This window comes from Peromyscus eremicus, chromosome 3 (genome assembly GCF_949786415.1).
Source record: "Peromyscus eremicus chromosome 3, PerEre_H2_v1, whole genome shotgun sequence".
NCBI lineage: Eukaryota > Metazoa > Chordata > Mammalia > Rodentia > Cricetidae > Peromyscus > Peromyscus eremicus.
This window is the reverse complement of record NC_081418.1, coordinates 138048722-138110129: the sequence shown is the minus strand read 5'-3', so window position 1 is coordinate 138110129 and position 61408 is coordinate 138048722. Positions and strand designations below refer to the sequence as shown.

Genomic DNA, 61408 nt, shown 5'->3' with positions numbered 1-61408 from the left:
TCAGTGGGATAGAGGACAATAAATATGTTGTGGTGGTTTGAAAGAAAATAGCCCCCAAAGGGAGTGGCACTATTAGGAAGTATGACTTTGTTGGAGTGGGTGTGGCCTTGTTGGAGGAAGTGTGTCACTGTGGAGGTGGGCTTTGAGGTCTCATATATGCTCAAGCCACACCCAGTATCTCAGACCACTTCCTCTTGCCTGTAAGTCAAGATATGGTAGACTCAGCTCCATCTCCAGCACCATGACTGCTTGCATGCCACCATGTTGAACCATGATGATAATGGACTAAACCTTTGAAAAGCCACCCCAATGAAATGTTTTTCCTTTATGAGAGTTGCCATGGTCATGGTGTCTCTTCACAGCAATAGAAACCTGAACTAAGACATATGTCTTAGGCCAGGGCCACTCCCTCTAACTCTCAAATGCCAGAAGGCTCTGCTGTGATTGTTTGCTGTGATTGGCCAGGCCCTGGAGCTCCTCTGCCAGGTGGATCCACATGTAGGGATTTCCTCAGGTGGGCCAATAAGATCTGGACACATGGCAAGTGGCCAGACACCTTCCAGAGCTCACAGTAAGCCTGGAAGCCTCTTCCTAGGAGCCTCTCAGGTCCCGCCCTTCACCCCCTGGAGTCCCTAAGTCTTAGAGTTGCCAGGGCTCAGCTTACCCTCACCAGACCTCAGTAACTTCTAGAAAGAACAGTGAATTTGGGAAACTGTGTGGTTTTTTTGTTATTGCTGTTTGTTTTTGTTTGTTTTGGTCGTATTATCTTTTACCTCTTCACTGGGCAAACTGGTGCTTGAGCAAACATTCAAGTCTGGTTTTCTTTTGTGTTTTGTTTTTTAAATTATTACATTTGTGGGAGGGGACACACATGCTGTGGCTTACATGTGGAGAGCAGAGAACAACTTTTAAGAGTCAGTTCTCAAACTCATGGAAACTCTACTGAATGTAAGTCAGTCCTCTACTGAATGAAAACTGGGTCAAGACATAAATAAAGAAATGAAAGACCTTCTGGAATTCAATGAAAATGAATGCACAACATACCCAAACTTACGGGATACTATGAAAGCGGTGCTAAGAGGAAAGGTCACAGCACTAAGTGCCTACATAAAAGAGTTGGAGCGATCTCATACTAGTGTGACTTAACAGCACACCTGGAAGCCCTAGAGCAAGAAGAAGTAAGCACACCTAGGAGGAATAATCAAGCTGAGGGCTGAAGCCAATAAGATAGAAACAAAGAGCAATACAAAGAGTCAATGAAAGAAAGAGTTGATTCTTTGAGAAAATCAACAAGATAGACAAACATTTATCCCAAATAACTAAAAGACACCGAATATCCAAATCAACAAAATCAGAAATGAAAAGGGGAACATAACAAGAGACACTGAGGAAATCCAGACAATCCTTAGATCTTACTTAAAAAGCGGGCACTCCACAAAATTGGAAAATCTAAAAGAAATGGATAGTTTTCTCAATAGATACCACTTACCAAAGTTAAATCAAGATCAGGCAACAACCTAAATAGATCCTATAACCCCTAAGGAAATAGAAGCAGTCTTTAAAATCTCCCAACCAAAAAAGCCCAGGGCCAGATGGTTTTAGTGCAGAATTCTACCAGACTTTCAAAGAAGAGCTAACACCAACAGTCCTCAAATTATTCCACAAAATAGAAACAGAAAGAACATTGCCAAATTCATTTTATGAGGCCACAGTCACCCTGATACCCAAACCACACAAAGATTCAACAAAGAAAAAGAATTGCAGACCAATCTCCCTTATGAACACAGATGCAAAAATACTTGCAAACTGAATCCAAGAACACATCAAAAAGATCATCCACCATGATCATGTAGGCTTCATCCCACACATGCAGAGATGGTACAACATATGAAAATCTGTCAATGTAATCAATAAACAAATTGAAATAAAAAATATGATCATCTCATTAGATGCTGAAAAAGCCTTTGACAAAATCCAACAACTCTTCATGAAAAAAAGTCCTGTAGTGATCAGGGATACAAGGGACATACCTAAACATAATAAAAGCAATATACAGCAAGCCGACAGCCACCATCAAATTAAATGGAGAGAAACTCAAAGCAATTCCACTAAAATCAGGAACAAGACAAGGCTGCCCACTCTCTCCATATCTATTCAGTATAGTACTTGAAGTTCTAGGTAGAGCAATACGACAACTTAAGGAGATCAAGGGGATACACATTGAAAAGGAAGAAGTCAAACTTTTGCTATTTGCAGATGATATGATAGTATACATAAGTGACCCCAAAAATTCTACCAGGAAACTCCTACAGCTGATAAACACCTTCAGCCAAGAGGCTAGATACAAGATTAACTAAAAAAAATCAGTAGCCCTCCTATATACAAATGACAAACAGACTGAAAATGGAATCAGGGAAACAACACCCTTTACAATAGCCATAAACAATATAAAATATCTGGGTAACCAAGCAAGTGAGATACTTGTATGATAAATACTTCAAGGATTTGAAGAAATAAATTGAAGAAGAAATATCATAAAATGGAAAGATCTCCAATGCTCATAGATAAGTAGGATTAGCATAGTAAAAATGGCCATCCTACCAAAAGCAATCTACAGCTTCAATACAATTCCCATCAAAATTATGACACAATTCTTTACAGACCTTGAAAAGACAATACTCAACTTCATATGGAAAAACAAAAAACCCAGAATAGATAACCAATCCTGAACAATAATAGAACTTCTGGAGGTATCACCATCCCTAATTTCAAGCTATATTATGGAGCTATAGTAATAAAACCTACATAGAATTAGAATAAAAAAGACAGGTTGATCAGTGGAATTGAACACCCAGACAGAAATCTGTACACCTATGGTCACCTGATTTTTGATAAAGAAACCAGAAATATACAATGGAAAAAAGAAAATATCTTCAACAAATGGTGCTGGTCTAACTGGATGTTGGTATACAGAAGAATGACAGATTCATATCTATCATCCTGAACAAAACTGAAGTCCAAGTGGATCAAAGACCTCAACATAAAACCAAACACACTGAACCTGATAGAAGAGAAAGTGGGGAATAGCCTTGAATGCACTGGTGCAGGAGACAACTTCCTGAACAGAACACCAATAGTGTAAGCACTAATATCAACAATTAATAAATGGGACCTCATGAAACTGGAAAGCTTCCATAAGACAAAGGACACTGTCAATAGGACAAAATGACAGTCTACAGAATGGGAAAAGATTTTCACCAACTCCACATCTGACAGAGGGCTAATAATCCAAAATATATAAAGAACTCAAGAAACTAGTTATCAACAAACCAAATAACCCAACTAAAAAATAGGGTACAGATCCAAACAGAATTCTAAACTGAGGAATCTCAAATGGCTGAGAAACACTTAAAGAAATGTTCACCATCCTTAGCCATCAAGGAAATTAAAATAAAAATGACTTTGAGATTCCTTCCATCTTACACTTGACAGAATGTCTAAGGTCAAAGGCACAAGTGACATCTCATGCTGGCAAGGATGTGGAGTAAGGGGAACACTCCTCTATTGCTTGGTGGGGGTGCAAACTTGTATAGCCACTATGGAAATCAATATGGCAGTTTCTCAGAAAATTGAAAATTGATGTACCTTATGACCCAGCTATACCACTCTTGGGCTTATCTGCAAAGGATTCTCTACCATACCACAAGGACACTTTCCCAACTATGTTCATAGAAGCTTTATTCATAATAGCCGGAAACTGGAAACAACCTACATGTCAACTGAAGAACAGATAACGAAAATGTGGTAGATTTACACAATGGAATACTACTCAGCTGCTAAAAAATTTACATCATGAAATTTTCAGGTAAATAGGTGTAACTAGAAAAAATCATCCTGAGTGAGGTAACCCAGACCCAGAAAGACAAACATGGTATGTACTTACTTAAAAGTGGATATTAGCTGTAAAGTAAAGGATAATCATGCTACAATCTACAGACCCAGAGAGGCTAAGTCACAAGGAAGGATCAAAGGGGAACACATGGATCTCCCTGGGAAGGGGAAATTGATTTTGTGGGTAGATTGTAGGTGGGTGGGGATGGAAACAGAAGAGATCAGGTGGTGGGAGATGGATGGAGGGAGAGTACTGGAAGAGATAACTGGAATTGGGGGTATTTTGTGGAGCAAGGTAGAAACCTAGTGCAATGGAAACTCCCTGGAATCTATGAGAGTGACCCTAATGAGGACTCCTAGGTAATGGAGGACATAGAGTCTGAGCCAGCCATCTTCTGTAACCAGACAAGGCTTCCAGTGGTGGGACTGGGACACCAACCCAGCCATGTAACCTTCAACCTACAATATGTCCTGCCTGCAAGTTGTGCCAGGGCAATGACACAGAAATTGTGGGAGTTGCCAACCAATGATGGGTCGAATTTGAGGCCCACACCATGAGAGGGATACCGTGCTGGACACTGCCTGGATGACCAGGAACCAGAGGCTGGATAGCCCAGAGACCAAGGGTAGAACCAAACATGACTGACAAAAAAAAAATCAATGAAATGACTCCTAATGGTGTTCTGCCATACTCATAGATCGGTCCTTGTCCAGTCATCATCAGAGAGGCCGCCTTTGGCAGCTGATGGGAGAAGTGGAGAGAGAGCCCAGGTTGGAGGTCTCCATCAGGTCCCTCCCCTCCTCAGAGCTCAGAGAACCACACTGAAGGTAGAAAGGAAGGAAGTGTGGGAACACACTGGGAGAGCGTAAGGGCTTGCAGAGACGGAGGCAGCAATCATGGAGCCTACCTAGGTCTGCACTAGGTCATCTGCATATATGTTATGGTTGTTGGCTTGGTGTTTTGTGGGGATTCTTGACAGTGGGAGAGTGGGTGTGTCTCTGGCTCTCTTGTCTGCTCTTGGGACCCTTTTCCTCTTACTGGATTGCCTCATCCAGCCTTGATGCGAGGATTTGTGTTATTGTATCTTATGCCATGTTTGGTTGATGTCCCTGAGAGGGCTGCTCTTTTCTGGGGTGGGGGAATGGATCTGGGGGAGAGGAGAGGTGGGGCGAACTAGGAGGAGTAGAGGGAGAGGAAGCTGCAGTCGGGATGTACTATGAGAGAGCAGAATTAAAAAAAAAAAAGACAGTTCTCACCGTCTACCGTATGAATTCCTGGCACTGAACTAAGGTCATCAGGCTTGGCAGTATGTGCCTCTACCCACTGAGATCTCTCACCAGCTCCTGTTTTGTTTTTAGTAACTTTTTAAATTTTGTTTCTTTTATTTTTGGAGGCAGGGTCTTACTATATATATATATATATATATACACATATATATATATACATATATATATATATATATATATATATATATCCCTGGCTTGCCTGGAGTTCACTGTGTAGACCAGTCTGGACACAAACACTTGCCTCTACCTCCTGGGTGCTGGGATTAAAGGTGTGCTCCATCACACCTGGCCCGTTTCACTGCCCCCCCCCCGCCGTGTGTGTGTGTGTGTGTGTGTGTGTGTGTGTGTGTGTGTGTGAGAGAGAGAGAGAGAGAGAGAGAGAGAGAGAGAGAGAGAGAGAGAGAGAGGGAACCTGTGGTCCATGGTGCATATGTGGAAATCTGGAGGCAGACTTGGGGACTAGGTTCTCTCCTTTCACAGTGGGTTCTAGGGATCCAACTCAGGTTGTCAGGTGTATGCACTAAGAACTTTTACGTGCAGAGTCATCTCACATATCCTGAATTATTATTATTATTATTATTATTATTATTATTATTATTATTATTATTATTATTTTAAACAGACTGCTACACTAGCTCGGGGTGGCTTGGAACTCACTAAGTATCCAAGCCTGGCCTCAAACTTTCAGTAATCCTCCTGTCTCAGCCTCTGAAGTACTGCCACAGGAGGAGGCGGATTCAGTGCCAGCTCATGAAGGCGGCAGGTGGCAGGAAAATACGAGCATACTCACGGACTGAAAACAGGAAGCTGTGAGCACAACTTTCACACTGGTTTCAGCTCAGCCCTTGTTAGCGGCCCAAAGTGTCAAATTAATGACACTCACGAGCAGAGGAGATCCTTCCAGACAAATAAATTGTGAGATGGTGAATGAGGGGGCAGCAGGCTTCTGGTGGCTGTGGTCAGCACTGTAGGGAAGCCATGACCAACACAGAAGCGTCAGTGTTCGCATTTGGTGAACAGAGGACCCGAGGCCTCCCCGCAACACCAGATAAGCAGAAGGCACTCTTGGGTATAAGTCCTTTATTATTGAGTCCGCTAGCACAAGGCAGTGAGCTACGTTGAGGTCAGCGGAGAGGTGCACCTCACATCTGAAGTTTCACTGTAAGCAGGTTTAAGGCAACTTCTGTCTTTGCAGAATATCAGACGTCTCACATCCATGGGCCTGCTAGATCCAGGAGCCCGTCTGGACTCCTAACAATGGGCTCCCTGGAATTTCTGTCAGTACTGGCGTAGAGTAGAAGCAGGCTTCACAGGTATGTAAGCAGGAGGGGAAGGGTGAGGGAGGCTTGATGTCAAGCTAGACATGCTGGAGTGACCAGGATGCAGCAGGGTCACCTAAAGACACACAGAAGAAGGTGGTATCTGGGAGTATAAGGGGCCCCCTTCCACGAAGAAGACCCAGGCATCTGGCCCATTGGCCAAAGTCAGTCTCAGTAGGGGCAGGAGTGCCAGGTATGCTCTGCCAATAGGCATGTGTATGCCTGGTTGTAAACCACTGAGTGTCTGGCTTCACTTCACCCTCTCTGTGGACACAGTGGGAACAGTCTCAAGCAGCTCCACGTGTGACTCATGCCAAATGACCTGAAGTGACTTTTGACCTTTGAGGGTTCGGACATCTGAAGAAAGGTAGCAGTGGCCTCGTGGGGTCCACACTGTGGTTTAGTGTGGTTGCCAGTCAGTGGCATTGCCACCACCTGGGAACTTAGTAGGAATGCCCAACTATTGGATCTGGCCTTCCTTAGAGCAACTATGGGGAGGTAGCATCCTGTTCTGAAGGCTCCCTTGGAGGTGCTGAGGGGAGAGCAAGTGTAAGACACGTCTCTCCAGCCATGGAGGGCATACGTGCCACTTGGCAGTCACAAAGATGGCTGCTTTTCTTCTGAACAACTTCAGCCGCCCTCCCTTCTCTTGCCTCTTTGCCCCAGCCCAGCAGAGCCAATAGGCAGAGGGCACTTTCAAAGCTGGAAGGGTTCTAACTGATCCATTCATCCCCTTGACTTTAAAACCTTGGAAGCTGTCCGGAGTGGCAGATTCTGAGCTCAAAGTGGCTCATCACACTGACCTGCTGCACATCCTCCCTACAGCCTGTACCTTTTGAATATGAACCTCTGTGGCCATGCGAAGGGTGAGAGAACTCAAGACAGAAGTCACCCTGTGTCCACTCCAGAGCCTAGAAATAACGAATGTTTAATATAGCAGAGCGGGAGGGGGCAAGAAGACAGAGAGGTCCTTGCCTGAAGGGGAGGCTCAGCATCACCAGCCAGGGCACCCCCATACCTGGGGTGGCTCTAAGAGTGGATATAATCTGGGGTTCTCTCCTGACCTCCTTATGGGGCAGGGAGAGACATTTCACAACCCAGCCAATGATCTTCACACAGTGTGGTTCCCATCCATACGGAGGCGGAGCACTAAAGATAGTCCCTGCTCTCACTATAATGACTGAGATGCCCCCTCCCCCGAGTGTAGCCTGGACCATTTCTAGGAGCTGTGGCCTCCTTAGCTTCCAAAATAAGATAGGTGTCTGCTTCAACTGGGAATGCAAGAAGCTGCTGGCGTTGGACATGCTGGATGGTTTTATCCAACCTGGGAGAGTTAAGGCTGCCACTATTCGGCCATACCACCTTGGACACTCTGTTCTTCTTTTTTTTTTTTTTTTTGGTTTTTCGAGACAGGGTTTCTCTGTGTAGCTTTGCGCCTTTCCTGGAACTCGCTTTGGAGACCAGGCTGGCCTCGAACTCACAGAGATCCGCCTGGCTCTGCCTCCCGAGTGCTGGGATTAAAGGCGTGCGCCACCACCGCCCGGCGGACACTCTGTTCTTGAATGCCAACCTGACGGCTGGTGCTGGGGGGAGAGGGGCTTGTAGTCCTGCTTTCTTTGAGTCCACCTGGCTGGTGCCATGGCAACAGCCATCACCACTGATGTTCAACTTGACCAAGCCTTAGTTTCTTCATCTGCAGAATGGGGACTAGAGCACATCCCATTGGTGTCGCTGTGGATAACATTGAAGGAGGCATACGGGTCCTTAGTGAACATCCCCGAAGCAATGTCAGAGGTGCTGTGGGGGTACACCACTAGGAGGGAAAGGGACAAATGTACGTAGACACCCCATCTTCTTATCATAGGCTAAGGTTCACCCTTGTTCCCCAAACACTGGCCACCTGGGGCATTTGGGGGCATGCTGTGTTTTTGAGGTAGCCACTTTGAGCTTAGGGAAAGGTGACTCATGCTCAGGGTGAGGATATGCTGGCTTCAGCCATGCTAACTTCAGAGCCTGGTGTGGGACCCCAGTATGTCTGTGCTGACCCAGAACTGAGGATGACACTCTATAGGTATGTCCTTCCCTCTCTCTAAGGAACTCAGAGTGACACCCTCTGAATAGGGACCTGTCCCTAGGGCTAAATAGGAAGAAATATCCTGAGCACTGGACACACCTCACTACAGATTCCATCCTTGGCTCCAGCCTTTGCAGCTGTTGGACCAAACCTGGCCTACTGTGTGTTTCATGTCCTCTAACCCCATCTTGTCGCCAAGGCTGTTGTGATCAAGGGAATCACATCTGGGGCTGTCCACTCACTCTGCAGCTCGGACTGAGGCCAATGAGCCATGCTCTCCTGGACTACCTCTGCATCAAGGCTGTAGAAATGGTACCTACTTATCACCTCTGTCCTCATTTCCCCAAGGATTAAGGGAGTCTACCAAAGCGGATGCCTGAGGCCACAGTGTCCCTTTGTACACTATCACTTCCTTCAGCGCCTCTTCAGGAGGAACACGGTTTGGGTCCCACACCTTTTTTGTCCCCAATCCTCTCTCTATATGAGTCTATGGAGTCTATAAGCTTGGAGATCAAAGCTAGTCTTTGAATATCTGCAAGAATCTGGGAGGACAGAGGGCAGCTAAGATTGTCTCTTGGCCATGATGTCGTCTGGAATTGTTGGGAGTGTCTTGTTTTTACTGAGCTTGCACAGACAACCCAGGGCCCTTCAGGCAGATGACATAAGCGAGCCTGGGCTTCACCTAGTCCCTGGAGAAACCCAGAGTGGAGGAGGCTGGCCCGATGAGAGTCTGATGTTCCCTCTGTGGATGCAACTACCTGCTGCCCCGCGAATGGAATTTCAAAGCAATGCTGGTGACAGTAACCAGTGGCCCTTAGTCTACCCATGTACGACTGGGAGCTCATCTCTCCTCAACAACCGACCCAGCTCAGCAGGATCTGGATGCTCTGCAGTAAGAACTGGGTCAGGTATAAGGCGAGCTGTGAGCGCTTTTGGTCAACAAGATGCCACTGGTTCATGGGGGAGCTGAGGTTTGTTATTGTGGAGAGATGAGCAGGACCCACGTGGAGCAGCAGCTGGATTGGAGTCCTGGTGTTGCAAAGCTGCCCGAAGCAATAATCACTGTAGAAGGGATCCCCTATGGTTGTCTCCGAGTTGATACCTGCTCCCAACCTTTACTTTTTTTCTAGGATTTTCTTCTGTCTCCTTTAACGCCCGGGGAGTTCTTCCTGAATAGTCTCTATTTCACTCAGTGACTAAAGAGAGAGGCAAAGGAAGGAACGGTGTCTAGTCCGGGACAGTGGAGAGGGACGCAGAGAGCACAGTGGGCAGGAAGGAACCAGGAAATGGGGTGCAGGCAGAGTAACTCCCTCCTCACAGCTTCCTCTCCTCGGCAGCTCTGACTTACCAGCCCGAGGTGTGGTCCACAGGGCAAGAGTTTTACATTCACTAACATTTTAAACCTGGCATCCTGGGAGTCAAGACTGGGAACAGGACATATCCCTGGGGGCTGGGGCTCGTGATCATCAAGTGACTCTCTCTAAGGTGCCACACACCCTGCTGTTACCAACCTGTCTCCTTAGTGCCCTGTCCTGGTGGCTCCAGCAGCCTGGCCTTAAGCTGCCCCATCTTAGACCACTTCTGTCCTAGGCCCTACAGGAAGGGCATGGCCAGCTACTGTATGGAAAGATCCGGAAACCAGCTAGGTTTTGGGAGAGGGTGAGCTAACCCAGTCTGCCCAAAGTGGAGAGCTGGGTGGGATCCTGTGCCAGTGGGAATCACACACCAAGTCCTACAGGAGTCTTGGAAGGACCCATCTGCCAGCCTTCTATCCCAGACTCAGGCAATGAGATGGTACAGAGGAAGCTGAGCTCTGGCTCTCCTGTAGTCCAGTGTTTCATGCCTGGCAAAGGACTCTGGGTGCCTCTTGCCAGGACCATCCCTTGCCAAGGATCCTGGCAGTGAATGAGTGCTAAATAAATGGAGGAGTGAGCCGAGGACCCTGCCCAGGAGGGACGTGCAGGAGCCACAATCACAGGCACTTGGTGGGTTCTGCAGAGGGTGGGGGCAGTTCATGACCCAGCTGCTGACTCTGCAGGCCTGGTTCAGGACGTGGGGACGAGGGCCCTTGTGCGGGGTAGTCAGCAGGCTCCAGGGGCCTCCTTTAGTAAAAGTGTTGCTGGAGCCTTCGGTGGAAGCAGCAGGTGAGAACCATCCCGCAGATCTGCCAGATGGAAAGAACAGAGAGCAAGGAGACATGAGAAGCCTGTAGGCTGCTGGCTGAATGCGGGAGGCAGTTGCTCACACTGGAGAGGGCTGGATGTCTACACCCCTTCGGACCCTGCCTACCTGGAAGGGCCTGTGTTTCTCGAAGGATCCCGGGAGATGCTGATGTGGTAGGGGGAAGCTCTGAGAAGTGCTCCTCAAAGAGTATGACTGTGCTACAGCCTAGTTACACAACACACTTCAGTTCTGTGGGTCTGGTTGGGGTCCAGTGGCTGCCATCCTTCCCAGTACTCACCCAGTCTGGGCTGTTGGCCTATGGGCCTAGAGGTTCTCTGTATACAGCTCTGCTTATCTGACTCTTCTGTGACGACATTGCCGCTCACACCAGAGCTGTCTGAAGCATCTCTGCTTCCTGCTTCCTGCTGCCCCAGGGTTCCAGAACCAAACCAAAGCCTGCCACAATTCTGGGTGGATCGCTCAGTGTTCCTATCAGCTCATTGTGGAGACTCTGGCATCCTGTCTTCTGGTACCCCTACTGGAACCACGGCCTGAACAAAGACACAGAGGATCCTACCCACCCAGTATATAGTTTCCATGCCCAAACTACAGAGGAACTGTATTCTCCACCCCACGCTCTTTGCTCTCCCACCCCTGAAGCTATCCCTTCCCCTCTCCTCCTTCCCATCTAGGGATGCCTTGGGGACAAGGAGATGGGGTTGTGTCAGAACAGGTGCCCCATTGCTGTCATCCTGGTCCTGATGGTGATGGTGTAGTGGCTTCGTCTCCACTCTGTGTGCAGGACAGGAGCCCTGTGTAGCGGTCCCACAACTGTCACATGGCACAGGGGATGAAGTTGAGTGCTTCTAGGTGAATGCTGTCTTTCCCTGGCTTATTCTACAGATCTGGCCGTGGCTGGGCAGGCCTGGGTGCTGATGGAGCTCCAGCCAGAGTAGGACAAGACCCGTGAAGATGAGCACAGCCTGAGGCAGCTGCCTGTCTTCTCAGGGTATCTTCTGGTCACCATGGACAGGTTTATCTCTTTACCTTCCTGGCCACTCCCCTGCTCTAGGCCCAACAGGGTGAACAGCAGCCAAGGCTACATGTGCTGCTTTCGGCTTTAGCCTCTTGCTAAGAGCCCTGCTAATCCACCTCAGGGGCTCAGACTCAGAAGCCCAGAGGCGGCTTAAGAGGTTATCTCAACTCCACTGGCTTTAGGCAGGCATGGTCACAGCAATCCACAGACATGCACCCAGGGATTGTGGCATGCTCCTGTCTCATCTCATGGTTGGATGCTTTTCCCATGGGTTATCGCAGCAGTCCACAGACATGCACCCAGGGTTTGTGGCATGCTCCTGTCTCTCTATCTCATGGTTGGATGCTTTTCCCATGGGTTATCGGGTTCTTTTTGATGCACACAAAGGGGCAGGCAGGAGGAACCTCTTGGACTGGTCTAACTGTGTTGTAGGCTGTATTCACCTCTCCTCCATATGCAGCTACTCTAGATGGTCTTGCAGGAGTCAAACTCCCTGACATGCATTATTTATTTGAGATGGGTGCCTTTAACAATCGTAGCAAGTGCATGGGGTAAGCACTGTCATTAAAACATGTCCATGCACACATACATGCATATGCTTACATACTTTAGCCTGAACTCTACGGGATGATACACTCATTAGTGTGTGCACACATGCATGCATACATGCACATGTTCCTCACCCTGAATTGTACCATGTGCACACACACACACACACACACACACACGGGTGTATACACATCCACCCTGAAGTATCCAGAGGGTAAAGGATAGCAGCCCATGATATACCAAGTGAGTTCCAGTTTCTCCCTTTTGGCAGAGGTCACAGAGAAGCCAGCATGGGAGGTCCGAGCAGCCAGCACGGGACAAGAAACAAGAGAGAGAATGCAGCATAGCCAAGGGTAGCCTGTCTCCTGGGTTTGGCTCCTGCCACCAACTCCACTTGCACAGGGCACTGGGCTCCCTTGGGGAGCTGCTCGGGACAGCACTTGGCTACATATGGGCATTTTTAACAGGGAGGCTGTGATGCTCTTGGTTTCTTAAGAGGCTTCTCAGCCAGCACTGGTGGTCTTCAGACAGCACAAAAGAAGGGGTGTGGCCCACGTGACCTTTCCGTCCCAGACTCACCTGTTTTCTAGGCTCTAAAACACATCAACGTTCTACTTGGGGGCTGTCAAGGTAGGTTCTGTTTCATCTAAGCACCTATAGGCTGTGTGACCTTGGGGTGGTAACGTCCCTCTCTAAACCTGTCCTAGTAGATAAGATTCTTCCCAAGTTAGAACTTCTCACATCTGAGAGAGGATAGCAGGGCCTCCAGGACTGAAATGACTGACCATGTGAGGCACTCAGGCCTTTCACATGCTGGCTGCTCCCGACTCCCCACTCACTCTGTAGACACTTCCTGCTATTTCTTGTCAACCCCCCTCAGAACTTAGTACCCATCGCCTCCAGGAATGCTCCCTGGCCTCAGGGATGGCCAAGGCAGCTTTCATTTTTCTCCTGTGAATCCAGCACACGAGTGAATGCTGCTTGACTGCAGGGCAACGTCCTGTGTACTTGTCCGCCCCTCCCCCACAGAGCTGAAAGCCTCCACACCTGCCCTCCATGGACAGAGCATGCCTGCTACAAAGCCGATGCAGAGTGTCCTCTGGGCGGGAGGTGCCTCCTCTGTGTGTGAGGACAGCCAGAAAAGATCCCTGAGCTACTATAACCTTTTTTAAGTTTCCCAGATAGAATATTCTATAAATTACTTTCTAAGATTACGCCGGAGTGGAAAGCCACCCACAAGGGAGGAAGCTGGTGGAGAAGAAAGAGCACCCGGAGTAGGAGGCCTGGTTGGCGCTGCCACAGTGGCTGTGTGATCCTCAGCGAGACTTTCCATCTCTCGCACTAGTTAGTCATAGTCAGCGTATATGAATAAGATGGGGGTGCCCACAGCCCTCCGCCCTGAGTGGGCACAGGTTTGATGGCCTGACAGGACCCTTGGTGTATGGAGCCACACACTGAGGCCATGGCAAGCCTGGGAATGCTAGTGAGAGGAGCAAGTGTGAGCCCAGAGGACAACCTCTCTGAGTGGAGGGGCTCCTCCCTTTAGCATTCCTGCGCTCAACTTCTGCTCCAGCTTGCAATCACAGAGACAGTGCTCTGTGAAGGTCACAGCTGGGCCATTTTATCTGCATTCAGAGGCTTCTGATGGGCCTCTTTGTAAATTCTACCCACAGTTCCCACCTTGCTGCTAGACTCCCAGGGACAAGTCCCCATGTGACTTTCTTCTCGCAGGTCCTAAGCCCCCCATAACTTATCTTTAGCTCCAATTGTCTCCGCTGGAGTCCCTAAAATCTGAGGAAATTTGAAGACATACCGAGGTCTGGCGGATGCCTTGGCCATTGTATGTACACATACTGGAGCATAGCCCTGAGCCTTGGATGGGTTCAAAATTTGTCAAGGGATCCTACATGTGGCCAAGGCGATAATTTCTCCTAAGCATGCATGTCATGGTGCAAGTGTCGTGATTTCCCCCGAGCATGTACATCTTGGTTGACATGTCCGTAAGGCAGTGATGGACAGGCCACCAGACACCTGGCTGAGATTAGAGTGAATAGCCCGGCACTTCTTGCCTAGTTTCCAGAGTTCACAGACCATCTGTCTAAGGTGGCTGGTCAGTGAGATAGGAACCTTACCAGAATGTCTGGGCCATAGAAGCGTAAGTTGCTATGGATGGGATAGAGCAGCAGATTCCAAGCTGTTTGGAAACTATATGTGTACCTCAGGGACATGAGAGAAGTGGGTGGTGGCCCTTATACTTGGCCTCCCTCCTGTTTCAATGCCAACAGCTCTGCCTTCTGAGCCTAACAGACCAGTCTCCTCTGTGCCAATGCCCATTGGCTGCTGCTTTATTTGTCCAGCCTCTCTGTCCTACTGATAAGGACACCAAGGGACACTGTCTTAGGATGATATCCTGACCTTGGTGCTTGTGTGAGTGTGTGTGTGTGTGTGTGTGTGTGTGTGTGTGTGTGTGTGTGTGTGTGTGTGGCTGGTGTCTGCTCTGGAGGAACACTACTCTTCTGGGGAAGGGCTGATTTGGGCCCTTTCTCAAGGCTGCCTGGAGGACTGGGTAGTTAATGTCCATATTTGGCCAGTAGAGGGCACTCTAACCGAGGCTTGGCCATCATCAGCCTCAGCTCAGTGACCCACAAGGGAGAAACCTAGGCAAGGGGTGAGATGCAGAGTCATAGTATGGAGTGGTGTCATGGTCTGCAGGTACATTGCCTGCCCAGTGACCTGGCCCCTGGACATTCGACTTACATAGCAGCACTGATCTGCTCTGACTTTGGGCTCTAAGCATTTGCAATCCTGTGCCTGGTGCTCCGGTTCATTGTCTTTGGCTACAATTTCTGCAGACAGAGGCCAGGAAGAAGTGGACAGAGGTGGACCAGGCCTGGTCAGTGTCCTTCTAGTGCAGTCCTCTAAAAATCTGTGTGATGGGTCTCAGGAAACCTCAATGAGCCAGAAGCTGGAGTGATGGGTAACCCCTGCCTGGTCCCAGCAGCAACTCCTCTGGGTTCACTACAAGGGAAATGCAAAGAAGGGCTCTGTAGTGCCCCTGGGTTCCCTAGTCTAGCATCAAGGAGACCAAGGAGTCACTGGGGAATTTTGGAGAGATGATGGACCTGTGTAGAAATAAAAGCTATACGCATCTTTTATGGGGTACCTGAATCTGCTTGGCAACGAGGCCCACGATTTGTACATGTGACCAACCACCACAGGAGGCAGAGGTGGTTTCATTTTATGAACCACTGAGGCTCAGAGATGAAATAATTGGCCCTAGGTCATGTGGTCCAGCTCATCAGTGGCAGAATCAAGAAGGCTCTCCCCTGAGAGGCTGGTGACTGTCCTCCCAGCATGAGAGGCTGTAGCTGGCGACCTCCAGTCCCCCTGGGAGGGGAGTGGAACATGGTCTGGAGACAGCCCTACACTGGGAGTCTCCTCCAGCCAGGTGACATCAGCCTTCTATGCATTTCCTGCCCACAGGCCTCTGTGTGGGGTAATGCACTTGGGAACGCCAAGGGCCAAAGCCAGGAGCTATGGCTGCTGGTTTAGGTGGGAGACCTGTGTATAGTCTCTTTGGGTGTCAGTTCTCTGATCTGGGAAGTGTGGAGAGTACTTTGTCCACCTGGCTTGGGTCTGGGGTGAGTATCCATTAGAAAGAAGCATCTGGAAATGCTCTGAGACCACAGAGAATCAGATAAAGGCAGCTCACACCTACCTAAGAGGCATGTGTGTGCACCGGGCGCCCTGTGTGGGCCATGTGCTCTTCTGTTCACCCCTGGCTCTTATGTAGGCAATGTGAGAAGAGGAAATGGGCCTCATTTTGCAGATGAAGTTGAAGGACAAGGAAGGTAAGCAGTGGGTCAAGGTCATGTAGAGCCAGAGCCAGACTGGGACCCCAGTGTCTGACTGTTCAGCATCCCTTCTTGGGGGTGAGAAGGGCACAACAGGGCAGCAGAATGCCTAGGTCCTTTTAGAAGGGCGGGGCCACACAGCTCCCACTATCGGAAGGAAGCAGGAGTATACACGAGGGATGAACCAGCTCAGCCTCTGAGGATTCCCTCCCTCCCTTGATTGGAGCAAATGATGGCACTGATGCTCCCTTCTTGGATGGAGGCTAGAGGAGGGGTGTGTAGGGAGAGGCATTGAGAGTAGAGTGCAGCTTTGCCCATCCTCAGGAAGATGGGCGCATCTTCCTGGAAGCATACATGTATATACACATGGAATGACATCAGGTACATGCATGCATATGTGCATAGGCAACTTAATCACACACATGTGCACACACTCCATATCACGTACACACAGACACATGCAGCCAGTCAGATGTTTACAAACCCAGCAGGCTGTGCTGTGCACACAGGGCACAGGCTACATACCTGATCCAACACTCAGGTCAAGTTGTTCAAAGCTCTCTGGGGAATGAGACCAACAATGTGGTTCATCTTTGGTTGGAAAGGGAAAGGGAGGGACAAGGGTGGGGCAGGGCCGGGCATGCATGGGCGAAGCATCAGCTACTTTCCCCAAGACCAGTGTCTGAGACGTCGGCTGAAGGGAGACATCCCCTACTCCACTTACCTGAAGACAGGCCACCCCGATGCCCACTGCGCCCATGAGCAGCAGGTGGTCAGCCAGGAACTGCTCCAGCTTGGCCATGCAGCCTCCCTGCAAAGTGGAAGTGGGTTACCCAGGCCTTAGTCCAGCAACAGGCAGGGGGAGAGGGGAGATGAGCAGCTGTCATCTCGTGTGCCGCTGAGACTGCGGGATGCCAGCCTTGAAATTCCTCCTGGCCATTTGGAGAGCCTCAGGGGCCCGGCCACGGTGTCTGAGACCTCCAGGAGGACCTGTTAGTTCTTAGTACTCTGTCAGACCTTGGAGTGCCCCCGGCTCTGTGATCTCAGGCCAAAGCTTGTGTTTTACTTTTCCACCGCTGCCGGCTGAGCTGGACTTGCCAGGGGTCCTCCTCCAGCCCCTGGGTGACCTCAGCACTTACCTCTACCTTGTAGATGTTGGAGGGGTGGGCCCGCTGGCCACAGCGCAGCACCACTGTCTTGCAGCAGCTGTCGGGCACCAGGCGACCCTGGGCTTCCCGAGACAAGATGTATGTGCTGTGCTGCCAGTCGGCCGAGCTGTTACTGCCACAGCATTTGAACTGAGAGGAGGAGATGAAGCTGGGGTGAGAGGGGTCTGTGTGGCACTCCCGCCCCTGTGCTCCAGGGCCACTATTCAGGTTTTATAGTCCCTCTTTCCTCTGATTTCCCTGTCCCTTTGAAGAAGGATGGGGTTTCTCTGGGACCTTTCTCTGCAGGACACTCATTGGCTACCTTGTGCCAAGCATTCTAGGGGCAGGGATTATCTGTGAGATTGGGGAGTAGACAGATGTAGGGCTCTCACAGTTGTGAAGTTGGGTGCCATTAGGGTGTACAGCCAGGATCCAGGGCAGGGGGAAATCACAAGGGAGATGTTCCCTGCTCATCCAGGAAGTAGTAGGACTTGGGGACAAGGACTTAACTTGACAGAGGTTTCAGGATGCCCATTTGGGTTTTGAAGTCCAGAACCCCAAGACTAGAGGGGCATAGAGTGTGTTCCAGAGGCCAGGCAGGACACAGGGCAGTCAGCACTGACCACAGAGGCTGGTGTGAATGCCAAGTACAACCCAGCTGGTCTGCACTTTACCACATTCAGAGTGACTCAAAGAACTAATGGTGGTCACTTGTCCCCTCTGTAAGTCAGGACACTGAGGTCCTAAGACCTTGCACAGGTACGTGACACAGATGCATTGAGTCTGTCTCCTGGGTATGGGTGCAGGGACATTTGATTCTAATGGTAGCCACCTACATGCCAGGAGTGGTGCCGAGGACCTGGCTCTTCGCTTACCATTTCTTGTCCTCCAGAGGGGCGCAGAAGAGGAAGGGGAAGTGGTTTGTCTGGGATCAGCAAAAACCTCTAAGTGTGAACAGAGAGCCTGCACATAACTGTGCACACTAAACATGCTCACAGCATGAGAGAGCACCTGCAGGGCATGCACAATGTAACAGCAAGCTGGGAGCGCACACACACACGAGAAAGCAGCTAGCGCACAGAGAACATGAACACTACATAATATCACACCCCGAGCACACCCAGAGTTAAGTGTGAGAAGAGCATGACCACCGCTCATGACAGCACACACAAAGCAACCACTGGGGTGGACTGTGCTGAGAGTCACATGCAATTGTGCACTGTGTGTCACTCTGTGTGTGTGTGTGTGTGTGTGTGTGTGTGTGTGTGTGTGTGTGTGTGTGTGTACTGGTGCCCCTGAGCTGCTACATCACTTATAAAATGGGGTAATAGCCTCTGTGATGGGAATGTGTAAGGATGGAGGGAGTGGGTGCTTGGAGAGCACTTAGCATCTGCGCAGAGCCAGCAGATACCAAAGCGCAACGGTCACCACCCTCACTGTGTGAGGGGTGATCCATGTGCACGTGTGTCATTTATATACATGTGGCCCAGATGTGGCCCTGGCTCTGATTCACCACTGTCTCAGGCTCAATCCTTCCTGCCTGGATGCTGGCTGGGACACTCACTGCCCTAGCTTGGGGGAGGCCTGTGTTACACATATTGTTGCCATGGAGGCAGGTCAGTGGCAGGCTTTACTTGAACCTGTCCCTGTGTTTGCCCACCTCGCACTTAGGCAAGCCTTGCCCTCCTGCAGGCTGCCTCCAGCCCCACCCCTCTACTTTCTAGTCCAGGAAAAACTGCTTGGTGTCACCTTTTGTTCACAGTTCCATGAGTGAGACACCCCAGGCAAGGCTCCTGCCCTACCTGTTGTCTCACACAGCTCCTTACACGTGGGATCCAGCAGGTGCATGCTGCTTGCAACAGGTCACCAACAGTGTGGGTTGCCCCATCCCAGCTCGTGGGCTAAGCATGTGGGGCATGACTGCATATGTCCTGTGTACCTATGTGTATACACATGCCCCTGGTCATTTTCTCTGGGATCTGCTGAGTATTCTTGCAAACAAGACTTTTTCTTGTCCCTCATGTACTGTTCAATGGCTCACAACCAGAAAATTCTTTCTTGCTCCGAGCCACGGTGGCCTGACACAGAACAATGGGGCTTTGGTGTCCATCTTTCAGAGGAAAGATGAAATTAGTTCGTAGACAGGAGGAGCTGAGAGCAGCTTTCTGTCTCGGTAGACCCAAACTGGAAGGCAGCAGGGATGGGGTTTGGACAGAGTGGAGGGAGTATAGGGGAGGCCAGGGTTCACTGAGTACTCTCCATGGTGTCAGGGGACATGTCTAGAGGTGATCACCACTGCTGCATCCCTCCACTACGTGGCTTAGGTTAGGGATGTGCAGCAGGAGCTCAGAGAGGGTAAGTAAATTGTCCTGGGGTCACACAGACGGGGAGAGACAGAGGCAAGATGTAAACCTGCGTCTCTCCGTGTGGCTTACGTCCTGCTGCAGCCGGTCCATGGAGGCTGTGATCTCTGCGGCCCTCGGCTGCCCATAGCGTTCAGTCAGGGTGCTGTTCAGGTGCTGCTTCAGCTCATCACTCAGCTGAGGAGGGGCGCATGAAGGAGTGTCAGCAGACCCCCTGTCGCCCCGCCCCACAACCTTCCTCTATTCCTCTAGGACCCAGGCATCTCTGAATCCTCCCCAGCTGGCGTCAGGACACCTAAGGCAGTGTTGTGAGCTGACAGGAAGGCAGGTGTGAAGGGCAGAGCTGACAGGGGGGCTGAGGCTGACACAGCTCATGCTGCGTCACGTGGGAGCTGCCTTCCACTTGCTGTGGATTTGAACTTTGATTACAAGATGAGGTTCAGTATGTGGGCACTTGTGACCCCGGGCAACTGTGTGCACACTGGCTTCAAATGACCTGCTTGATGGGGCATACAGTCTATTCCAGCCCAGTGTCACCCTGTTCTTGCCTTCAGATCCTGAACCTGCAGCTGTATGCGTGGGAAGAGAGAGATTCTGATTCTGACTCTCACCCAGCCAGGAAGGCAGGGCCTGCTCTGGTCTTTTCTGGTCAGTCTGCCATTTGACACTTTCTGATCCCTTCTCAGTGGCTGTCTTAGCAAGTGGGTTCCTTGTTTCGGGATCCCTGGAGGGGAGAAGGACGAACTACCTCCCTGAGAAACTCTCACCCAAGTCCCCTCATGGAACCCAGCAGTACCAAGAAAGGCAGGGAGATCTACCGGATCTGGGACAGGAAACTGGAGTGCAGAAGAGCGTCATCCTAGGAAACAGAACTACCTATCTAGACATCTGCCTTGGCCACTAGGGCAGCATGAACCCCAGCATCTTGCTGTGACTCCCTCGGGGCAGCAACAGAAAGCTGCAGCCGGACCTGGTACTTACCCTCTGGTAGTATACATGCGCCAGGACCCCTGCCACCAGCTCCACGAGGAAGATGACCAGCAACAGGCAGAAATACTAGGAGCAAAGAGAGGAATGGTCACCCTGGGAACCAGCGCTCCCCTGTAACAAAAGTCTCTACAAAGAAGCGGGAGGTGGCAGAGATACCTTCCAGGACTCCTATCACCCCCACCCTCCTCTTTTTACCTACATCTGGACATCACAACCCCTGCTGGCTGCCACCACCAAGTTTCTCACTCATCCCTCTGCTCACTGGTCCACAGATGGCCCAAGAATCCAACTGCCCATCCAGACTTGAGTGGACACTGACTGGATGCCAAATGCCAGGCACTGTGGATAAGATACTACCGGCTCATGAGGGAGCAGGGGGCGGGGTGGTGGGGGGAGTAGGGGCAATATGAAGTTACTAGAGTGCTGTATTGTCAGTGTTTCTGTGGGGTAACCCTAGAGGCACCTGATGTGGTGGGGAGTCAGAGCAGGCTCTGTGGAGGTGGTGGCACCTGAGGCACCTCTCTGAGAGGGGTACAGAGGCACTTGCCAGGCAGAGAATGGGAGAACCACATTCCAGGCAGGAGAAACACACCAATCCAGGAAGTGCAGGGCATTTGAATTTGGACAATGGCAAGCTGGAAAGGAGAGGCAGGCTGGGCCCAGGAGCTAAGGCTCTGGAGAAGGCAAAGACAGAAGTCCCTGGATGGTGATTTGAGTGATATCTTCCAGCCCTGATACCTGCTTCCCATTCTTCATAGCTTTCTCCCGGACTTCTGGCGCCCTCGCTATGCCTGCCTCGCCCAGGCTCCCTGGTGCCAGTCCTGAGCTTCAGATACCTGTTTGTGCACTTCTTTCCTGGCTCTCACCCTGCTGTGTACTGCTAGCAGCACTCCTGAGCCTTGTCAGAGTCAACAGGTCAGGCCCATGTGGTCTGGGAGAGGGATGGAGACATGGAGGGAAAGCAGACCACAGGCACCCAAGGGACAAGGGACAGAGGAGAGGGTGGAGAGAACAGAGTGAAAGTGAGAGAGAGGAGGACCATTAAGAAGAACATCTCTCCTCTCCCTGGAGTCCCTTCTAGCCACAACAGGGCAGCAGCCAATGTGTATTGGGGTGTCAGGGCTTGGGGAGGTCACCTATGGGTGCCATTTGAGATGCCAGGCTCATGAACTAGGGAAAGGCGTGTGAGCAGGAGGAGGCAGTTGTCATGGGCCATCAGGAGAGCAACACAGAGCCTGTAGACCTTTCCTAACCTTGAGTCTGGACCACTAGATGAGGGAGACTACATGGATAGTGCTTGGGAAACACAAGGGGGTGGGATTTTTTTTTAACTCCTGGGGAAACCTGGGCAAAGCTGCCCTTTAAATTAATAGACAGCTCTCAGTAATATAATTGCATCCACTTCTTTCAGCACTGTGACAGGCCACCATCGGTGACCAGGAAAAGTTGCTAGTCTCTGTAGATGGGGGTTTAGCCTGCCTGTCACCCATGGACCCTGAGGAAGAGAGGACAAAAGATGTTCCTGATCACCCTTCCTTTTTCTCCTATGTTGTCATAGAAAAGAACACACAGCCTGACATCCAAGCTCTGTCCCTCTCTCAAGCCACACACACCTCATCACTCCATGGCTGAGGATATAGGGAAGACAGAGTGGGGTGCTGTGAGGGGTACAGGCTAGGGGCACACATTCAGTGATCCCATCTGCTATAGGCTTTGTCTGGAGCTCTGTCCCTGTCTCTCTGTCTAAACAGGGCTTTCCAGACTCTGGGTGTCAGGCTCAGGACCAGGAATATGGCAAGGGGTGTAGGTTTTCCAGTGCACATTCCTCATCCCTAGGACTCTTTAACCTGTTTGGGAAGGTAGCAGTGAATGGGATCTAGAGTAAGCTGAGGTGTCTAAGAGGTCTGTGATGCCTGCATCTGCTCTCAGGAATGAGTCTGAAGACATGGAGAAAGCTGGTAACAAGCCTGGCATCTGGGACAAGCCCAGGTTCTTGTGCTCACTGGGACTGACTGGATGGGCACCATTGCACCAAACACCTCAGACAAAGGTGGTGTGGTTCAATAAGAGCTGTGCAGAAGGGATGCTGTGGTCCTCATATGTAGGATACAGGCTTTGGGGTAGTCTATGGTAGTCCTGACCTTAGGGTTGGGTTTTTGTTTCCTTGTCAGTGGCAATGGTGGTGGCGTCACCTACGCTGCCCACCCTGACTGGTTGGAGAAGACTGGACTGTCCAAAGCTCTGACCTGCTTCCTCCCAGAGCACAGCCAAGGGTAGGCTTGAGGTAAGCAGCACTTATCAGACAGTATCAGGGACGAACAGCCTAGATCAGTAGAGGACAGTCCTGGAACTACCTAGCCCATCAGACAGTGTGGCTGCACTGTAACCCACTCAGGAGACTGTCCGACCACCTCACAGTCCTCAGGACCCCAGGGCTCCTCTCTAATATGTCTACCCTTTTGGTTGAATTGAAGTTGTCCTGCACTCCTCTTACCCAGATGTAGTTCTGAGGGTAGCCTTTGTCCTGCCACACGGGACCTATAGGCAGGGACTACTGGTCAACCCAGGCCTCTTGAATGCGTATCAGCATGACCCTAAGACATCAGGGAGGAGGTGATGGAGTGCCTGTCCCTGAACAGCGGGATTGGGCTTCTGGCAGCTAGGAGACCATATCTTGCCACCTGCTTTTCTGTCAGCTGTGAGTCACTCAGACACCAGTCCTGAGGAGGTGGCCATTTCATATTGCTTCCCTGGGGAAATCACTGCTGTTGTAGCTCCTGAAAACAGGTGGGGAAGGGGGAGGAGAGAGACATGAAACCATGTCGCATCTCTGGACTCCATGTCAGGTGAAACTAGCACATGCTACCACTGGGACTGTTCAGAGGATCCCACAGGTCATTTGAAACGTTGGGTTGTTCTGCAGAAGTGGTACATTTGTAGTGTGTGTGGAATGCCCAATGGAGCAAGAAGTGATACTCTAGCATGAGCAGGTGTCCCGTGAATTAAGGGTCGATGGAACCTGGTGCTCCGAGGGAACTGATGTGGCCACAGGTGACAGTTCAGGCAACAGTTTTTACTGCAAGAGGATTGCAGGTGTGTGACTCACCTGGGCGGGGGAGGCCCTGAGTCACAGCTTCCCATGACAAATCCCAGGAGGCAGGCGAAGGTCTCAGAGGATCCTGAAGCTCTGAGCATGGGACTCATTGGTCCCAGAAGGCTGCTGGATTTGTGACAGGAGGCCATGAGCCCTAATAAATGTCTCACTCATTTCACTCAGCTCTTGCAGATGCTCAGCCCCTCTGTATGCGTCAGAGAAGCTCTGCTTGCAAACCTGCGCAGTTCCCACACCAGGCCATCTGTCTAGCCTTCAAGCTTTGCCCTCACCAATCTCACTGGCAGTGCCTACATGTCCTTCATTCCCCAGTTCAGCCCTGGCTCTATGGTGCCAACCCCTGAAGATATCCGTAGCATCACTTGCATAACATCTGCCTGACTCAGCTTTGCCTGCTTGGTCCTCTTCTCTGGACTCAGTTGCTTCTGGTCCCTCTGCTTCTGGTCTGCTGCTCTTCTGCTGTGGGTGGGCCTTCACTTGACTCAGCTGTACTCATGGCTGTCTCAATTGCTTCCGCTGCATCTATCTGTCCCGTCTCACCAGAGTAACTGTGAGCTTCTGGGGATCAGAACCACATCTTGAAGTTCCCTGGCTCTTTCCATGGTCCTGGTAGGGTTGGATATATGCTCAGGGAAACAACCCTGGGCTGCAGGAGGAGTGCGAGACAGCAGGGGCCGGCAGCAAGGTCAGCCCCATGCTGGCGAAAACAGTTGAATTTTCTATCTGGAAGGCGACACAGCTGCTACCTCAGTTCAGGTTACTCAGTGGTTCACTCAATCTGGAAAGGTTTTGCTCCGGGGTCAGTTGGCAAACTCTAGAGACATTATTCTGTTATCACAGCCAGGACAGAAGATGCTATGGACTTCCAGAAGACAGAACCAGGATACTGCTGACCATCTTTGAGACATGGGACAGTTCCCGCTCCACAAAACTACCCAGCCGACATGCCAGTGAGTCAGAGGTTGGGAAAGCCTGAGACACACTCCCCTTCAGGTTCTCAGGCTGATGCTGAGCCTTGATTTGGATATGTGTCCCTAGGCACTCTGGGATGCACAGAGGAAGACTGGAGAAAGCGACTCACTTGCCAAGAAATCAGAGATGGAACCCAGAAACACAAGCCTTAGAGGGATTTGATTCTACCTGTCTGGAAGGACACATCTGCACATGAAACTAGTCAGCTTGACCTAAGCAAGGGTCAGGAGGCTGGAGTGATGCCCTAGTGTTGTGTAACTACCTCCTTTATACTGAAGCATTTTCTCATGGCGCAAAGAAGTTACAAGATTCATGGCCTCTGCCCAAGGTTACATAAGCAGGAAACAACCGCTGGAGAGGGGGACCTTTGGGTGGAGCTGGCTTCAAGCTGTCCAAGGAGCACCAGGGATTCGGCCTCCTCTGTGCTGGGGCGGGCTTTTCAGTCAGAAAGCTGCTTTTTAGTCACCCATGCTCCTGTAGGAGAGCCAACCAACTCACTGGTTCACTAAGCTGAGTGGAATCGTTTCTTCAGTCTGTTGTTGGTACCCTATGTAGGGTGACTAGACGTGTGTTCGCATCTCCCAGGAAAAGCCATTTAACCCCTGGGAAACTCTACTCTCTGAAGCAGTGGGTCCCTCTGTTTGCTCTTGGTGACCTGGGGAGAGGTGTATTGCCATAGGGATTTCATAGGAGTGGCATTTGCCTGGGTCCTGGGGACCCAAACTCTGGTCCCCACGCTCACACAGCAAAGCCTTTATTTCTTGGAGCGATCTACCCAGAGCCCCCTTGATAGCTCATTCATGGAACAGTTTTAACTAGAAACAAAGTTGGATCCTTTCTAAAATGACAGATCTGCAAGGAATCTGGGATTGCACAGTATTCTCTGAAACAAACCAGCATATTTTATAATGAGAGGCTCTGCAGGAAATCTACAGAAATATGTGTCCCTGGGACATTAGGGCAATTAATTAGAAACAGTCTTCAGCTGGACTCACCTGGCACTGGGGCAAGCTGAGTGCCAGGTAATTTTTAGGTCAGATTTGCAGGGACAAATGACACAGGGAAGCAGTTCAGCATCTATTTTGCCATCTTGGTGGTCAGTTTTAAGAACCTGATAAAATTGGCATTTCAGACTTTCTGTTGTATGCACTCTGCCACAAAGAAGGAAGCTGTGCCAAAGCGCTCCCCTCTTCTTCCTGTCACCCCTCACCATTCTGCACAGGAGAGTAAAACAAAAACAGTTTGCAAGGCTTGCCATTCGGACACTATGTAGCCATTAAGGTGCTGGTCCAGGAGGGCTGGGACAGGTGGAGATGCCAGGCTATCTTCAGAATAGTCTGGAAGAATGAGCAGAATCAAGACATGGCCAAAGTTAAGTGGCAGTGGGAAGGGCCCCACAGAAAATCCCAGCAGCTGAGTATGGGGAGATTATAGCAGCTGAGGGAGGGAGGGTCAGGGACTTCAGACCAAGCCAAACCGGAAAAGTCAGAGCCAGCTGTTTAAGCAGCAAGCGACCTTGGGGCAAATTATTTTCTGACAATTACCCACCAGCTGGAGGCAGTTGGCTATTTGCAGAAGAGAGAGGATGTGGACTTGGGAGCATCAAGTCATTCCTCTAACAAGATGTCACTGTTGGAAGGTCAAAGGTGACCTCTAGTCCTCCTGGAACCAGTCCAGTACTCACAGACTGGGCCAACGGACCACAGCCTAGCCTTGCTGGATGCTGGGCCTCAGCCATCCCACCTGGAGCCGTGAGGTTGTGCCAGGAGGTAGCTAGCTCTCACAGTCAGACTGCTGGGGGGACTGGGCATAGACAGCACCAGGGCTGGCATGAAGATAGCTGGCTGACAGCTTGTAGGGAGACTGAGACGCAGCAGGGAGGGGGCTGGTAAGCCCTGTGGAGGATGGAGGTGTTCCAGAAACACGTGAAGGAAGTGTGACAAAGGTCATCCAGAGTGCAAGGCTAACCGCTGGGGCCAGAGAGGATCACCTTGCATGTGTTGGGGCAGCATGGGAGCAAAACACAGTTCCTGTGAGACAAGCCAAAGACAGATGTCTACCAGGTTTCATTTGGGGACTTCCCAGGGTTCCATCCCAATGGGCTGAGTGACAACAGGATGCAGAATGGGCACAGGGCCTACAGCTGGCTGCAGGGAGAAGAGCAGGTTCCCCATGGGGGCCACATAGCCCAGCGAACCCAGAGGATGCTATTGCTGATAGACTCATGCATGAGGACCTGACTAATCACTGATACTATGAGCCCCTGGAATGGCCTGCCTTTCCCATTTTCTTATAGGCTAATGGGGAGATGGAGTAGCATGTACCACCTGTGCACGGGTAGAACATGATGAGGGCATGGCAAAAACGGTGGCCAGGGCCCATGATGGGGCCACAGTGTGGTCTCTAGTGGTGAGAATTCTAGGACAGGACTAATGATGGGGAAAGGGGAAATACGGAGGAGAAATTTCTACCAAGAACAAGGGAGGGGAGACCTTAGGCTCCAGGGAACAGATAGCCTGTGGGTTAGGAAAGGTCCTAGGCCTTGGGGGGCAAAGTATCAGAGAGGAACTGTTTCAGCACAGGGTCCTGTATTCCCCACTAGACTTCAAACCAATATCAAGGTCACAGTCCTTTTTCTTGTCCCCTCACTGTGTCCAGAAGAGAAGGAAAATCCGGAACAAATGTGTTGCAAATACCTGTCGAGTCTGATGGCTCAGCCTCAACCCTTCCATGGATAATGAAGCATTGGCTGCAGAAGTTTGGAGGTGAGGGGTGCTGGAGGAAGGTAACGGGCTGTAAAACCAAACCAAACCCCCAAAGCTGCTTCTATAGAACACGATGCTGGAGGTGGCAATGATTGGGTACAGAGAAAGGTAGACTGGTTTGGGAGGTAATGGCACAGAAGGTGGCCTGTCTTGGGAGTCCAGTGTGTGTGACTGGGGTGACATTCCCACCCTTTGGTGTTGTGGAATATTTAATGATGTAAAAGATGGATTACATTTGTTTATGCTTCGTAATATTACTTTAACTGTGTAAAGGTGTGTTACATTTGTTTCTGCTGCCTTGGTGAATGAAGTAAAGACCTGTTACATTTGTTTTTGCTACACTTGTTTAATTATGTAAAGACGTGTTGCATTTGTTTCACCTTGCCTGCCTAAGGTTACTAAACTGGCCAATAGCTAGGCAGGAGAGGGATAGGCGGGGCTGGCGGGCTGAGAGAATAAGCAGGAAGAGAAATCTAGGCTTGATCGAGAAGAGAGGAGAGAATGAGGGAGAAAAAAAGGGAGATGCCCAGGGCCAGCCAGGCAGCCACCAGCCAGCAGACATAGTGTAGGACATAAAGAAAGAAAGGTAAAAAGCCCGAAAGCAAAACATAGATGAAGAGAAACAGGTTAAGTTATAAGAGTTAGCAAGAAATGAGCCTAAGCTAGGCTAAGCATTCATAGCTAATAAGAAGTCTCCATGTGTTTATTTGGGAGCTGGTTGGTGGCCCAAAAGCAAAAGCCTGGTACACTTTGAGTCTTGCATTAAATGCAAGCTGAGGTGGGAAGGGTGTGTTTGTGCAGCATGCTCACAAAGCATGCCAGGAAGAGTCTGATAGGGCCTCCTTCCTCCTTTGTACATCCTGCTGTTGTACATAGCTTTCCACAGCAGCTCCAGCTCCTCTCTGATGAGTAGGTCTTGTGTCCTTGCTTTGGGACCAGCCTGTCCTTGGGACATCACATTCTCTACTCTGGTGGGTTGAATGAGGCACATAAGCTTGTTGAAACTAGAGAGGCTGAGGCTGCTGGCTGCAAATGGAAAGCCATGTATTTTAGTCAGCTTCATGAGTTATTATAGGATGTTCCAGTCCCAAGACCTCTAGCTTCAGGGTGTTACATTTCAACTGACTGAGGTATCACTTAAACCTCAGTGTTGTTTAGGGCACTGACCACCAACAGTCATCATGAAGGCTTTTCCACAGTCAAGTCCAGGACTTGGAATGAAGGGGACGCAGCCAAATGTCTGCTGCCACCTCTCCTGGTCCCAAGGCAGAGGGAACCTCACCCCCAAGGCCCGTTGCCATGTTTCTGACCTCGAGAGGAAGGCAATCTTTCTCTCTTGTGTAGCTATTTCCTCCAAATTGAAGCCTTCCCTCCTAAAGGGGCGAGCTGACTCATAAGAGTCCGGAAGCTCAGGGAACTTACAGGGATCAGGAGACTCGAAAAGATTCACAATGTCGTTTCCCCAAGGTTATAAAAATAGTATTTGCGAGGGAGAGGAGGCTCTTCAGTGAGCCACCTGCTAGTTATGGGGAGCTCAGACACACAGCTATTTCCAGTTGGCAACCATACTGGGATGGGTCCTTCAGTGAAGCAGATCCCTGAGGGTCACCTGTGTTCCTGAAAGTACCTGGGATTCTTGTAACAGTAACAGCAAGTTACTGGGGTGCAACTACTGCTTCCACAAGGTAGACTTGGGTGAGTTCATTTTTTTGGTGCATCATTGGTGCACATTTGGAATGAATAGATTCTTGTGTCTCTAGGAAAAGTAACACAACACCTCTATTTGTGCCTCCTTCCCAGGATGGGTATGCGAAGACTCAGTGGCTTGGATAGAGCCAAGTGGGGGAGGGGGTACAGTTCTGTAAATGACCCCTTCTCTCCACCGTCCACCACTTCCCTGCTGTTCTGACGATCTTTCCTGGGGTGCTTTCTGCAGCCTGGCTCACAGGCTCAGTAATGAGAGCTGGGCACCCAAAGAGGGGAGCTATCTTTCAGGTTGCCAGGCATGAGGACGTGTGCAGGGATGTGCACCACTGCTGCCCATGCTTCCAAGGCTGGGCTGCAGCAGTGGTGCACAGAGATATGGTTAGGTACAAGAGGGCTTCTTGCAAGGCCCGGCCAAAGACCTAGGGGAGGAGGCAGGAACCTGGCTACAAGATCTAGGCACATCCAAGGGCTTTTTTTGCACCATCAGAAGTTAGGTAGAAGTAAACAACACTCCTGGGTTGATGCACACTTGGCTAGGAGGGACCTGAAGGTGTCTAATACCCATCCAGAGACTGTATGTTTCAGAACCTTGCCTGGGTGACAGTGTGGGTCAGTACTGGGAACAGAGTTCTTGGCATCTTAGGAGACCAATTTGTCATAAAAGCTGTCCTCTAGGCAGTCTTACAGGTCAGAGGGAAGCCATTGACACCTGACTCTTCTCTTCATGCTGCTGTCATCAGCTCCTCCTGCTTCCTCCCTTCTTTCATGGTTCACACAACCAACTGTCGAACCATCCACCCACCTTTTAGATCAAGTTCTCCAGCCTCCTCAAGTACAGTCTAACTGCCCCTTGGTCTAGACGGCCTTCCCAGAAGGGGACCGGAGTCCATAGATGGTTGTGCAGGAAAGATGTGGAGACTGTAAAGCCAGTGCCCTGTGCTTGGAGGTGCTCCTTATGATACTTTGACCTTCAGGGGTCCAGCCAGCAGCTTTGTCATCTTGGGACGAGAGACTAGGGCCCAGCAGCTGTTAGACATGTTTGTTTGATGTGTCTGCTTCGTCACAGTTCTGCATCACAGCCTCTGTAGACACCTGCCTGCTTCCATGAGCATCCCACACCGTACTAGTGATTTCCCTGGCTCTGTGCCACTGTTCAGTGAGGACAGGAAAAGTGTGTGTGTGTGTGTGTGTGTGTGTGTGTGTGTGTGTGTGTGTGTGTGTGCTCGTGTGCATGCCGTATACAAACACGACTGCTGAGATTCACATCTGCACCAGCAGGCTCACAAGCACCACAGCCCAGAGCCTCCTCTCTCTGTGTTTCTGCCCTGCCTAGTATAGAAGCAGTGACTAAGGTAGCCCAAGGACAGATGGGGACAAGTAGAGCACCCAGAGTCACCCCCTTCCTGGCTCACTATCCTTTCAAGCATTGAACTCTGACTTGTTTAACCAGGAAGTTAACGTCAGTGCTTTCTTGAACTAACACAAGCAGATTTAAAGCCCAGCTTTGGTTTAAAGAGATGAATAAGTTGCTTTAGAAGTGTTCTGTTTTCTGCAGATGACCGCCTTGCCTTTATTCATCTCCCCGCCCCCACTCCGTCTTAACTTCCTTGTGAAATCTTGAATCAGATGAAGGCGGCAGGAAGCCCCAGAGGAGAAGCACAGCGCGGCCAGCTCTACACAAAGTGGTCCCAGAAGAGAAAAGGGAAAAGATGAAGGACAGGCATTGGAATGATGGGCACCCAAGTCGGACTGCAGTGGGTAGGAGTGGCATCGAACGTTCCCAGGAAATGCCTTGAGAGAGGCTAGCCTACTTGCACCGAGGCTTGCTATTCCTCCCTCCTGCACCCTTTGTCCTGGCATCTCTGCCACCCCTAAAAGTCACTTTCCTAAGAAGCAGACACTCCTTGGGGACAGGAATAGCTCATCCTTTCGGACGCTGAGGCAGTGATCGGCTTGGCATGAGAACTCTGCAGAGGGGAAAAGGGATGGATTTTAAATTATTCACACCAGGTCTTCTATTTTAGCTAAGACTACAAGAGAGAGACAGATAATTCAGGCCATCTGAGCTGAAAGCTGATGACCAGGACCCATGCCATCCAGATCAAAGGAGGGGCCTATATTTAGAATTTGGAATGTGGGCCCCGCAAACTTCTATCCTCAGCCAAATGAAGAGCATGATGGATGGCTCAGACTAAACTGGGTCTTTGTCAGGAGCTTTTTTTATTTTTAGGGAGGGGATGGATGAAAAAAGTAAGTTCTAGAACCCAGTTTCTGAAAACCAGGGACCCAGAATCACAACGCTTCCATCCGGGCTTCTGAGGCTTTGTTGGCCGGGAGGACAAAGTCTAGAATTCAGGGCAGATGTATCTGGGCTGGGGCTCAAAAGCAGTTTTTACAGCAGCTTGTCCACCTTGCTGTGCAACCTCCAGCCTGGATGAGTCACCCAGCTTCTCCTAGCCACCGTAGTAACCCCATTGTTACAGGGGAGATGGTGTGAGGGTAATGAGGAAGAATAAGGTCCAGGGAAGCCACGTTATGTAAAGATCATAAAAACATGGCTCCAATCAACACATCATAGCAGAACTCCTTTGAGAAGGGACCTAAATTAGCAGTTATTTTTAGGGCCACTATTCCCAGCATGCCCACAGCCTGGGTGAGGCCACATCCTCCATAGAAGCTGTAACGGGAAGATGTTTGGAGGGTACCAGGACCCAGCCCCCACAGTCTAACTGTGACTCCCTAAGTTGTCTTGCTCTACCCTCTACTCAGCCACAGAGTAGTCCTCTGTGCACTTGAAGTCAGTGACCTAGGAAGTCCCCAAGGATCAGATCCTATAGCTAAGGCTCTAGTTCCCAAGAGAACTGGAGAGTATTTCCCTGATCAGCACACATGCCCCAAAGAGTAGACCTTGCAATGGTTGCGTAGAGACCAAGTCAACACAGCTGGCTTTGTTGGACTCACTAAGAAAGGCCCCCAATTGAAATGCACTCAGATTGCAACGAGGAAAACCTCACAGTGGCCTGCTGGGATGAGCCCTCATCTTCTGAAGCCCCAGCGCACTTCCCTATCAGCCCCTTCCTATAGACATTACTCTCCATGTCTTTCTTAGCCAGAGACACTTGCCTGGGCCCAGAAAGTCGGGTGAATTCATAAGCTCCGGGGCCTTATCTACTGCACAGACAGGTTGTCTTCTCCACCTATGTGCCTCCTAGCAGGTCTCAGGCTCATGTCCTTCTCATGACTCAGGACCTCTGGCCTCTTTCCAAATGAAATGCAAAGAATGAGGGTGATTTCTGGGGTCCTGTCCCTGGCAGCTCAATCCCTGATTCACTCCAAAGTGGAGCTACTAGCCATGTGGTCAGTGCTGCTGGGGTGCCACAGAGAGCATGCGGCCTGGTGAGGAAGGGTGGCTCTGTAATGTGTGGGTGGGTGATCCTTGAAAGGGGCTCCTACATCCCACCTCGGGTGGAGCTCTGATAAAGCTTCAGAATGTGTTGAAAAAGAAGGTTCAGAATGTGTGTATAAGCGTACGTGCATGCGAGAGTACGTGCGTGCATGCGCGCGCGCATGTGTGTGTGTGTGTGTGTGTGTGTGTGTGTATGTGCACACACACATGCAGTCATAGGTGGACAGACAGCCTGCCACATTTTGTATCTCTGATCTGAAAGCATATCTGGAGATTACGTTCTTCTGTTTAGCTTTCTGGGCAGACTCTAGACCTGACTGTAGAACCATTAAGCGTAGGGGAGCAGGGGGGGGGGTCCTGCGTGCTGGGTTCCCTGCCACTCCACATCTCCAGGCCTAGCTCCTCAGCTGTAAAGGAGAGTGAATCTTGCCTCTCTGGAGATAGATGTACCAGGTCAGAGTACAGGAAATGGACCATTTGCCCCGGCCTATAGGTATGTGTTGTATTTTTTCACTGCCTCAACTCCTCAATTGTGAGCACTCCAGTAACTAGTGACCAGGTGGACCAGACATTTACTGGGCCCTGCCGTAAATTTCTCTTCCCAACTTCCCCACTCTGACCTGCTGACATTCAAAGGCACCAATGACATCCCTCTGGCCTTTCTTTGTGTGTCCCACCCCTCCCTGACAGGTTGATTGCTTCCTGTCTCCTACCTGCCCCTCCCAGTGACCCCTCTCTAGGCAGGTCACTTCACCTGTACCTGCTCCCCAGCTCCTTTCAAGTGCACACCATGAGTCTGAGTGTGTGGGCGTGTGAGGCCTGAGTGAGTTAGCGTGCACCAGTGCTGGGAACAGTGCAGATGGCCATGCCTTCGCAGGGTTGGTGGAGTGTGAGCAGCAGCAGGCGGTGCTCAGTGAACAGTGGCCGTCTGTGTCGTCAGCAAGCTGTGCCCCTGAGATGGATGGCTGAGTCAGAAGCTGGGTCCTCAAGGGACAGAGTCTGCATTCCTTCTTAGTGTGACAACAAGGAGCCCTGGTCTCCCCAGCAGAAGGCTGCTCCTCTGTTTCTTGCTCCCTGAGATGCCCTGTAAGGCAGAGGCTGTGGTAGGAAGGATGGAGGCACAGGGCTTAGCATCCTGTTTTCCTGGGACAGGTCCCAGGGGCCAGGGCAACAGCTCACCTAGATCTCCCCGCCTCTCTGAGCCCAGCAGGACACAGACCCAGGAGCTGAGTCTGCAAAGGAAAGAGGTCTTTCTCTAAGCATGATCCCATCCCTATGAGACTCTGTCTCCATGAGGTCTGTGTTGTTCAAATCTTAGATGGTATTTTAATAAAAAAAAACCCAGAGCCAGATGTCAGGGTGAAAGCTGAAAGATCAGAGAAGCAGAACAGCCATCCACTAGTTCTTACCTCTACAAAATCCTCAGCCTAAAGAGAGTGAGTTCCTGTTTCCTCACACCTTGTATACCTTTCTCTGCCCTGCCATATTACTTCTTGGGACTAAAGGCGTGTGTGCTTCCCAAACAAAGGCATGATATCTCAAGTGCTGGGATTAAAGGTGTATGACTACATTGTCTGACCTCTATGTATAATCTAGTGGCTGGCTCTGTACTCTGATCCTAGGGCAAGTTTATTAGGGTACACAATACATCACCACAGGTCTGGTCTGTGAAGCACAGGACAAGTCTTTGCTTGAGTTCTTAGCTATAACCCAGTGTCTTCTTCCAGATGAAATGGTCAGATCTGGGATATACCAAAGACTCTCATGGACCTCAGGTGGCCAACTCTTCACGATCTGTTGGAGACAGAGTTGGCTCTCTACATCCATGAGGTCAACCAGCTTTGGGTAGCATGTGAGGGAGACTGGCCTGCTGTGGTGTGTCTGTACTTAGTGTGTACAGAATGTCACCATTAGCCCTTAACAATAAGATACAATTATTTATGTGGTATTTGCATGGTGTTTGGTATTGTAAGTAGCTAAAGATGATTTTAAAGAGATGTATAGACTGTATTGGAATACTGCACCATAATGTATAAGGCACTTGAGCATCCCCTAGCTCTAGCTGTGTGTGTGTGTGTGTGTGTGTGTGTGTGTGTGTATGTGTAGGGCAGGGTGTGGGGGCTTTTCCCAGGACCCATTCCTATGGGCTTCAGGAGATGACCCTGCTCTTGCCAGGCTACATGAGAGATAGCCAGGCAAGCTGTGGCTGCCTCCCAGCACCTCTGCCTCACGGCTGGAAAGAGGCTCAGAGTACACACCCTGAAGGTTGATTCCCCATGGAACTTTACCCTATATATCACCATGTACCCTGCCAGCACCCTGGCTCCAGGCTCTCCCTCAGAGGAAAATGAAGGAATTCTTCAAAATGGGAGCACCATCCAGCTGGGCCTGCACAGAGCGGCTTTTATATCCAGGCCAAAAACTAGGTCGCTGCTTTGAAAGCTGCTGCAGGGGCCAGGCCTCAGGCTCCCCACAGCAGCCCCTGCCTCCCACTCCCAAGGACAAGTGCAAGACGGAGCTGCACAGTGTACGGTGGATATTGGGAGGTGGGGTGCGGAGTGGATATAGGGAGCTCAAGAGCCCTGTGGGGCTTCTTCCCGTTGCCTGCTTCCTTTCAGGCTCACCCTGATTTCTCTTTGAAATCTGGATCTGTTTTTTCAGCTTAGGTTTCCTTGAAAAACAAAGGCATTTGTCAGTCTTCTCTGTTTCTTCTCTTTTGGACATCAGACTTGGTTCTCTGAGGTGGGTCCAGAGAGACCTCTAGGTTATGGGAAGTAGCCACAGACAAGGGTACTGGGTGTAAGGGGTGGTCTCAGCCTAGGAGTCTGTGTGGATTCCTCCTTGGACTTTTTCCTGACCCTGAGCAGCTCCTATGGGTCTCCCCCAAACCCTCAGGAAAAAATGTCATGGAGTCTATGGTGCCTACAAATGCCAGCCATGAAATGCTCTCTACAAATGACCAAATCAGTTAAGCCTGATCAAGCCTTTCCATGGCACTAACTGCTAGGAGTGTATGTTAAATAACATACAGGGGTATAGCAAAAAAACAAAAAAAAACAAAACAAAAAAAAAAAAACACAAAAAAAAAAAACCAAAAAAAAAAAAAAAAACAAACAAACAAAAAAAAAACCCAAAAAAAACCAAAACCAAAAACCAAAAAAAACTAAAAATCCATAGAATGAAGCATGGGATCTTTCAACAAATCCAGAGGTAGAAAGAGACTTCAGAGACAAATCAACACATGGGCTAATTAAACAAACTTAAAAAGAAACACCACTTTGTGGGTCAGCTGGGGGAAGTCAGAAGCCACCTCATTATTTCTGACGTTAAGGACTGGCTATTGATTGCTTTTAGCTGTGATGAAGGACCCTTAGGCTTGAGAGTCGTATGCTGGAGCACAGATGACTCAGTGTCTGGGGCTGCTTCACAACCGAGTGCAGGACATGGGCAGGGCGGGTGTACACCCGATGAAGGCGACCATGAGAGGACAAGGTGAACTCTGGGTGATGGGACATAGAGGGTCACCATAGCCCTGTTTTCAATCTTTGCATCTATGTGGAAATTGCCTGCTAAAGTCTGGAGGAGGAAGAGATGGGGGTGTGGGGGAGAAAGGGGAGGGGAGGGAAAGGCAGAGAAAGGACAAGATGGAGGAGGAAGGAGGGACAGAAGAAGGAAGAGGAGAAAGGGAAGAAGATTTGAGGGGGAAGAGGAGGAGGAGTAAAAGAGAGGAAGAGAAATAGAAGAGAGGAAAGGAAAGGAGAAGGGGAGGAAGAAGAGGAAGAGGAAGAAGGAAGACTCTAGAAACTACCGTGGGAATTGCTAAGGCTGACCTCCTGGCTTAGGTCCTATGTACCTGGAGAGCATAGCCACCACAGTCCCCATAGCAACCACCCTGCTCTGGCTCCCCAGGATCCCAAGTGCCCTACTTCGTCCCAGCCTGGGGGACATGTGTGATGCTTCCCTGTCTCCACAGAGGGACAGAGGGACACTCACCGTGGAGAGACAGCTCTTCTGCTCCCGGATGATGGCCCCGAAGCCCAGGAAGCCAGTTGTCATGACAAGAGCACCAGCGAGGATGAGGATGTAGGCAGAGGCAGCGAATGTGCTGGAGGCCAAAACGCTGAGGTAGCCGCTCTTCTCCACCAGTGTCCAGATACCCACGGCCATGACAGCTGCCCCACCTACCTGCGGAGACACAAGGGGGATCAGGTGGCACCTGAGGCTTCGCCAGCTGCCACCTGTCTAGTGCCCACTGGGCACCAGACCCTTTTTAGTCACCTTGTCAATTAGTTTCCCAAAGGGCCTAAAGGAAGAATTTCTCTGTTAGTTTATAAATGAGCAAATGGAGGCTTCAGGTGTTCGGTGGACTTGCCAGGCCACACACATCCCAGATGCAGAGAGATTTCGAATCTAAGTCTGAGTTCAAATCTATGCCTCTTACCGACGAGGGGTAAAGACCCTTTGCCTTCCCCATGCCATTCTGGGTGGTCTTTTCCCCTGAGTGCTCCTTGGTCTCTCCAATTTTCCCAGAGGGCCTTTTATGCTGGTCCGTGCTCACATTTGGACAGTGGGTAAAGAAACAGGCTCACTAAGGAAAGGTGCCCTGCCTGAGGCCTTGCTTCTAGGAGGGACAGATCCAGGAGGGATGGAGAGCTGGCATGTGTCCACAGTGCCTGCTCCCTGGAAAGGTGTCCATGTTCCTCCCACTCTTACACAGGATTGGGAGGGAGCTGGGTTTCCTTCTTTGCTAACTGGCATACTCTGGTTGATCCTGAGATGGGGCCAGATAGGAGCCTGCTCACTTGCTGGTCTGAGAGCTGCTTCTGAGGAGGGATGTCATGGAGCACAGCCAGGTCAGCCTCCAGGGATTATGAGGCCGAAGAGCCATCTTGGTGGGTGTGATGCTTAAGTAGAATGCATGTATACACCACACGTGTATTCCAGGTGCCGCGTATGGAATATGAGGACCATTTGCGCAGGGCTGATGGACTTCTGAACAGTTCTGCCCCCTGATCCTGGGAAGGTCAACTTCTCCCTGCTCTCCAGGTCTCCATTTCAAAATGGACTCTTTACTCCAGATGGATAGTGTAGGATTCCTTAGAGGTCTTAGCATGGTTAAAGCTAGAGAAGCCTGCTCTTGTCCCACTCCATCTCTGCCCACACCTTGGATGCTCATCCCTGTAACAGGTTCCGCATCTGTACCACAATGACTCTGTGGTCACTTCCCCACTCTCTGTTCTGTGCAGTCACAGACCTCAGTGGAACAATGCTTGGGGGGTTCTTCTTAGCAATTAACACACACCAGGTACCTACATCATGCGATTGGCATGTACTCTGCCAATTTCTTGTCTAAATATTATGGCCATCCTGGGAGGGTGGGGAAGGCTGTATTAGCTCTGTGTAGCAGACGAGGGAAGAAACTGAGGCTTGCAGAGAACAGCAGCGTGCCCAGGATGACACCATTAGTTTCAGAACTGATTCAGGGCCAGGTCTTTTGAGGACAGAGACAGGACTGTCCTTGGATCCCACAGAGTGGGTGTGCCTGCTCCTCCGCTTCTGCTGTTCAAATGGATGACTCCTTCCAAGCACTCTTTTATCTCCATTGGTACCTCCAAGTGAGAGAAGTCAGCAGAAGGGCACCACATAGGACCACAGCCGTGCTGCTAAATGGAACTGGAGAGGCTAACATTGTCTCCATTGTGTGATGCGTGGTTTCCCCCTTCCGCTTTTACCTCTCTAAACTTAGGGTGTATCTCTTGATGAATGGCACCTTACACTGTACTGGGAAACACTTTTTCTTCCTGGAATAAAGAAAGCAATGACAGCCTACAAATGTCAGGAATCCCAGGACACAATTGAGTTTTAGAGTCCCTGTGAGGGGAGGTTATCGAGGCCCCACACAAATTCTATGAACATGGATTCTCTGAGTCTGGGTTGATGTAACTGAACAACAGATGTGACTGACTGACTAATGGATACCCCTGTTGGTCAGCTTTCATGGCCACTGGGAACTTAGAGTAAAATATTACCCCCACCATCCTCTTATGTAACTGTATTGGCTAAAAAGCTTGAGTGAGGATCAACTTTGAACAATTTGGCTGGGAAATGACTCTTTAATCTCTTTGGCCCTCGGTTCTTCCATCTTTCAAGTTGAGGGGGCCTCATTAGATTGGTGGTTCTAATCTACAACTACTAAAGTCCCCTTGAGTTACTTTCTTCCAAGGATCTTACATTTTGAGGTCTTTGCCAAGCAAACACAGTACATTAACTAAAAACTAACTAATCTCTCTCTCTCTCTCTCTCTCTCTCTCTCTCTCTCTCTCTCTCTCTCTCTCTCTCTCTCTCTTTCTCTCTCTCTCTCTCTCCATTCTCCTTCAAAACAAATTATCTAAAAATATAGGATACTGCCAAGCAGAGATACCGAACATCGTAAGACAGTCAGTGTGACCATGATGAGTTAAAATGCCATTTAAAAGCTGGGAAACATAGCGTTTAATGGGTGCAATCTCTGTATGGAAATGGGGGCACATTTTCTACTAGGCAGGTTAAATCTGAGCCCCCACTCTTTCCCAAGTCAGGGAGTAACCTGAGCACCCATATTTTGGACCCGCAGAAGGATAGACTCAGACTGGCCTTGGGACAGTTAATCTGTTGGGGCACAGGAAGCCACTCAGAATCTGATAAAAGAATCATTTAACAGATAAGGTAATGCATTTGGGCAGGGCTGGAATCTGCTCATACACCGTGGGCAAGGCACACATCCAGGTAAGTCTCCAAGTTTTCACCAGATCCTCAGAGTTGTGGCTGCATAATCACCTGGGGATCCATGAAACACCAGGGCAGGGACCCAGTCCAATCAGCACCACTGGGAGTAAGACTCACACAGGGACATTTTATAAAGTTCCCAGAAGCCCCTCTGGAGAATCACAGCACGGTTTTAAGCATCCCATCCTCTTCCCAGTAGGTGGCGCTGTGTGAAGTACTGCAGATCACGGCTGTGCCCTTCCCTAGAAGTAGGTGCCCCAAGAGCTGTTGACTTAGGTTCAGGACTTGAGCAGAGTGCTTTGCCCCAGTACTCGCAGATCTTGCAAAGCAGCTGATCCTGTAGGGAAGCTGGGTCCCCAGCCACAACACAGGGTCTGGGAGGGGTCTAGACAAGGTCTAGAAGACAAGCTCACGCTAGGTCTGATGACCTGAACACGGCAAAAGAATAGTCTGAATCAATGGGTCTGGGACCCCAAGATCCCCCTCCCCAGAGAATTCCAGCTAATAGAGTAGGGTACTTACTGAGGGGCCAGTACTATAACTAGCCATGAGAAATGGAACGAGAGGGTCTTAAGTCCTTCGGGGCCTTTGATTTCTTGTATGGAACTTGGTCACCTCTGAACATGAAGTAAAAATGTTCAGTGTTGGGATGGGTTACCAGAAGGTGTCACCGGAGGGCAGAAGCCAGCAAGACTGGGCCAAGTTCTTTTGGTTGCACGATTAGCTGTATGGCAGTTGGACAGCAACTTCTTTAAGTCCTGATGTCTTTATCTGAAGATTGAGCCACTGGACAGGGCTGTGGGGGTGGGGCACTGACCCCAGAACCCATTTCTCCAGCCGTTTGCATCAAGTTGATTCTGTAGCATTCAGCTCTTTGTAGGACAGAGATGGTCTTCTGTCAGATCGTTACTGAATTTCTCAGCCATGGCCTGTAACCAGTGGGCCAGAAAACACTGTGGCAGGTAAGTTGGCAGGGCATGGGGGGGGGGCTGGATAAAGACACAGCAAGACAGGAGGGGCAGAGATGGTCACCCACACAGGGCCACTGAAGAAACTGTTCATTTATAGAAGAATCACATTGCCAAAAGGCTGTTTGTGTGATCCAGGGCACTTGGTCTGGCGGGAGCAGCCATCCTTGCCCAAGGCCTGATGGAACTAAAGTGCAGACCTGTAGGGAAGCAGGCGGAGGGTGTGAGAGCAATTACAGAGCTTTTCTTGGTCAGGATTTCACAGGTAGGCTTTCTCTGCTGTGGATACAGGAAGGACTGTGGGGCCTCTAGGGAGAAAGCCTTGGGCAAAGTTCTCTGCCCTGTGCTGGGCAGCCTGCGGCATGGAAAGGCAGGAAACACATAGGGTGATGGCATGTGGGGTATGTGTGTGTGTTGGGGGGGGGCAGAGGCAGAGCAGGGCTGCTTACTACCTACTCTGCGGCATTCTTTAAAGGTTTGGGGTTAGATAGGGCCCATTCAGGACAACAGTCCTCATTCATGAACAGCCCTTGGGCAGCCTCTTCAACAGTACCATCACTCATATACCTAGCAGCCCTTGCAAGGGCACTGATGTGTCTCTGTGACATTTACACACTGATTCCACCTGCTGTTTGGCCCACCTCCCTGTCCTCACTGTACTGTCCACCTCGGCTCCTGTCCCAGGTCAGCCTCCAGCTCTTGCTCTACCCAGAGCTGCACCAGGCTACTTACTGATGTGTACACCTTCCCCCAAACCAGAGCCTCAGGCCCAGACTCTCCTGCACGCCTGGAGGCCTTTAACTATCAGCTCTCACTTTCCTTCCCCTGTACTCTGCCTTTAATGGCCACGCAGGAAATGTCCACTCTTATTTTTTTAAACTCTGTTATTTTTTAATTTTTGTACGTCTGTGTGGTATGATGTGTATATGGGGTGTGTGGGGATGTGCGTGTGTGAGAGCATGGCTCCACAGTGTATGTGGAGGCAAGAAGCCAACCTCGGGTGTTGGTCCTCTTCTCTCGCTTTGCCCACTGTGCGGAGACATGGTCTTCCATTTGCCACTGCACACACCAGCCTAACTGGCCCTCTAGCTTCCAGGGCTTTTCCTGTCTCTACCTCCCCTCTTGCTGTAGCAGTGGTAGTATTACAGACTGTGCTCTACTGTGACTGGCTTTACACAGGTTCTGGGGATTCGAACTCAGGGCCTCAAGTTTGCGTGCTTGCCATCTCCTGATCCCTCTCCTAAACGCATGACTGCTGCTCTTGAACCCACTGTCAGTGCCTCTAAAGTAAGGCTGCGCCAGTGAACAAGACTGTGAACTTGGGCAAGGTGACGGTCTGGGTGCCTGGCATCGTGGCGGTATGTATCCAGACACACTATACTGCCGCTCATCAGGCTCCACATTTCTCATCCCTCTTTCTTTCTCATCCCTCTTACACTATTCTCTTTATCCCAGCAAACTTCTTCCAAGCCCATCACAAGTGTGCACCTACTTCCAGCTCTGCGGGAGAGCTCTGAACTCCTTACTCTGGCAGCCCTCTGCCCACCCCCTCCTGGCATGCAGGAGCTCCGTGATGACACTTAGGTGGAGGGCTGTGCTCACATCAACTGGACTTTCCCCTAGCCCACTAGGAAGCTCCTAGGAAGGCCTAGGGGAGTGCCAATATATAATGTCAGATCAATGCTTTATCATTCTGTCTTTTCACTAATGCCTACTGAAATCTCTTAGGGCCAAGCCTGCCATAGCCCCTGCCCTCGGGTTACTGCAGGCGACGGGGTGGAGGGACCGTGACTTTAATTACTAGAGTCTCGTTTGAAAAGGAGATAGATGTAACCTGAGGTTAGGACCAGGCTGAGGAGACAGCTGGGATGCCTGGTTTGAACCAAGCTTAGTCTCCTCGGCTACTTGGATCCTTTTGCTTTGGGGTGCATGCTGAGATGGAGCCCAGGGTCTTGCAGACGCTAGGCAAGTGCTCTACCTCCAGTTCTGCCACAGCCCCAGGTGGGCCACCTTTAAAACACAAACCTCCACTCGCCGGTCTGTAGTCAGCTGAGTCTCTGGCTGAAGCTTCAGTTCTCACAGCACTGGTTGAACCCACAGCACACAGGAGGTCAGCGGCACTCCAGTACTGCTCGAGGCTGGAGCCTCCTGGATCGCAGAGGGCCAGGAGTCTGCTCTGCATCCTGTTAATGAGCAACACTTCTCAAATACCAGGTAGGTATCTCTCCTAGCTCTGTCCACGCGCAGGTCCTATTGGCTGTCGGCTCTGGAGCAGTTCTGTGGGATCACCTTTGTAAGGATGGGCTTGTTACACGCAGGCCTAGGAGTGGCTTTCTACCTGCAGCTCTTCACAGCTGTTTGGTTTTAGATACCCCTTGATGACATGAATTAAAGCATCGCTGACCCTCTCATCTTGAGCCTTGTCTGTCCTGATGAGTGCAAGATCTCACAGGACGCAGAGGGTTGGAGCTGGGAGGAAGGGTCACGACGCTGCCTCACCTTCCCAGGAAGCCACAGGAAACCTTGTTTGGAGTCGGGCATACCGAACACCCAGCCGGTCATGCTAGCCCCCGTGCCAGCACCGAGCCTTGTGCGTGTTTCTATAGTTACGCTCCTCACAGGAGGTATGTTATACTCACTGCATCGTCTCCCCATTAGCCTCCTGATTAATCTTCGTTTACCCTGGTATCCAGGGAGAGTGCTAGAGTGAGGGCAGATGTCGTTAGGGAAGGAGGAGAAGAAAGGAAGGAAAAGAGAAAGAAAATAGGACAGGGAGGGAAGAAGGAAGGAAGGGAAAATAGAAAGGAAAGTTCACATTCTAGAGGGAGGAATTATGGCCCAGACAGAAGCGGCATTTCCACGGTCACGCAACTAGAGAGATCCAGGAATCTTACTGTCCCATTGGATGATGCTGCATGGGAGATGCGAACAAACTCACTCCAAATAGGGCCTGGACACCAGACCCAAGGGCAGTTCCGCCCAATACCCTCCAACAGCTGCTTCACTGAAAAGCTCTGCCCAAGTACGGGAGCTGGCTACCTCATGGGTGCCCAGATGGAGACCCTTTCAGGTAGCTTTGCACCCTCCATGTACTCCAGCACCCCAGGCCATGTGGGGCCAGGCAGGGTAAGTGCTGGATCTCAAGTGAGGGTCTCCTGAGGGGATAGTCTCCGACCTTCCCTGTGGGTGGTGCTCAGTCTTCCATGTTTCTTTCAGCTCCCACTCTCAGCCTTGAATTAATCTCTCTCTCTCTCTCTCTCTCTCTCTCTCTCTCTCTCTCTCTCTCTCTCTCTCTTTCTCTCTGTGAGTGTGTGTGTGTGTTATCGTTGTGTCTGTGTGAAGTGTGTGTCAAGGCATGCATGCCCACACATACTCGGAAGCCATGGGAGGAGTCTAGATGTCCTATGTATGTGGCAGGATTTCACATTGAACGTGGAGCTAGCCTGCACCCAGCAAGCTCAACGATCCTCTTGTTTCCAGCCTGTCTCTCTGACTGGCTTTGTCATACATGCTGTGGATTTGAACTCAGGTTCTCGAGGTTGCACAGCAACTGCTCTTATCCACTTGGACATCTCCTTAGCCACCTATGTGTCTTTAAAGAGGTCCCCATTGGTAGCACCAAAGCCTGGGTGGACCCTCAAGGCAGGACAAGCTGTGAGCTGAGGCAGCATTCCCAGGCTCCTCCCATAGCCTGGCAGAGCTTCTGGGAGGTTGGGAACATTTTGATTATTAGCACAGCCAAGCAGCTAATTAAAATAATAAATTAAAGAACAACAGAGGGGTGACGGGAGCTCCGTAAGGAAGCGGGGAGGAAGAAAAGTGTCTCTTTGGCAGCCATGCAGGAAAGCTGGGGACGTTTACTTTTCAGGGTCACCCAGGAGGCATGTCAATGGTGGCTTCAGAGATCCCTGACCAGACTCATCCAAGGAGGCCTCAGGGACAGGGTGATGGGAAGGCTGGTGCCTGAGTCCTGCCAGAGGTGAGTAGAGTGGGGTCTGCTCTGTTTTTCTCAGATGTGGGAATGTGGTCCGCTCAGGCCTGTGTATAATAATACATGTAATAATGACACTGTTATTGACAAAACAGCAAAGTCCCAGAGACATCACACCCTATGCAGGCAAGTTTAGTTTCAGAAAGCAAGATTTCATGTGAACATTCCTTGTTTTCTACGCAGCTCGTGATTCTGGAGCTCTAAGCCCAGTGCTAGGAATGGAGGGAACTGCTGAAGAGATGGCCATCACAGGTTCATCTCATCCCACTAACAGCAGGACACCAATACAGGCCATCAGTTGTGCTAGACATTTCTGTAATAGCAAGTTCTAATTCTTACAGTTCTAGCATTCCTATTCTACATACAAAAACAAAACCAACAACAACAATAAAAAAACAACAACAGCGTGAGAGTAAGTGATTTGCCTAGCAGCTCGATTGTTGTGGGTGGTTTGAATGAGAAAGTCTCCCATAGGCGCATAGGTTTGAACTATTTAGTTGGTGGAACTATTTAGGAAGGATTAAGAGATGTGGCCTTGTTGGAAGAGGTGTGTCGCTGGAGCTGGGCTTTGAGGTTTCAAAAGCCCACCCATTTCCAGTTAGCTCTCTCTGCTCCACACTTGTGGATCAGGATGCAGCGCTCAGCTACTGCTCTAGAACTCTGCCTGCCTGCAGCCGTGCTGTCCACCATGATGGTCATGGGCTCACCCTCGGAAGCTGTAAGTCCCAAATGAACTCTTTCTTCTATGAGATGCTCTGGTCATGTTGTCTCAGCAATAAAGTAACTAAGACAACTGTCAGTGACTGACCTGGTGAACCAGGTCCCCATCTATTCAACAAGGACACTAGTAACACTGACTACTATAGTTGAATGGAAGGTCACTGGGGTGTCCTATGCAGAATCCTTCAATGCTGGGAATTATGGCCACTGAGATGGTCTCCTGGGCTTTTTGCTCCATGCTGGTTTTTGGCAGAGCCCTGCAATGTGGACCTGCACTCAAGAGGTGCTTTGCATTAATGAAAGAGGACTTTGTGTATTGGTGAACTTCCAGATCAAAGCTGGAATGGCTACCCACTACATTTGTGCTTTATTGCATTCCTAGCCCGGGTGGCTGGGCCGTGCTCTGTGTCAGTTTCTGTATTTGGAAGGTAAAGGGGCAGTGGGCAGCAGGCTAGAGGATGTGGAAAGATAGTATTGTATGTAGTTCTTTCAGGAAGGCAGAAGCCATGGTGACCCCAGGGGTGGGAGACACGCAGACACTGCTCTCTCTTATGACTGGGGTTCAGGTAAGCCACAACAATTGGACTTTGGAATGTGTCTCACATAGGAAGGGACCTTCTCTATGGGGAAGGAGTTCACTCTCAGAACATTCCCTCCCTGGTAAATTCTGTTCAATTTAAGGGACCTGAGCATCATGCTCAGTCATGGACTTCTAGGCCTAGAACAGCGAGTAAAAACCATTTCTGCTGGTTAACGTCACCCCGACTGTAGACTGTGGTGCTCTGTCCTGGTCACCCTAGGAGACCAACATGGTAAGATGTGGGTAATTAATTTTTTTATACTAGTCAGTCTTTTGGAGATTATCTGAGGTGGGCACAGGAGACGTTTATTGTCAGGAAAAAGAGTCTTACAAAGAAAAGTCTGACCCAGGCATGGTGGCTTATGCATGTCACCCCAGCTAAAGCTAAGAGGATTGCCACAGGTCTGAGGACAGCCTGGGTTACAGCATGAGATCCTGTCGAAAAACAAAACAACAACATCAAACCTTAAAAATACCCCCCCCCAAAAAAAAGGAAGAAAGGAAGAAAAAGGAGGAAGAATGATTGCTCTGCTAGGATTCTAAGCACTGGAAGTGTTTCCTGGGACGATGAAAGCAAGTTATTTTGTTTTTTGTTTTTAGGAACTTTATAGAGCATAATTAAGCAAACACCATGTCCACCATTTTAACAGATAGTATCTGATGCCTTCGGTCTTCCCAATGCTTTGAAACCACCCTGAGCTTGGAACCAGTGACTCTATGGTCCCTCTGTGTCTGTGTTTCTGAGATGGGGGTGGAGGGGTTGTTTTTTGCCTGGTACCTGGAACCCAGCCTTACCTCATCGGGATGTTGATTTGGGGGCATTTTCAGGCTAAAAGGCTAGAGATGATTGCCAAACTAGAATGTGAGAAACAGACTCAAAGATCTGGATTAAGTCGCCCTGGACCACAGTATCCACAGCTGCCAGGGTCCCTGCTGACTGCAAACCTTCCCTCTTAGTCTTTCTAACATCTGGTGAGACCACAAAAGGAAACACACAATCAACAAACACCAGATGTGATGACAAGCCCCTGTAAGCCCTGCAGTTGGGAAACTGAGGCAAGAGGATCACCAGTTCAAAGCCATCCTGCACTACATAGTGAGACACCATCTTAACAAATGAATTAGAGTAAAATGCAACATCTCTACAGGCCCTCTGGGGATTGATGGTATCGAGTTTCTAATTAAACAGATAAGCCCCTCTGAGAGACAGGCCAGACTGCTATGGGAAACCTGTGTCAAGTGCCATAGAAACCATCCCTGTCACAGTGCAGCTCTGAGACCATGGCCAGGCAAGGCTAGTGGGTTTCAGTGGGAAGGGGACATCATTTCAGCACTCAGGATAACATGGGCATGATGTTCTGGAGACAGGGAGGATAGATGAGGTTGTACACAGACAGTTTGACTTGGGTCTATTGTGATGGACTCCATGAAAGCTGCAGCCTGGATTCTACCCGCCTTCATAGCCAGGGCAGAGCTGACTCTGAGCAGCAGGGCAGGATGGGTCCCAGCGTGGTCTCTGACTTGGGAGAAGTCAACCCTGGTACAGTGACTCAAAAGTGAAAGTGGCCAGGCTGCAGGTCTGGGGAGGGGTGTGCCATAGCCTCCACTTACCCAGAAGAAGAAGTTGAAGATGAAGAGCAGATATTTCAGGTGGGCCAGGAGCCAGTCATCCTGCTCGGTCTTGCAGTGTGCCATGGTAGCTGGGCCTGTGGAGGACACAAGAATGCTGGGTAGGGAATACCACGGGGATTCTTGGTGTCGTTCCCACCAAGGATCTGCAATGGCTTCACCAGTCACTGTTTCCCAGTGAGTCTGAGGCTGAAGCGCTGGGTGTACATGTGCAGCTTGGACCCCAGATGAAGGTGTACAATCATGGAAGGGTGATCTGGGTAGAATTTTCTAGACTTTCGGATCTCAGTTTTATTATTATGACACAAGGCTAACCCACAGGTCTCCAGAGATCTTTGTCTCCCTGTCTCACTACCATTGCAGGACATGTTTTCTTGTCACATGAATGCACACATGCTCACATTTGCTCATGATACTCGCACATTTGACAAAGCTGCAGATCTGAGCAAGACTTCTGCATGCATCACTGTGCACAAGTACCTGTTCAGAAGAGGAAGAAGCAGGTCCAGTTGGCTAGTGGCTCTGCCAGAAGGAGTTAGGAGCCTCTGTATGTTGATTGCTAGCTTCAAGTCCTTAATGTGTACTGTGGGCAAGTCCATGCCCTCCCACCCAGAGACCTCATCTGTAAGCACAGAGATGATGCTTTGCTGCAGGACCCTCAGGAAGATCTGAGAGATCCTCCTAGTTCAGGGTCTAACTAGGCTTTGGAACACAGTGTGTGCTCAGTAAACGAGAGCCCTACTCCACTTCCCAGATGCCCCATGTCTGACTCAACACCACCTTGTCTTGTTCTGACCCCTGGATGGAGGATCTGAGAACTGTGAAATCAGTGGGGCTCCAGAAGGCCTGCTGGGCATCGGCCCTCTTTGCTTCTCAGTAGGTACACATCTCAGCAGGTTGTCTCTGCTCCTGGGCTCTGGCAGGTCACTTAACCTCTCTGTGCAGCATCACATAGTGAGGAGGCTTGGCAGTACTTCCTGGCTAGAAGGCAGCAGGGGAGGTGTACGCATTCTCTTCTCTTGGAAGAGAACCTTTCAATTTTAGCTGGGGACTTCGCCACCTGGAGTGTGTTGTTATATCCCAGCCTCTCAGTGATGTGTGGTCAGGGTTAGCCACAGGCAGGCAAATGATAGGTTAGCAGAAGGGGCAGATAGGTTTCTTGAGGCATTGTTTTTGTGGGGGAGGGGGCTCCCTTGTACTTGGAAAGAATGTGGATCCATTTTTAGAGGTGAGCTTGATCTGATTCTGTGCCGGCTTGTTTCATTGGTTCTTGGAGGGTTTTGGCAGACTCCTGCATTCATGTGAGATTTGTCAAGCTCTCTAACTCTGCTGATTTTCAGGTCATATATCTCTGAGCAATGTTGTGAAGTACACACAGATTTGGAGCTGTGACATCATTCTGATAGGTCAATCTCTCTGCCATTAACAAGTACCATTCTCTATCTCTGACAAAGTCAGGCACATCTGTAGAGTGAGAAAGGCTGCATCTCTCTTTACCTGGTCCTGATCACTTAGCATGCTGATGCTATTGTTGGACTTCAAGCAGCCACTCTGTGCCCCAAACTGTAAACCCTGGGTTGAAAGGGCAGTGCAGCATGTCCAAAGAACTCAAGGCTCTGATAATTTTGGAGCTGCTACATTGTCCCTGGGCCGGTCACCTCTAGCAAACTTGGAGTTTCTTTAAACCACATGTCTGAATATGTGATAACTAACAGCTACTTCTCTGCTCTGGTAGGACAAACAGTAAAGACCAACGCATGTGCCAGCATGTGCCAAGTGTGCTGCAGCTGGGCTGTGCTCAGAGCATGATGTTGGCTGTGGCCACCGAATATCTCATACATGTATTTGCCTATGTGTTTCATTCATAGACCTCATACATATGGATATTTACTTATACATTTTATTTGTGTATCTCATACATATGGATATTTGCTTTGCATTTCATTCATGTACTATCATCAATGTGCACTGGAGATACTAATCACAGACTAATTTTGCCACTGTTGAAGACCATAATGGTTAGGAGGAGGAGTTCTAGTGTTATCTGCCTATGCCCAGGGGACTGTCAGGGTCTCCTCCAGTGTATGAGAAGGATATGGGTGCAAGGCTCAGGACTGAAGGTCCGTAGAGAGCAGTGGTCCCAGCATGGTCACTACATGCAAGTTCAGGGGCTTGGGAATGTGTCCAGGAGTGTTTAGTGGGTAGTCTCACATTTCCCAGAGTTCTCCAGAAAGGGTAAAAATGTGTATCTGGCACTGGAGTCCAGTGTGGAGATGATATCAGGATAGTGGACAGGAGATAGAGTACTACTACTGAGCACAGTGGATAGTTCCCTGTGCAGATACGAAGCACGGAGAAAGAAGGAAGGTGTGGCCTGGGAAGGAGAGATCAGAGGAATGGGAAGCAAGGAGGAAGTTAGTAGGCAGAGGTGAGGAGAGGGGCCAGAGGGTGAGGACACAGGGCCGGAGGTTCTCAATGAGGGTTGACCTCAGCTTTGCTAAGCGAGGGTGCATATGGGAAGGGGGAGGATTGGAGGGTGGGACAGAGAGTACCAGTGCCATAAAGGAGAGTTGCTTGGCTCCCTGGAAGGTTCCTGGCCCATGCACTGGCTCTCAGCCCCTGTGAGAAATGGATGGGACTAGTCCCATTGACAATGAATGCCCCACCATCCTGTCCTGGTGCATTTACCTCTATGTGTTTTTGTTTTCCCTAACTGGATAGTGGGAGCAGAGTAGGGAGAGTGAGAGTAGACATGGTATCACAGAGTCTCAGCTCCCAGCAAGGCTTTGGATAGTCCCCACCAACCACTGGCATCCTGCTCTCACTCAGCTTCCAGTTCCCAGGAGACAGGCTGAGTGCCCACGTACATTTCATTTCTGCTCATAAGGGTTGGGAGCTGGACAACCTGAGCCACTGGGAGAATCTGTCACCAGGGGTAGGGGCATGTGGGATTCCTGGGGATGAAGGGATCAAACAGGGGATCTTAGTTTCATTTATGTTCCTGTGATAAAACACCCTAACAAAAAGCACTTTAGGGGAGATGGGTTTATCATAGCTTACGGTTTCAGGTTAGAGTCTGTCATTGTGGGGAAGGTGGAGAAGTGAAGGCAGGAACTTCAAACAGTGAGTCACATCACATCCAGAGTCGATAACAGAAAGGAATGAATTTGTACATGTTCACTTGCTGGCTTCTCTGTGCCCAGCTCTGTTTCTCCACTCTTAAATAGTTCAGGACTCATTGACTAGGGAATTGTGCTACCCATAGTGGGCTGGTTCTTTCCACATCAACTAAGTCAATTAAACAATTTTCAACATGTCAATCTAATGTAGACAATCCCTTCTCAGGTGATTCCAGGTTGTGTCAAATTGGCAATAGTGATAACCATCACATGGGGTTTTGCTATATCCTAGTCTAACCTAGAATTCGTAATCCACCTGCCTCTGCCTTCCTGATGCAGACATTACAAATATGTCTCACCATCCCCCTATCAACCTCTGATGCGGAATCATAAGCAAGCATCTGAGTATGAAAGAGGCAAGTGTTCCCCAGACCCCCTGTTTCATCAAACTGCCCTTTAGGGTTGGGACAAGACTCGGGCAGGGGGTGACCAATGACTCTGAAACTAGGACAGTGATGTTTCTTGGAAAACAGGGCTTTTGAGTGCTGGATCAGGAAGGACTTACGTTATCTTGCTTCAATATGCTGCTGATCTCAGGAACTGACCTTGACTTAGAGTCCTGGGAGCAGTCAGACAGTCAGACATCACCCAGTCAGATGTGGTGGGAATCAAGCATTGTGGGCACATCCTCTCATGGAATTCACATGTAGGATAGTTTCCACCAAAATGCTAAAGCTTTTTCACTAATCACTGGGGAGCAGTGGCTTCAGGCACCTTTCCTGGGTTCTAATGTTGATGGAGGAACAAAGCTGGATTCAGGGGCTGCTGAGGTCACAGGCATGCCACAGGCCATCTCAGAAAAGCAAGAGCAGATGCTTGGGTGGTGATGTCATGTTCTGGGCCATTCCTGAGGACTGGATGTATAATGTCATCAGCTGTGAGGCTTGGGGACTACTATCTCTCTGCTGTAAGCCCCGCCCCCTACCCCCAGGAAATGAGTCTCAAAGAGCTCAGAAGAGGAGAGGCCACAGAAGGAGCCCAGATGGGTCTGCTGTCCTAGTGAGCCAGGTATGGTTCTGACAAGGCCAAGAAGCTAGGAGTGCAGGGCTCTTAATGATTTCAGAGCTGAGAGCTGAAGGGGCAGCTGGAAGGACCCACAAGGACCCCTGGCTCTGTTCTCTCTCTCTCTCTCTCTCTCTGGTCAGAGGACAACTTTGGGTGTTGATATTTACTTTCCACCTTTTTTGAGACAAGGGCTCTGATTCACAGTTGCTAGCCCTTGAACTTACAGCAACTCTCCTGCCTCTGTCTCCCACTTGTCAGTGTGAGCACGCTGAGATTATAGCCCCATGTGCTACTCTCTGTTTCTTTTTACGGTGTGGGTCCTGAACTGAGGCCACCAGGCTTTCAGGGCAAGCCCCTTGGCCACTGTGCCCTCTTTCTGCTTCCTTGAGAACTGAAGCCAAGCCCTGGGTGGCAGGAGGAGCCAGAGGTCATGCTGTGGCTTTGTGGTCTACAGAAGGCCTCCACTCCTGATGGGCAGTTCTGACTGAGGGCTAGAGAGGGAAGCGAAGCTGAGGGCCCATGTGTGCCCCTAATTTGCAGCTCAGTCCCCTGGTGGGAATATTGAGGGTGATCCCTGGCAGGGCAGTGTGTCTTGACCTGAAGCTCTAATTTTGGTTTCTTGCAGATTCCTTCAGCTTGGTAGTCTCATGTGAGAGCTAAGAACATGGTGTCTGTCTTGGGCACAGACTGTAGTTGGGTCTGTAGGAGGCAGCAGGCCCCTGAATCAAGAGAGCTACCATGCTGTGCACTACAAAAGAACCAGCTGATGTTCACAGAACCTTCTAGAGGGAACCGCATCCTTGTTTCTGGCTGCCTGAGTTTGAGGTTTGGAGTCCTGTAGTTGTGAGCACCACAGTGAGGCATTTTCTTGAGTCTCTGGGGAGGCTCCACTTTGTCAACATGTTGATGTCAGCTACTGCACACACGGGGATGGATGTAGGCCACTGTTTGGATCAAACTAAGGGTTGATGGCTAACTATAGAGTCCCGTGGATGGTGCTGTAGGTGGACCTCGAATTAAGATCCTGGCAGTAAGAATTCCTAGCCTTTTTGTCCTGAGCAATGTTTCTGTAAGCACAGGACGGGACTTTTTTTTTTTTCTTTTCGTGTTTCTGGCCTCATTTGCAGCATCAACATGCATTATATGCAGGAGTCCACCCTCTGCTCTGTCTTTAGCTATGTGCTCTCATCAGGTTCCACATGCAAAACACATGCACATGTACACACACACATACACACACACACACACACACAAGTCTCCTCAAGTTCTGTTTGCTGTCACTTTGTAAGTGCTTCTGATTTTTTCTTTTTCCTTTTTAAAAATTTCAACCTGATCTTTGAAACGGGGACTTCTCGTACACATGACAAGAGTCAGTGAATGAACAAACACAGCAGCAGCACTAACTGGGTGTGAACACCAGTTGTCACCCAGCACTGTGATCCTTGGCAAGCCAAATGACCTCCAGGTCTCAGCTTCCTGCTTTGTGAATTGGAGATGATGCAGGGCCAATTCTGTCTCCTTCGGGTAGTTTTGAGGATCAAAAATGGGCTGGAGAATTTGCAAGAACTTTGTGTACTGAAGTGTTCGAGGGATGATTGACCTCCAAGGCCTTCCTCAATGAAGGTGAGTGGAAAGTGGGTGGCATGTCAACTCTCTGTTGCTGTGACAAAATGCCAGAGGAAAGTCGGCTTACAGGAAGAGAGATTAATGCAGCTCATGGTTCCGGAGGTTCCCACGCACAGGTACTGAAAGTCAGGCTGCAGCCTGGGCCACCTGCAGCCAGGGCTCCAGCAGTGGCTACTCTATGGCCTTGGCCATCACAGTGGGCAGGAGGTCATCAAGTCCAGATGGTAATATCTGTCTTGGTGCTTACATCAGCTTCCCCGACCCCCGTGACTTCAGGAGGGCAGGCTTAAGGAGACCTGGGTTCTAGCCCCAACCTTGTGTCTAACTTTCTCTGTGATGTCAAGCTGTAATTTTCTGTGTATTCAGCTGCAAGTATGACCTCCCTTACTGAGTCAGGCGAGGTGGTCATCTCTGACCATTTCTGCATCCCAGATGGAGGTGCCCAGCAGCAGTCATGGGTGTCAGATGCACCACATTGGGTACTACTCTAAGTACTTCATAGGTAAATCTCTTTAAGGCTCACAGACACCCCATGAGATGGGCTTCAGAACCATTTCCTGCCACAGATGCAGAAAAGGCCACAGAGGTGCTGTGGATATCACTCTGTATGCTGTGAATGTGTTGCTCTGATTGGTTAATAAATAAAATGCTGATTGGCCAGTAGCCAGACAGGAAGTATAGGAGAGATGAGCAGAGAAGAGAATGTTGGGAACAGGAGGGCTGAGTCAGGAGTTGCCAGTCAGACACAGAGGAAGCAAGATGTAAAAATATCGGTAAGCTACAAGCCACACGGCAACTTATAGATTAATAGAAATGGGTTAACTTAATATATAAAAACTAGATAGCAAGAAGCCTGCCATGGCCATACAGTTTATAAGTAATATAAGTCTCTGTGTGTTTACTTGGGTTTGAGTGGCTGCAGGAGCTGGGTGGACACAGGAAAACTTCAGCTACAGAGGTCACACAGTTAGTAAGCTACGGGTGTCCAGGCAGTTTTAGCAGGTGACATGTTCCTGTGAGCCCACACACCACCCCTGTTTACACCTATTATGTCTGGGATAATGCCAGTTGATATCTATTGTTTTGCTATTGTAATTATCAGTAATGTTCTGTTCACTTAAAAAAATGTCCTGGCTAGATAGATGGGTAGATGCTAAATGCAGGCTCATCACCACTGTGTCGGGCCATCTGTCTACAATCGTCTTCACTCCCCAGGCCTCTGTATATTCTCATCCCATCCTTTCCACCTCAGTGGGTTTCTCCAACTGTGTACTGCTCTGAAATCCATGGTCATCAAGCCCCTTTAGTGAAGCCCAAGCTGCAACCCTCAACTCTAGTCATAGTTGAAACTGGAACTCAGTTCTGGATTCTGAGCACAGAAGAGAGTGCAGACGGTGTGAGCATCAGTTGGTGGTGAAGGAATGATGGAACCATTGGGCAGATCCACTGAAGAGTCTCCTGAAAGCTCTCAAACTTCTTGAGAGTTACTCAGATACTTCTCTGTCCTCTCCCGCAGTTCCTCAGGGGAGTGGAGCTGAAGATCACAGAGGGGAGAGAAGTATACTTTGCATGGCTTCTGTGACCCATGCCTGTGTTGTGCACAATGGGAGTTCCTGCAGAGATGGCTTCGTGAAGCGAGGGCTTCCCAGGACAGCCTCACCCGGGCCAGCTCTGGGTACTCCTGCCTTCCCCTTGGGTATTTTCTGTCCGTCCCACAACATCCTCTTTCTCCTCTCAGTTTTATCCTCAAATAAGAAATCCAGACCTATGCCCACCACATATCAAAATAGACAGCCCTTTTAAATTGGTCTTGACAAGACCCCCTGGAAACAGGGCATTTCCCATTCCACAAATGGGAAACATTGTAAGAATGAACAGTGCTTCCTGAGTGAGTCAGACCACAGAAGAACCCTAGCTGGGGTCAGGCAGCTGACAGACCTTGAAAATATATGTACAGTCATCCCCCTGCCTCAGCTCCTGAACTCTCTCTATCTGGCCATTGTTATAGTCCTTAAGCTGTATCCACAACAAAAGCTGGGGAAGCTCAGGACACTGATGGCTTCTCACAAGGGACACTCAACATAGATAACAGAAAGGGCTCCCTTTTGTCTTCTGTCTCCCTTCCCATCCTTCCTTTCTCTTCTGTATCCCAAGGTTAGAGATACACTGGGCTCGTGGAACCTAAAACAGCTCAGGATGTCCATAAATGCCAAATCCAAGGTAAGTAGGTCATCCTACCTTCAGCTCAGGAATGTATGGTTTCTTTAGTCTGCAGACTAGGGAATTAAGGGCCTGAGAAGCCATGCAGACTGCCTGGCCAAGGGTCTGGATCCTGAGCCTTCCAGTTTCAGGTACAGGACAGCAGCTCCCCAGGCCAGAGGTCTCTTGCACTGTCTCAGTGAGTGAGGCTGGGCCACAGTTTCTGTTTTATATTCAGGGTAGATCTGGAATCAAGTCTGGGTGATGTCAAAGCAGTGGCCTCTCAGGCTTGGAGGAGAGAACTCCCACACATTCTCTTGTTGGATCTTGAATCTGGGAACTCAGAGACCCTCCTGTCAAGCCCCTCAGACCAGAGTGATGTTTCAGGTGACCCCTTTAGGACTCACCAAGGATCTGTAAGGTGAAGAGCACTGGCTACAGGAAGACCCAAGAGCTTGGGGTATATTGGGTTAATCAAGGGAGTGAGACAGATTCCACAGCTCCATTATCCAGCTCTGGGAAGAGACAGCCTCCTCATGGTTCATGTGCATGGCTACTCATGGAATTGTGCAGTATGTGGTTCATACAGCTGTGAAGTTTACAAGCTCCCCACCTTCCTTCTCTCTCCCATTTCCAATCAGCCAGCATTACTCCATACCACCCATCATTTCCTGCTAAACATAGGTGCCCTCCTTCTGTTGCCAAGCAGAGGCTGGGCAGTGTAATCTATAATGGGTGGAAGGAGTCTAAGACTTGGGCTGTGCAATCTCAGGAAAGATCAGAAGACAGTTGGGGTTGCTATATTTGACAAAACAAAATAAACACACAAGCAACAACAAAATGAAAATAGAAGACTACAGATACCTTCAAACTGGGCCTGGAGAGTGGTTCTTTCTTCCAGAGATGGGTAGTGGCATCAAACTTACTTACGTTTGAGTCATAACGTGGCCTAGGCTTCCCATGGTCCTCTAGAAGTTGCTCTCCCCTTGTCCCATTATCATGGGTACACAGCTGCCCAACCACAGTGCTCCAAGCTGAAAGTTCTGAAGCTGGAGAGAGTGGATGTATGTTGTGGCCTAAATCTTAAATGTCCAACAGAGGCTCACACTTTGAATATGTGGTCCCCAGCTGGTCTCTGTTTTGGGCAGCTGTTTAACCATTAGGAAAAGGAGACTAGCTGAGGAGATAGGTTGCTAGGGGCAGGTCCTTGGAATTTGTATTCTTGGCTTTCAAGATCACCCTCTTCTTTCTGGTCTGTTAGGATGTGAACAGCATCTGCCACTCACTCCTGCAGCCATAGCTGATTTTCTCTGCTGTGCCTCACCCCTCATGATGGACTGAAATTCTCAGAAAAGTATCATTCCTCCTGTCTTAGTCAGGGTTTCTATTGCTGTGAAGGCAACTCTTACAAAAGAAAACATTTAACTGGGGCTAGCTTAAGTTCAGAGGTTTAGTTCATTATCATCATGGCAGCATGCAGGCAGACATGGTGCTGGAGAGCTGAAAGTTCTACATCTGGATTGGCAGGTAATAGAAGAGAGAGTGCCACTGGGCCTGGCTTGGGCTTCTGAAACCTCAAAGCCCACCTCCAGTGACACCTGTCTTCCCGCAAGGCCACACCTCCCAATAGTGTCACTCCCTGTGAGCCTATGGGGGCCATTTTCATTCAGACAACCACACCTCCCTAAGTTGTTTCTCTCAGTTTTTTCTGGCATTGGATGCAAAGGTAACACATACAGAATATACTCCATGCGCTCTATGCCCAGGCACTTCATAACCTTTCTTCCTAAGAGCTGGAACATACATACCCCTGAAATCCAGTTTGAACTGCCCAGACAAAGGTAGGAGAGTGCAATGGCTCTCAAATTCAAGGGCATTTTAGAATTGTCTGGGTGGTTGCAGAAATACAGGGAGATCTGGGCATGTGGCTCTATGCCCATATGGTGGTTTGAAAGAAAATGGCCCCCAAAGGCAGTGGCACTATTAGGAGGTGTGGTCTTATTGGAGGAAGTGTGTCACTGGAGAGGCAGGCTTTGAGTTCTCATACACGCCCAAGCCATGCCCAGTGTTTTAGAGCACTTCCTGTTGCCTGCAAGTCAAGATGTAGGACACTCTACTACTTCTCCAGCACCATGTCTGCCTACATGATACCATACTCCCAGCACCATGCTCCCCACCATGATGATAATGGACTAAACCTCTGAACGGTAAGCAAGCCACCTCAATTAAATGTTTCCTTTATGAGAGTTGCCTTGGTCATGGTGTCCCTTCACAGCAATAGAAACCCCAGCTAAGACACCCCAGAACTGCAAAAGCCATACAATTGCCACTGCTACTCCTGGAGCCAGACCCTTCCCTAGAAATCTCACTCAGAAAGTCTTGAGGGGAGCAGGGAACATTTGTGTCTAGCTGATGCTGGTGCAGCTGGTCTGGGCACACACAGTGCCCTTTGCATGACAGGGAAAGGAACCAGACCATGTGTTCCTGGATCCGGAATGACCGTGTGCAATGGAACTGCCTACCCATCTTGGACTGCTACACCGGAGACAATTCTTTATTTTTCAAGCTATTGTCCTGCTGGGTTCTGGTTCAGCAGCTCAATATTTTTTTTTTCTTACTGGATTGCATCTCTGGGAGTCAATCTTCTCTGGTTAATGTCTCTCTCAAAAAGAAGAAATGAAATTCTACTGTGGCTCTGCCTCTAGATGTGAGGAATTAGACTTCCATTAGAAACAATGACAACCATGGTGTGAGCTCAGGTATAAGGTTCAAATTTGTGTCTGGTCGCACTGCTCCCTGTATCTCAGGTCTCCCAGGTGGCCCCAGGCCCTGCTTCCCTCTAGTATTCGATGAGGTATCACGTTTACTGTTGCTATGGTTACATATCTGACAGAAGCGAGTCAACAAAGGAAGGGGAACTTGGGTTCGAAGTTTGAAGGATACACTCCATCATGGTGGAGAGATATGGTGGCAGAAGTATGCGGTGATTGGTCACACTGTGTCCATAATCATGAGGTGGGGGGGAGGGGGAGGGAGAGAAAGAGGGAGAGAAGGAAGGGGAGGGAGGGGAGGGAGAGAGGGAGGGAGGATGGGAGAGAGGAAGAGAGAGAGATGGAGAGAAGAGGGAAGGAGAGGGAGAGAGACAGAGTCTAGCTGGCTTCCTCCTCCTTTCTCCTTTCATCTTTATTCAGCCCAGGACTTCAGCCCACTGGATGGTGCTGCCCACACTCAGGGTGGGTCCTCCCTCTTCAGTTAAGCCTCTCTGGAAACACCCTCAAAGACACACCCAGATGTGTGTCTCCTAGGTGATTCTAAACCCAGCCAGCTGACATTGAAGATTAATCCTTCTGCACCACTGAGGTCGGAGGTCATTCCCTTGTCCAGACACTCAGAACTCACTGCTGTCTGAAATTCAGACAATCCATGATTCCCCGAGTTACTTCTAACAGCCAAGGAAGTGGCTTTTTGGTCTTCTCTGACGGAAGTGAGACACCAGCACACCTTCACTTCCCAACCCCTCGCTCTTGTGTGTGCTGGGGATGGAACCCAGAGTTTCATGAGTGCTGGACTCGCTGTTTAAGCCACTGAGCCACAACCTGACCACACCTTCCTTCTGAAGCACCCTCCCTGGGGTCCACTGATATGGCCTGTGGTAGTTTGAATAAGAATGGCCCCCATAGGATCATGCATTTGAATGCTTAGTCACCAGGGAGTGGCACTATTTGGGAAGGATTAGAAGGATTAGGAGGAGCGGTCTTGTTGAAGTAGGCGTGACCATGTTGGAGGAAATATGTCTTTGGGGGTGGGCTGTGAGGTTTCAAAAGCCGATGCCAGGCCCAGTATCTGCCTGCTGTCTTTACATCAGAGGACAGGACGGGTCTCAGCTACTGCTCCAGCGCCTGTCTACATGCCACCATGCTCCCTGCCATGATGATGACAGACTAAGGCTCTGAAACTGTAAGCGAGCCCCCCATTAAGTGCTTCTTTTTATAAGAGTTGCCTTGGTCATGGTGTCTCTTCACAGCAACAGAACAGTGACTAAGAGACGGCCTTGCTGGTTTCATGATCCCATTTTCTCCAGAGGCTTCTTGTTTGCCTCTAATAAGCCTTAATTGCTATGGTCTGAAGACGGCTCCAAAGCTTATGTGTAAGAAGCTTAATCCTCAGTACAGCCGAGAAGGACCAGACAAGAGCCCATTAATGGCGTTCTCACAGGGAGGGCTAATTTTCTCCTGTGGATTTGTTGTGAAACAAGATTGGGCTTCCTCTTGCTCACTGTCCCTCATCTCCTTGTACCCTTCTCTCTGTGGCTTGAGAGGACATAGCATAAAGGCCCCTTCCAGAAGCCATCGCCATACACTTGAACTTTCTACCTTCCAGAACCGTAGCTAAATACATTAATGTTCAGGGAAATTTAGGGACGGCTATTAGAGCCTGCTAAGATCCAGGCTCACCCAGGACCACAATCCATTCAAAATAGAGTCATTGGTTTTCCCTGCCACCCCTCTAGCCCTTAGGTATCCTCTCAGAAGGGACCTTCCACCTGCCTGTCCAATGTTCATCCCTCATCCTCACAGTCCCAGCGCCCCCCTTTGCATCCTCCTCAGTGAGCATCCTGGGAATCCGCCCATTCCATTCCTTTCACTTCCCTGCCTCAGGCCTCTCCTCACTTAGCATGGGGAAGTCATTTATGTATCCGTTTCCCCTGAGATTAGATAATTAGTCTATTAATTCACCAAATGTCTAAGGTCCCCATATGTGTACACATGTGCTAGGTGGTAGAGACTGAAAAGAATTAATGAGGCAGTCTCTGACCTCCAAACACTCAGAGCTGGGGCAGCAGGCAGAGTAATATCACTTTAGCAGAGTGTAGGAGGTTCAAGGCCAAGATGTGCTTACAGGGGTTCTGAAGAGGGAACTTTGGCGATGGTTTATAGGAGAAGGGGCTGGAGAAGGGTCTATACCAGGCTCAGAGCCCTGACCTGGGTTTCATAAGAAATGGGGATCTGTCACCTCTGGTCCCGGGGTAGGAATCAGAATCACCACTTAGGAGGATAAGGTAAATAAACTCAAGTGCCTATCAGAGTCCAGGGGTGGGGAATGAGCATTCATTTAAATGAGTTCTGAAAAATACTGTTATCTGAAGGGACCATCAGGCATACGTTAATTGACGTCCCATGGCTCTGCTGGACATAACAGAGAGCCCACAAGGGGCTGTCCAGCCCAGCCTCATGCAACCACATCAGTCCCTAACAACTGCTCCAGGCTGGCAACTGCATGTGTAGATCCAGCCAAGGAAGTGGAGGAAACTTAGGATGAGAAGTCAAACTCTGACCCCCATCTAGAGAAACTGCTGCACAGCAGACTGAATTTGCACATGCCAAGCTTCAACCACACTCTGGAAAGCTTAGGAGCCTTGCCATAGACTGAGCACTCTTAACAAACCCAGCATCACTCAAGTGAAGATAGAGCCTATGCTTCCCCCAATTCAGAGAGGTACCTATGCTATAATATCCCTGACTGTCTTCGCTGGAAGGAGCTACATCTCCTTGGAGGAAAAGCCACTCTTTTCTTTGTCCAGGCTGGGCAGGGTTCAAGCCCCATACCTACCGGAGCTGCTTGCTTCTTTCTTTGGGTGAAGTTTGGGGGGTGTGTGCTCCTGGACCCCAGGAGAGTGAAGGGGCTGAGGGAAGTCCTCACTTCACAGGATTACCAAAGGAAGGGACTTCTTATGGGGCTGTTTGGAAGTCCACTGACCTCACGGCAGGATGGGGGTGGGCAAGCAGAAGACCGAGTACCAGGGGTTCCTTCCGCTCTATACTGGCTAAAAAGGGAGCGGGGTGCTATCCCTTTCTCTGCCTCAGTTTCTTTATTTGTACCTGACAAACCCTGGTTGGTGTTCTGGAAGTATGTTCTTCAAACCACTTTTTCAGAAGACTTCAATATGTGAGACTAAGTCAGGTGGAGCCTTACTGGTGTTGAGCAACCTTGGGGTGTTGAGCAACCTTGGGGTGTTGAGCAACCTTGGGGTGTTGAGCAACCTTGGGGTGTTGAGCAACCTTGGGGTGTTGAGCACCCCTCCAAGTTAAGCTTCTCTCGTCACTATCTCC

The 61408-nt window shown here is 49.8% G+C and overlaps 1 protein-coding gene across 1 annotated transcript; it reads right to left on the bottom strand.

Moving 5' to 3' along the window:
• Positions 1-8048: 8048 nt before the first annotated feature.
• Positions 8049-47355, bottom strand: Tspan11 (tetraspanin 11). The gene is made up of 7 exons (XM_059256916.1): positions 47272-47355; positions 36630-36821; positions 20666-20740; positions 19757-19861; positions 17313-17471; positions 16898-16984; positions 8049-10735 (listed from the first exon to the last, which is right to left on the bottom strand). The coding sequence occupies exons 1-7, from the start codon at positions 47353-47355 to the stop codon at positions 10676-10678; spliced, it is 762 nt and encodes a 253-aa protein (XP_059112899.1). The 3' UTR covers positions 8049-10675.
• Between the last annotated feature and the right edge of the window lie 14053 nt (positions 47356-61408).

Coding starts and splice junctions, on each gene's coding strand:
- Tspan11 (XM_059256916.1), bottom strand. CDS start 47,355: ATGGCACACTGCAAGACCGAGCAGGATGACTGGCTCCTGGCCCACCTG. Junction 19,862..20,665: donor CGCATGTATACTACCAGAGG/GTAAGTACCAGG, acceptor GCCCCTCCTCAG/CTGAGTGATGAGCTGAAGCA. Junction 16,985..17,312: donor CCAACATCTACAAGGTAGAG/GTAAGTGCTGAG, acceptor TCCACTTTGCAG/GGAGGCTGCATGGCCAAGCT.